Raw genomic sequence first — 71,717 nt, forward strand, 5'->3', positions numbered from 1 at the left:
CGCAGATGCGGAGCTTAATCCGCAGAAGCGGAAGGCCTGGACTTGGGTGACTTCCGCACCTACGATGGTTGTTTTGCGCATGTGCGGCATCGCAAAAGCGATTCCTTATCTGCAGATATGGTTTAACTGGGCAGTGTTTAAAACCGAAGGGTTTCGTGATTTCACTCATTTTGGACTTTGCAAACTCAGTCTAAGGCGATTTATGAGAGGATTGTTGAGGAATTTCTTGAGGTAAGCCACTTGTGAAAAAATTTATTCAATAATCTTGCTTCCCCATTGAATTACCCACCTAGTCTGTATGTATTTAAGGTGGAATTTGGGAGTTTGAGGCTATCGATTAGGAGACTTTAATTTGGGGATTTGAGTGGCGATTTGGTGGCAGATTTGAGTAATTTTGGTAAAGGTGAACTCGATATCGAATGGGTGTCCGTATTTTGTGACTTTTATCCGATTCCGAGATATGGGCACGCGGGTCAACTTTTTGGGGCGATTTTCTAATTCCTTGTTAAAGTCATAATTTCATTATTTAGATTAGTTTCTTATAGTTATATTTATAGTATGTAATTGTTTTTGGCTAGATTTGGGTCGTTCGGAGTCGGAGAGTCGAGGGAAAGGCATTCTTATCAATTGATTGAGCGAGATTGGAGGTAAGTGACTTGTCTAACCTTATGTGGGGGAAACTCCCCTTAGGTTTTTGTACTGTTATGGTATTTGCGATACGTGAAGGCCGTGTACGCAAGGTGACGAGTGTGTACTCGAGTTAAATGTTGAAAAATTCGATTCTTGCTAGGTAGTTTTCTTTTAATTCCTTAACTGAGTTTCTCTAGCATGTGTAGTCATCATGTTTAGTTTAATGTCGCATGTCTATATGTCTTAACTCTTACTTGCAATTTGTGTAACATGCTTAGTTGAATTACCTGCTTCCGTGATTTCGTATTCAGTCTTTAATTGTAGGATTCCTTATTATAAATTTGTTGTTCCATAGTTTATGAGTGTGCATTTACTTTTGGGACTACGAAGCGGTACCTAGGGAGCTCCCCTGTTGCATATTTACTTTTGGGACTACGAAGCGGTACCTCGAGAGCTCCCATGTTGCATATTTACTTTTGGGACTACGAGGCGGTCCCTCAGGATCTCCCCTATTGCATATTTACTTTTGGGACTACGAGGCGGTACCTCGGGAGCTCCCATGTTATGTATTTACGTTTGGGACTACAAGGTAGTACCTCGTGAGCGCCTCTGTTGTTTAACTTTATTTGTCGTATTGTTACCTTTTTGTAATTTCTCATTCTTAAATTCTTAGTCATTTCATTATATTATTATATCTTCTACCTCGTTTTCTTTTTATTCTGGTAGGGCCCTAACCTGATCTCGTCACCTACTCTACCGAGGTTAGGCTTGGCACTTACTAGGTACCGTTGTGGTGTACTCATACTATACTTTTGCACATTTTTTTGTGCAGATCCAGGTACTTCTTACCAGACCATGTACCAGTGAGCTAGCCCATACGTGGAGAATTCAAGGTACATCTGCTAGCGTTCGTAGACCTCGAAGTCCCCCTCTATCTTTATGATGTCATTTTCTTTATTTTTATTAGACTCTGATGTATAGAGACACTTAGCATATCTCTTTAGAGCTTGTGACTTATTTCTACCGAGTTTTGGGAGTTATAACTATTTTGAATCGCAATTCTTATTTATTGCAGATGTTGAGGTTGAGTTTTACCTTTATATTCAGTTATTCCGCATAATTGTTAGGCTTACCTAGTCTTAGAGACTAGATGCCGTCACGATATCCTACGGAGGGAAATTTGGGTCGTGACAAAATTTGTTATATCGTATCATGAAATTCGTCGTTAAGTAATGACGAAAAGTGCCACTTTATAGAACGGTGAATTTGGTGTAGTGGCATCGTTACCTTATTTTTGTCTCTCATATTGCCCTTCCTTATTATTAAATAATCATATTTTATATTTTACCTTGCTTTTTTATATAATAATTCTACTATATATCCTATTTTTTCTTAGTAATACTACAAGTTTATTCTTCATATTGTTGGTGTCTGACATCATAAAATGACGACAAATGATATAATTTATCCAATTGCTTCAAACAATACAGTACAACACAATATGATATATTATGAAACGATATGTAACAACAATCCAAACAAGCTGTAATTAGGAGTAGTTATGTATCATACATAACAAGCTATGTATTACTTACTGTGTAGTAATAATTTTTACTATCAATCCTGGGTAACTGGTCCTTCTTCTCATATGAAAGTTTTTACAATTTCTCATTTTACTTCAAAATTTGGTCAATTTGAATCATAAAAAAGGGACGAATTTTTTGAATGAAGGGACAAAATGCTAATTGGCCTTGCGTTTGAACTAGTTCCGAGGATGTCTTTGCTATATACAAAACTAATAGCATGTGTGGCCAAGCTTCTTCAAAGGCCAAAAGTACTTTATCTCTCAGCTTAAGTTGTTTGGCCAAGCTTTATCGTAGAAAAAAAGTAATTTTGGGAAGAAGCAGAAGTAGTTTTTAAGAAGAAGAAAAAAGTAACTTCTCCCTAGAAGCGGAAGCAATTTTGACCTTTCTTCTTACCAAAAATACTCTTAACAAAATATATCATATACCAAAATAACCCTTTTTATTAACTATATATATATATATTAACTTGCTACTTGGTTGTTTGTTACTACAGAATCTTTCGGAGAGGTCTCGGTCTCCACAAAAAAATTGTAGTCTATCGCTACATTATAAATATTACAACCCCTTCTTTTGTTTTTCAAAATAGTTCCTAGGATGTCTGCCCATATTGCTTCATTGTCAAACACATGAGGAACTACCAAAAAGTTTGTTGTTGCTTCGTTCATCTTGCTTTCTTCCTTTGCAAACTTATCTGCCACCCTATTGGATTCCCTGTAGCCGTGGTTTACTGGGGGATTCCCCAGTACTGTTAAGAGTGACCTGAATTCACATACAATAGTCTCATAAATTAGATTGCCTTTGTCAATAATGTGTATTACCTCAGTTGAGTCTATGTTAACCTTCAAAGGCATGAAGTTGTTCGAGACTGCCATTTTTAGCCCCTGCATTAGAGATGTTAGTTCAGAGTGTAGAGTATTGGTATAACTTAGTTTCCCCATGAATCCCATCACCCAGTCCCCATTGTTGTTTCGGATTACCCTGCCTACTCCACCTATAAGCCCATTTTGAAGGATTGCCCCATCTTTGTTGAGTTTATAGAGGCCTCTTCTTAGAGTATGCCACTTGATATAAAGGACATTAGTAGTCAGTGCTTCCTCCAGCCATATGAATGAACTCAACAGCCTTAGCTATGGCACTCTTATAGGAGACTGGCTCTCTCTTCCCATTGAGACAATTGTTGTACCTAGTGAGCCAAATCTCCCATAGGCATAAAGGGATCAACTCCCCCCATTTAAGGAGAGAGTTGAATTTTTTGTTGTGGATAATGTTGTTGGTGCATACCCAGTTGTTCTATTTATTTAGGATAATGGTGGTGTTGTGGTTATTTAAGCTCATGTGGGATATGTTGTCCCAGAATAGCTTGGCATTCTCACGACTGACTATGACATGCTAAATTTATTCATCCTCTTTGTTACAGAAGAAACACCTGGAGTTCAGAGTGATCCCTCTGTGTTGCAGGTGCTTGGTAGTAGGGAGTTTGTCATGGGTCATCAACCACAGAAAATATTTAATCTTGTTAGGTACCTTCTTTGACCAAATCCAATTGAAATTGATCTCTAGACTTTGGTGCAGATTCTCAGACTGTTCAATGACCATGGAGTAGGTAGATTTGATTGAGAAAAGTCCATTATTGGTCCTGTTCCATACCATTTTGTCTATACTAAGAGGGTTATAATTACAAATGGTGGAGTTTATACTTGAAAGCACACTGCCAGGTAGGTTGAAGGAAAGGTTGTTAGGGATGAGCAGGCCATTTAGGAGACAGGTGGCCAGAGTTTTGTTGTCCTCACCCCTGTTAAGGGGTCTACTGATTAAAGCTCTAAGAGGTTAAGTTTTGGATCCATCTGTCATTAGAGAGGTTGATTTTATCACCCTTATGCACTATCCGCCTATTAGCATCTCTACACTCTTTTCAGCCATTTCTGATGTTACTCCAGGTTCTAGAGGCAATGTTTTTGCTATGGTGATTGCTAGTGCAGTGTTTGTGGAACAATTCTCTGGCCCACAGGTCCTGAGGGTTGTTGTACATTCTCCAAGCCAAACTAACATGGCTGGTAGTATTCCTAAAGTCGGCTTTATGCACACCAAGACACCCTACTTCTCTAGGCTTAGTATTGATACCTCACTTAATCAGATGTATTTTCTTCTTAATAGCAGTAGTGCCCCATATGAAGTTCCTCTTAATCCTATCTATTTGGTTGCACACTTGGGCATGTAACCTAATGCACTACATGACATGGTTAGGGATGCATCCCAATGATGACTTGGCTAAGGTAGTTCTCCCAATCATGTTCATGAAGTTAGTTTTTCAGCCAGCTAGCTTAGTTTGCATTCCATCAATGATGAACTGGAAATCTCTATTAGTTGGCCTCTTATGGAAGATTGGAAAGCCTAAGTATTTACCAAAGTAAGTGTTAGGCTTGATATTCAATGTCCTTGTTAAGCTATCTATTGTATCCTGATGGCAGTTATTGGAGAAAACAGCTTTGGACTTTAGGGTTGACCCTTTGACCAGATAGACTACTGAAATTGTGCAGAGTATCCATGATGGTGACACAATTCTTGGTGTTTGCCGTAGAAAATAGGGTTAGGTAATCTGTAAAGAATAGGTGGGAGATTTTTGTCCTAGTGTGGCTAATTTTGATGGGAACCCAATCACCATGTTGCACTTGAGCCTCAATACTTCTAGATAACCTTTCCATACACATGATAAAAATACAAGGGGATATAGGGTCCCCTTGTCTGATGCCCCTATTAGGCTAGAAGAAATCAGTCATACCCCCATTTACCAGGACAGAAATAGAACTTGACGAAATGCAGGACTCGATTAATTTGGTCATATTGTGGGGAAAACCAAAAGACACCAAAGTGTCTCTAATAAATGACCATTATATTCTGTCAAATACCTTTTCTAAGTCAATTTTGAGGATCATGTTAGTATTTATCCCTTTCATTTTAGTGAAGTGGATGATGTATTCCTGAACTATGATGACATTATCATTGGCCCTTCTGTTGGACAAGAAATTGGCCTGACTTGGGTCAATTATGGAAGGGAGGACAAGCTTGATTGTTGACAATGATTTTGGTAATCAGCTTGTACATTGTGTTGCATAGCCCAATAAGTCTGAAATTCTTAAGGAGTGTGGCATTGGCACACTTAGGTATCAGATAGAGGTAGGTGGTATTAAATTCACGCTTCATTTCTAGGGTATTAAAAGTCTAATTACAGAACTGAGTTATTTTGCTCTCCAGTGTATTCCAGTATCTTTGGTAGAAGAAAGGGTGTAGACCATCAGGTCCAGAGGCCTTTGTAGGTTTGAAAGAGAACATCGCCACCTTTATTTCACTACTCTTTAGGGAGGCATTCAGAGTAGCTTTCTCCCTATTGGACAGAGTATGGGCATTATAGATAATGCTTTTCTAGGGTGTGGGAGAGCCTAGATGTTCAGTGGTGAACAACTTGGAGTAGTAGTGGTAAATGGTGTTCTGGATTTCCTGTTTCTCCTAAATACAGTTCCCTACTTCATCTTGCAGGGCCATGATTTTGTTTCTTCTCCTCATATTGAGGGTTGATGCATGGAAGAATCTAGTGTTAGCATCACCCTCTATCAGCCAGTTGATCCTAGACTTCGTTTCCAAAAGACATCTTCACTTTTGAGAATAGAGGAATATTCCTCCAGAAGTTGACTTTCTAGATTCTAAAGAAAGATGTTAAAGGGGTAGGCATTAGATTTTTGAATGCCCCCAAGTCTGGCATTAATGTGTTTCTTCTTATAGAACATATTTCCAAACACATTCCTGTTCTAGGTCAGCACTTGGGACTGGAACAAGGCATTGCCTTTTTCAAGGCTACCACACCCTTCATAGGCCTGTTGGAGAAGGATGGGTGGCTACACCACATGAGTTCAAACATAAAAGGTTTGGATGTGATAGGGAGCATTTTGCCGCAAGCTGATCAGCATAGGGCAGTGATCAGAGTGTGTTCTAGGGAAGTAACTCATATTACTAAAAGGGTAATCTTGGATCCATTCATCATTGGCAAAACTCCTATCTAGTCTCTTTATGATTAGCTGACTCATATTCCTATACTTCATGTTAATCCAAGTGTATTTACTACCCTTAAAATCTAAGTCAATGAGCTTATAGTGATTCAGGCAGTGCTAGAACAAGTTTGCTCGTGGAGTAGATATACAATTGCCCCCTGCTTATCTCTGGCCCTTAGGCTTCAATGAAGTCCCCCTACTAACCAGCTCCCCTTGTAGACATCAGAGATAGTTCTAAGTTGGTCCCATATAACCCTTATGTTAGCATGGGTATTGCTGCCATAAATTGTAGTCAAAAGCCAAGGGTTGGAAGAGGGAGTTACCTTGACCATGACATTGATGCCCTATGGAGTGGTGGAGACTTCATCAATCTTCAGCATGTCATCTTTCCACATGATGACAATGCCTCCTGACAGGCCTATAACATGGTTCTGAATTTTCCATGTGAATCCCAGCTCCTGAATGAGGTGTTTGTGCTCAGTCATCCTAGTTTCCAAGAGGACCAGCATGGCAGGCTTGTGTAGCTTAACCATCTCTACACAATGTCTCCTAAATTCCCACTATTATCCCTCATAGCATTCCAGATAATGAAATTCATCAGTAACCTTGGGTTGGTTTGTGGCTTCCTTTTCTTGCATTTGGATTTCCCCTTCAGTGTTTGGCTCTCTGGGTTCTCCATCCCAGGTGGAATCTAGGGAGTTAACCGGGCCATTACTGGTTTTAGGTTTGCAGCTGAGTCTCTTGAGTTTGGCTCTAAGGCTGATCTTAGGCTTACTCCACATATTACCATGATTTTTGGGCATAGTACGACAAGCATTTCTCCCCAGGCCCTCTGAACTTTATTGTTTCCTCCTGTTGTAAAAGTATATCTTTGGTATTTAGCACTCCCAACCTTGCTATCATTTTCTCTAGCTCTATGTTGGTGGCCTCTAAGTGCTCGTGGACATTTTCTGGCCCTATCATTGGAGATGGGTTCATTGTCCTTACTGGTGTCCATGTAGAGAAAGAAGGGTTGGAGATCCCCTCCCCTGGGGAGACTAGTGAGAAGAAGGGTAGGGTGTGGCTTATCTGCTGCATGAGGAGGCTCAACTGGTCTGTTGTCATTATTTGCTGACTCAATGCATACTTAGCTTGCATGAGAGTTGCCAACCACAGTTGGTGACCATAGTTCAGCAGTGCATGTTTTAGACTGGTTGTGACCAGTTTGGCCAAGTAGTGTGGTTTTTGAATGACCACTAAGATGGGCATTATCCCTATCAAGAAGTTCAGGGGAAAGCAATACCCTACATTGCCATCTCCAACCATGAGGTTGGAATGTGGTCCATGTGGAGTGGGGTAGATGATACCTTTATCTGATTTTGGTCCCCCCCTGGCTCTGCATGTTGCTATTATTTGTTGGGTTGTTTTGCTTCCCATCCATTGTTAGTGTCTAGATCGGTAGTGGAGTTTACCTCAACAGTTGTGCATTCGTTTCCTTTTAAGCAAGGGCCTTCACCGTTGGGTTTCTATGTATGAAGATTTCTCATCACTAGAAATCTTTGAGAGGCGACGACGTCAGTCAAATCAGTAGAGGATGAGTGATGATGAGGCATAGGGTTGGTTATAGTGTGAGAGGGAGAGTGAGTAAGCATAATTAAATCCTTCTCCCCTTGCACAGTATTAGTAATATTGTTAGAGAGATCAGGTTTAGCCCCTTAGGTGGACCCCAGAAGTTGACTTGTGTGAGTGCTTCGGGGTATCAGATTTGGGATTACATTTTGGATATTTTCCATACCCGACATGGGTGCGTGTTTCTTCCCTTAGGCCGCGTGAGAGGCAGTAGGTGCGTGTGTGAGGGGGCATGTGCCCAACATGTGTTCTAAACTAGGCACAGGTAGTAAATTATGCAGTTGGTTTGGGCTGTGCGATAGAGGATCAGACAATTGTATCTTGGTTAGTTAGACGAGGCCCGTGTGGCGTCTGTTGGGCCTACTTAGTTTGGCCCATATTTCTCACAACCCTAGTGCCGCCATGTTCCACAGTCCTGCTGCCGCCCTCACCATCATCAGTGCTACTAAGGACAGAGAACTTACCTGAATCTAGTGGCCGTTTTCCGCTCCCAGCTTTCTTCTATGTTACCTCCGGTCACACCTGGGCTTTGAAACTATCCGTTCTCCCTTGTCGTTTTGCTTTCTGTGGGAACTCCACCACTTTTCAGTCGTCCTCCTCTTTGGTACTGTGTCCTGCTGACGACATTTCTGATGTGTCATTTTCCCCTATATGTTGTTTATGTGGGCATTTCTTGAGTAGATGGCGCAGTCGCCCACACACCTTGCACAGGATGCCCTCCCTATACTTGATTGGTTGTTTATGTTCACCAATTAGTGCCATCGTTTGGAGTGGTACCTCGATGGGTACTTGGATGCAGATCTGTGCATACCTGCCTCTTAAGGTGGCAGAAGTGCACGTATCGATTTTCAGCAGCCTACCAACCCTTCTCCCCACCCTTTTCAGGATCTCTCTATCATAGAACTTTGTGGGTAATTGGGGAAGTCGGATCCAGATGACGGTGGCGTGTATTTTTTATTCCGCCGGAATGAAGCTCGGTTCCCAATTTCTGACGGAGAGAAAATGTCCCATGATTAACCATGGGCCTCCGTGCAGTGCAATCATCATGTTCTCTTCTTTCTCAAATTTCACCACAAAGAAATCCCAACCTAGATCTCTTAGTGTTAGTTGCTCACTGGGATTCCAAATATGTTGTAATTTTAATTTCAATAGGTGGTGCGAAATTATTTTCCCAAAGATCTTGACGATTAATGAGAAACACCATGGGTGGTATAGTTTGTTCTTTTGTTCTTGGCTGAGGATGATGGGCCCAACTGTGTCGTCTGTGGTGGATTTGAATGTTGTCTCTGGTTGGTGGTACTAGGTGTGGTATGTGCTTGATTTTTTCAAGTTCTTGTCTGCTAGTATCTCCTTAAAGGTGCTAACCTTTTCTTTTGGAGTTGATTCAACTTTCATTGGTGTTGAATTGATATCTGGTGGATTGGGAGATTTTAGTGTTGGTGGTGATAGTTGGTCTTGTACGAGGGGGGGGCGGGGCCATCTAGGGGGAAGGAATAATTGTAGAGAGAGAAAAACTCTTCGTGGGAAAATAAACAACAAGACAAAGATATGACCTCCAAAATAACCTTACTTATTTGGGACCTAATACTTAGGATATTAATGTATACGTGTTTCTTCTTATTTGTAGAATAACTTTCTAATATATAGTGACTTCAAGGGTAAATATTTTTATAATTGTTGAATGATTTTTTAATATATTTAAATCATCTTAAAAGAATTAAAGTACTTTTAAATTTTATTTTCCTATTCTACTTATATAAAATAAAAATATTTAATTATTGTCTTTAATAAAAAAAAATTGAGATTATTTATTTACTTATAACATTAATTATTTAGTAAATTAATTCATGTCATTATTCGTAATTTGATACTTAAAAATATTTTTTAAAAAGTTTGACCAAACACAAATTGATACTCCAAAATGCTTTTCAGATTATTTAGTCAAACATAAATTATTTTTCCCCAAAAATAATGTCATAGCATCACTTCTTCTCTTCTACTCCATAACTTCCTTTGGTTCTCTCTCCATCTTCAGCCATTATTTCTAGCATATTGCATTAAATACTCATTTACTATCTTACTCCTTGTTTCTTTGACTCCTTTTGAGTTTTCTTTGTATTGTTTTCCACAACTTTGAACTTTCAACTTCACAAATAATCACTGTTAAGTTTATTGTTCTTCTTTAGCATCAACTTCCCCTTTGCCTTCCCCTCCCCGGAGATTCCTAAAAATGGACACAAATGAAGAAATAGGATTGACCCAAATGAGGAAATCAGTTGAAAACCTTGGTTCTTCCACTGATGTAAGCACAATTGACTCCCTAATTCTTTCCTCTTAAGTGTAAAGTTCAACTCTTAATTTTTACTGATAATCATTTTTTTTTCCTTTTTTTGTGCAGGGTTATGGAGAACAGACACTAATGAGGTTCTTGATTGCAAGATCAATGGACCCACAAAAAGCTGCAAAGATGTTTAGTCAGTGGCAAAAATGGAGGGCGGAAATGGTTCCAATTGGGTACATCTCCGATTCTGAAGTTGCTGATGAATTAGAAGCTAAAAAAATTTATTTGCAGGGATTATCCAAAAATGGGCACCCTGTTATGATTGTCAAAGTTAACAAGCATTTTTCTTCCAAGGATCAAGTTCAATTCAAGAGTAATTTATTTTCTCCCTCAGAATAAAGTTTCTTTTTTCACTACATTGCATCAGTGGCAGATGTAGCTTTTGAGCTAATTGATACTGAACATAGATATATATGTTAAAAATCACAAAATTTCAACAAAACATCTTTGCAGCTTTTTGTGGGGTTAATATAGTCTTGGGCTCTCCCACCTAAATAGCTAGCTTTTGGGGTGTGGTTCTTCGTAGGTTGTATCAATGGCATCAGAACCACTCTCAATGTTTGAATTTGATTCTTGATGTTTGAGTTTAGGTTGCATTTTGACCCGCATGATTACACTATTTTAACCAAATAGTTTAATGGGTCATTTCAGATTCAATCCATTGGGTCAAGTCAACAAATGCATAACCCAACCAACCTAATATTAGACGGGTTGGCGGATTTACCAAAAATGGGCTGATTTTGCCACCTTAACTGCAAAGGTGAGCAATGATTTGTTGGTTTGGCGGGCCTAATCATATGTTTGTCCATCATAAAACGGCTCAAGGTCCAAACTCCTCACATGTGCTGCTTGTCCCCTTCTCTGTTTCTTACATTGATCTTTTGAGTTACTTGTTCACTTAGCTTTTTCCTTAATTGTTGTCCTAATTTTTCTGTTAATAGATTAGTTAAACACTACCTTGTCGGACTGATAATGAAATTTGAAAGGTCTCAGTGCTCAATATGGTTGTCTAGGTGTGTAGTTTTGTTGGCTTATTCTGGCATGCAATAAATTGATGTTCTTCCTATATATAGAATTTTGCTCTGGCCCTTTTCTTATAGCTGCTTCTTTTTTTATAGCAGTCCTTTAAACGCCCTACTATAGGTGAACTTCCTACTTGGTGAAATGACTGTAAAAGGGATATGGGAACTCTTAAATTCCGAAAATACTGTTTTTAGTTATTAAGGAACATTAATTAAGGACAAACATCCGATACAGTAAGGATCTATTTTGAGCTATTAAGGAACATTGGTTAAGGCTTTTTCACTAAAATAGCAACAATCCATAGTGTTTACCAAGTTGCAGTGTCGTAAATGAATCATTTTACGCTATCTTTTTCTCTTGTATCCGCCCTAATCTCTGGTAATATAAATGAGAAATTAATTATGGTGACTGGTAAGGGGATTTCTTGAATAAATCCTTCAGAATGCTTCCTTCTTCTTTCTGTAGGATGCTAATGATGGCTCTTAACAATAAAGTTAGTACTGACACATTTGCCTCTTTTGCAGAATTCGTGGTTCATCTACTAGACAAAACAATTGCAAGGTATCATTTTCATTCAACCATGTTGCTCTTTGAACATTTGGAAAATTGCACATGAGGAACTACTTCTAAAACTTTGTAAAATTGACCTTGCTTTATGTAAATCGAAGTGTCTGTTTGAGGAAGTGCTTGAGAGAGAGAAGGAACAGAGAGATTTGTGCTGATATTTCTATCCAGCCAGAGAGAGACATAGTGTGTGTGTGTGTGAGAGAGAGAGAGAGAGTGTGTGTGTGTGTGTGTGAGAGAGAGAGAGAGAGAGGACATTCTGAGAAATGGATGCATATGTTTGACTACAAATAGAATGAGCAGACTGGTTATGATGGTTCTTTGTTGGGCATTATTCTGTTTCTGCATGGGATTATAGATCCTTTTACATGCTACTTTTGCATTTTATTGTTTTAGTCACTCTAATATCTGTCTATTCAATGAGGGGTGAAGTAATGATAGAAACTTTCTTCTCTTATATGTCCAAGAACTGATAATAATGATATCTGCTTAGTGAAGTAATGCTATCTAAAGAAGAGGATTTATTTTTTGGTAACTAACAGTTTCTTATTTATCATCAAGCGAGACATTACAAAACCATAGCTAAGCTTTTTGCACAGCGAACTATCTCATCTGACATACTCCTACTCTATGACTCGCCTAAACACATGAACTAGCCTCTAGAAAATAAGCTTCCGCAGAACAATTTTCATTCCAGAGGAAGCTCTAACATTACATATATAGGCAACTTCTCTAGCTATGCATTGCCCACTTCTACTTTTCTTCTCAAAAATCCTCTGGTTTCTTTCCATCCATATGGCATGGAGCCATGGATACACTCCACATAAACCATTCTGAAAATTTGAGCCGTTAGTGATCTCCCTTTAGCATTCCTGATAGCCCGGTCAAGATGTTGTTCCCAGGTAGCACCAACATGGATTTGTTTCTGCAGCCACTGTATCATCTTAGCCCACAGGAATCTAGTGAACTCAAATTCCACAAATAAATGATCTCTTGATTCATCATGAGATTGGCACAGGGCACATCGTAAGTCCACATTCAGTCCCCATTTGGCTAGTCTATCTGTGGTTAGTAACCTTCCTTGTAATTGGAGCCACATTGTAAATTTCGCTTTTGGCCTAGCATCATTTTTGAATATCAAGCATTTCCAAGCTACTCTAGGGCAGTTGCCAAGTAGTTGTATATAGATTTGCCTTATCAGGTTCCACTTCCCTGCATCTTTGATTTGCATCTGCTCCAAACATGCTCTAGCACACAAGATTTTCCTGACCATCCAGCAAGCTTGCTGGGATACAACAACATTATTAAAATCCTGCCCTTTGATGTAGTATGGAGCCATTTGATCCATAACTTGTCCTGTTTGTGAGCTAAATCCCAGTTATTTTTCACCATGGCAGCCTTATTCCAAACCTGTAGATTAATGAGGTTCAATCCACCAGTAGATTTAGGTGCACATACGCAACCAAAGCCTTCTTTGAAATGACATTTGACCCAGACCAAACATAGCTTCTGCAATATGAATCTACGGCTTTTAGAACTTTAGAAGGAATGATAAAAGACATTTTCTTTGTAGCTAGAGGAATGCCAAGATATTTAAAAGGTAGTTCCCCATATACAAATCCTAGTTGCTGCAAGATTCTCTCCTTTTCTTCCAATGAAACTCCTCTGAGGTACACTGATCTCTTGCTCAGATTAGCTTGTAGTCCAGAGGCACTAGAGAACTCGAGGAAACAGTGATGTACCGCAGCTATAGACGCTTGATCACTCCTAGCAAACAACAGTAAGTCATCCGCAAAGCATAAATGAGTGACTCCTGATTTTGCACATCTAGGATGATAGTTGAAATTCTTGTTTTCTTTTAATTCATTCAGCTTCCTACTTAAATACTCCGTTGCAATAGCAAACAGGAAGGGTGATATTGGGTCACCTTGCCTGAGGCCTCTAGCTGCATCAAAGGGTGTGTTGGCTCTCCATTGATCATAACAGTGTGATTCACAGTCCACACACATTCCATTACCCATGCAGTAAATTACTAAATGTACTAGGAAAACCAGTTCCATCATATCCTGTTCCAAGTATATCCATTTAACTGAATCATAAGCCTTTTGTAGATCAATCTTGATCATACACCTAGGCGAGACATGTTTTCTAGAATAGGTTTTTACAAGTTCATGTGCCAGAATAATGTTATCTGCTATCTCTCCCTGGTACGAACCCAGCCCGGGCTTCACAAATAATAGAGGATATAACTTCCTGCAATTTTGAGGCCAGGATCTTTGCTATGAGTTTATATAAAATAGTGCAGCACGCAATTGGTCTGTACTCCCTGATTCTAGCTGGATTACTATTCTTTGGGACTAAAGTGATTGCAGTACAGTTGACTGCTCTGTACAGCTTACCTGTTGTAAAGAAGTTCTTTACAGCTGCAATCACTTCCTCCTTAATAATGGGCCATGATTTCTTAAAAAAGCAGGCATTATAATAGCCATCAATTCCTGGAGATTTATCATCATCAATAGAGTACAGTGCCTAAAGAAGAGGATTGCTTTTAGGTAGACCTTCTCTTTTGTATGGGCAGTGATAGTGATGTTTAAAGGGGCACAAAAAGAAAGTGCAGAGGAATTATTTCTCTCCTGTTATCTGATGCAATAGAGTTGATGGATTATGAAGACAACCACAACAACATACTCAGTGTCCCACATGTGGGGTCTGGGGAGGGTAATGTGTACACAGACCTTACCCCTATCTTGTGATGAATTAGGAAGGTGGGAAAATAATTGAGGCTTCTTACCATTAAACGTTAAGCCCCTTGTATGTGGTTGCGCAAGTTCTACCTTTACAATTTATGAAGAAAATGAGCATCTAGAAGAACCTAAAAGTGGCTTAGCATCTATCAGGATGAAATTATCAATGCGAGTAGCATGCTTGCGTGCTCCTATGTTAGGTGAATGCAGAAAATTGGAAGGGTGAAATGGGCACAAGTATAGAAGAGAATAGACGCTAGTTAAGTCGTAATCATATAGCCTGGAAATTTATCTTTTGGAGCAGAATTTCATTTGGTAAAAAACTCTGGTTGATTATTACCTTGGATCTAAGGATAGACAATTTAAATTGTAGATTTCATCTGGTGAATCAATTGAGGTCTTGTCTGTGCATGGTCAGTCACTTATTTTTGGAGCTCTGTAGTGGGTAAAATTCTAGCTTCTCCAACTTCTAGCAAGTAATGACCGTCAAAATGACCCAAATCTCAATTGCGTTCATCCAGATAAAGAGTAGAAAAAATTTCCGAGTTATCATTTTCCTAAATCTCTATCCATGTATCAGATTTTGTAAATTGTACAAATATTTGCTATTACTTGTATTCTAGAAACAGAAAGTTTTCCCTCTCCTTAAAGTACTTGATGTTCACAGTAATTTGGTAAATAGCAAGTTATATCCAGGAAGAGTCCTACCATTAGAGGTTTTATGACTTTGAGACTTATTGAGTTCCTCCGTTTTTTTTCTCTCTAAATATGTTTGTTGTGCTGAGAATCGTGGTTCTTTTTCTAACTTGTACCTCTTTGTGCTTGTTTCAGCGCTTTCAGAGGTAGAGAAATAGGAAATGAGAAACTTATTGGAATTCTTGATCTCCAGAATATTACCTATAGCAATGTTGATGCTCGTGGATTAATCACCGGTTTTCAGTTTTTACAGGTAACCCCTTTGTCTTTCTATATTGTGAAAACTATCACTATAGAGACACACATAAACAGTGTTATGAAGTGAGACATAATGATTGTACCATGCAACGGACAATGTTAAATAGAAACTGAGAACCTTATATGTCTCTTGTCCTCTATAAGACAGTTCAAAGAGTCAAGATTAACAGCTTAGTAGAACATAACTTACTAGACTGTATTTGTTATATGTAGCTGGTATTGAACTCTCACATTTGAGGTATAGTTAAGGCTTTTGCATGCGCTATGAGGTGCCATTGGTGTAATGAATTGTTTTGATAAACTCCGCTGACTTAAAATCTCTGAAAATTGACCTTGCGCCTCTTAAAATTACGCGTGTTATATTGATGCTGCTAGCTGTATTTCACACAGTTTCTTTCTACAGGCTTACTACCCTGAGCGTTTAGCTACTTGTTACCTTTTACACATGCCACAGTTCTTTGTCACTGTATGGCGATTTGTTTGTCGCTTCCTTGAAAAAGCAACTCAAGAGAAGGTATGTCAGTGTGCATAATGGTCCATCGATTGATATTACATTTTAACAAAATGCAATAGTAAACGAATAGTCTTCAAAACTAGATCATTTCTGCAGCTATATATCTCAGATTTTTCTGCATAATTTTCTTCTTGGTGGAAACAATATTACTGTTATTTTGGATCAAACATTCTTATAATTAAGTTCCCATATTTCGCCTGAAGCAGAACTCATGCTTTTTTATGTTATGCAGATCAGGATTGTTAGAAGTGAAGAAGAAAGGGAAGAGTTCATCAGAGAGGTTGGTGAAGACGTCTTACCGGAGGAGTATGGAGGGCGTGCTAAAATTGTACTTTTGCAGGATGTTGCTGTGAACTACTAACACAAAGAAGAGGATTAATAGAAAGGGAAAATAAGAGCAAATCATAGGCATACTATTTATGTCTATTTTATGTTACTAAATTTGTACACCTGGTTTCCTTGTCTTATAGAAAATCCAGAAACGTTCTGTAGTACTCGACTGCCACAGTTCAACCTAACTCTTTCGAGGTGATTGAGTAAATTTGCAAATCATAACTTGAGAATGCCATAAATGTGAAAAGTGTTTACAGTTTACACTATCTGTAAAATTGAAATGTTCTATTTTATGGCTCGCAAAACCAACAACCTAAATTATCCATACGGTTGTTCCAACTCTCAATACCATAACTTTATATCTTCCACTTTCTTTTTAGCTTTGTACTGTACCTGTCCCAATCTAGTACTGTATTCGGCCGGGTATAGTTGATAAGCAAAAAGTGTTATGCTATTGTGGCGGATCTAGGATTTTGGGTTTCTGGGCGCTTAATTTTTTTTGATAAACTTACTACACATTATATAAGTACACAACTATTTTGATACGAGTGTGAAAAAAGTTACCGAGAAAACTCATATTTAATATTATGGACATCAATCTATGCTGATAATGCAATTGGCTAAAAGAAAAAATTGGTGGAACCTTTTTGGAGGAACTATTAGTCTTTAAAAGGGGTCGAACTTTGGGATTTTTTTTTAAGAAGATTTTTTTTCTTTGCTATAGAGAGTTAGGTAAAGCAAAATTAAAAATAAAAAGCTAAAATCAAAGGTCAGCAAAAAAGAAATAAAAAAAAAAAGTAGTATTGGGTTAAGAAAGTGTGCTTGAAAAATAAAAAAGAAGACCTAATTAATTGAGGGAAATATTTATTAAAAAAAATAGCCTTGAATATAAGAGAAAGAAAAAGTTTTCCTGGTGCTATTGAGCGAGGAATACCCCCTCGTCTCATCTAAGACGGCTAAATGCTCTTAGAGTTTAAATTTTTATGATCTCTTGACCATTATTACATAATTGGGATTTCGAGTTTAAATTTTAATTATCTCTTGACCACTATTACTTAATTGGGTCATCCTTGTTCACTACGTTAACAGTAAACTTGATTTTTTATAAGATTTAGACATAATGTTAAAAACACACATTTTATATATCTAGCAAAAATATTTTTTTCCAGTACTCCTTACTATTGTTTATTAAGCAAACAACACGTACTGATACATTTGGTAGCTATTATTGCCACATTCTTTTCTTGAAAGAGGATTTTCTCAAAAACATTCGAAATTCTTTAAATATGAATAATATTATGGTTTACAATACTTCTTAGTAATTTCTATAAACGAAGTGTTCAATCTCACACAAGAAATTGGATATTTTGATCCTTGCACTCTAACTCCTATCATTCTTTTCGAAATATAGTACTCGTTCTTTTTTTTTATATAAATATAGTAATCATATTGTACAAAACTACCCGGTAAGATGCATTAGAGAAAATAATACATGCATTACCTTTTAGTATTACTAATCTCTTGTTTGGTTTACTTTTTCAACTATGTATTAGTTATACAACTTATTTGATATTATCCTATGTATAACTAATACACATCAAACCATGGTATTAGTAATACCAAAGTTATTAATGCATGCATTAGCATGGTTAAAGATAGAATTGCCCTTAAAGTCCCTTAAAGCTAAAGAATATGGAGGGCATTTTTGTAAATAATTTTCTTTAAAATTATGCAATGCATTTTAATTTTCAATACACTACATCAAACAGTGGATAAAAATAATCTCTGCATAACTAATGCTTACATTACTAATTCATGCATTACTAATTCCTACAGAAGTAATATAACTTATTCAGCATTATTCTTATACGCCAACGACCCAAAATGTATAAGCTCACCAATACCAATATACCACACATCTAAGTCCTAGCCCAAAACCTATCAAAACACTAAATTAGGTTGGTCCAATCTTGGCCTAAGTCCGGTAAGCCTCTAAAAAATCAATACATCAATTTTTTCAGCATTCTATTTTTTCAACTGAATTAATATTTAATATTTAGTTTAATTTACATGTTGTAGTGAAATAAATATTAAATCAGTTGTTAAAATGTCAGTTTCATAAATCTGAAGACATTATGTATAAGTTTAGAAGGTGAATATTTAAATAAGTTCGTACATTTAAAAGTTACAAACATCAAAATACTATTATTAATGAAATAATATCAAACATTTTGACATGTACAAAACGTTGTATGAATAACAAAACAACAACAACAATCCAATATAATCTTACCAGTGGGGTCTGAGGAGGATAGTGTGTACGCAGATCTTACCTCTACCCTGGGGTAGAGAGGCTGTTTCCGATAGACCCTCGGCTCCCTCCCTTCAAGAACTCTCCACCTTGCTCTTTGGGTGACTCGAACTCACAATCTCTTGGTTGGAAGTGGAGGGTGTTTACCACTACAGCAACCCACTCTTGTCTGTCTAAATGTTTTTTTTGTTTTTACTTTCTTTTTTTCTATATGAATAGCAAAAAAAAAAAAGCAAAAACGAAAAAACATATTGTGGGCTAGGCTTAGAGGACAACCTAATAACCCACAAATCACAATGATTTAAATCGAAAGTGCTTATGTGGCTTCTTGGATATGGCCAACATTCAAATATACAACGGTCAAATTTTTCGGTGACTTAAAGGAATCCCATTTTTTGGCTCGTAATAAAACCCTACCTAATTAATTACACTGCTTCTTTTCAACTGACATTTTCCTCCATTTCTCCAATCCATTCCGCCCCCATACTGAGGCTCCATAAAATTAGTGGTCCAAAACCAAATTTTAGTAATACACCTTATAATTTTTTATTAGTACGTATGCACATATATATGCAAAAAAAAATAATTTTGCCATTTTTTTCATACTTGTTATTTATAATATATATTCTTAAATGACATAAAGTCTTTAACTTCACATAGTAATATTATTATTTATATTAGAAAAGGATAATTTAAATAAATGAGATGTTAGACATATATTTGCAATATGTTACCTTTGATATTGTTGTAAAAAATGCATCTACTAACATGAAGATTTAAGTAGTTTAATTCAAAGTTTTAAAAATATTTTTATTGTTAAAGAGTAGACCCCTCTCTTTCCTTTTTACATTTTTTTGTACTTTTTTATTTTTTCTACAAACATTAATATTGTCTAATTTGAAATAAAATTATAAAATTTATTATTAAAAATTTTGGGAACCTAAATCAAGGCTTTACTAGTATCCTACTAGAGCCACTTGTCCACCCCTGATATTCTCAATCAAATTTATATAGTTTCAATTAAGATAAGACAACAATGATAAGAACATTAATGGCAGTGAATGTATCATTCAGTTACTAAATATGAATGAAACTAGTTGAACAGTTCGTTCATGGTGGGGCAGTAGTCTGTAAATAATTATTGATCGTCAATGAGGGGCAACTCAACAGAACTGGTGGTCTAAAACCAAAATATATTAAAAAACCCTAAAACTTCTTTTATAATAAAATCCATATAATATTGAGACACAAAAAAAAACTACATGACTTTGATATAGTGGTGAGAGCGCAATTCATGATGCATGAGTTGGGCGCACGTCATATGGTATTGAATTCTTCCCTTAAGTGAAAATGGTAAAGGGCGAGCCCATTATCTATTGTGTTTTGAACTTTGCGACATTTGTCTGGGGGATTTCTTAGTTAATGAGATACAAGAACTTGCTTTTTGGTGTGTGGATCAATCAATTGTGACAAAAAAGAATAATTAATTTAGAGAATTTGAGTTGAAATTAGAAAATAAAATCGTAAGAACCATGAAAAAAGATTATACATAAAGAAGAAAAATAAAATTGACGAGAAAGTAAATGTATTATTTAATTTAGTGAGAAAAATTTATCCCAATTAACTCGCTCAATCTTACGTCTACCAAATGTTAAAAATTATTAAAATTTGAAATCTTTTATTAATAATTATATAAATATAAATTATGCTTTTTATTTTTTGGGCTTTAAATATTTGGGGCTAAGGCAAGGGCTTCACTTGCCTTCCTTGAGCCGCCCTTGCAGTCCGCCGCCGCTTCCCGCAAAAATGAACTCTCCAGCACTTTCTGTCCGCCACAACCATTTCCTCCACCGCGGCGCCACCGCCATTCCACAACCACGCTCCATCACCATCTCCACCTCCCCGTTCCGCGTCCGCTTGTCTCTCCAAGAGAACGGCCCATCCGTCGCCGTCGTCGGCGTCACCGGCGCGGTCGGTCAAGAGTTTCTCTCCGTTCTCTCCGACCGTAACTTCCCTTACCGTTCACTCAAACTCCTCGCAAGCAAAAGATCAGCTGGTAAATCAATGAAATTCGAAGACAGAGATTATACAGTTGAAGAGCTCACGGAGGATAGTTTTGAAGGGATAGATATAGCATTGTTTAGTGCTGGCGGTTCTATTAGTAAGAAATTTGGACCGTTAGCGGCTCAAAAGGGGACTATAGTGGTGGATAATAGCTCGGCGTTTCGAATGGATGAGAACGTGCCTCTCGTGATACCCGAAGTGAATCCTGAAGCAATGGCGCATCTGAAGCTAGGTTCTGGAAAAGGAGCGCTTATTGCTAATCCCAATTGCTCTACTATTATTTGCTTAATGGCTGTTACTCCTCTTCATCGTCGTGCTAAGGTGACAGTTTGATCTATCATGTTCTTTTTCCTGCTATGTTTAAAGATGGTAAGTTGCTTGTTTGACCGGGCACACTAAGTTTTAGATAGACAAAAAGGTCTAAAGCTTGTGAATTAAAATAAGCTTTAAACATTTATATGGTTATGAATCATCTCATTCAAGGTAAAATAGTAAGTCTAAAACTAAATTATTTCTAAATATTGAAAGGTGCGTTCTCTTTGGTTTGAACTAAAAAGGGAAGTGTACCATATAAAATGGGGCAGAGGGAATGGTGGAAATGTTGAGAACATCTTGTTTAGATAACTGTTAATATGAGAATTAGATGTTTCATGTACTTTTGTTTTTTAGAGATTTTTATGTTAGTAGAAGATTTGGAGAACGTCTGGTTTAAACTATTAATTGGAGGCAGAGGCGGACCCAGAATTTGAGCACGACGGGGCACCACTGTGTGCTAATCACTAGCGATAAAATTCGGCGCACAACTCTTTGAAAACTTAATTATTATAGTGACTTATCATCCACGTGTAAACAAAAAAAGTTCTAAAGAAAAGAAAGCACCGAACAAAGAGAGATTTCTTCGCAAAATGGAAAATGTTTTGAGATTTCTTCGCAAAATGGAAGGGAAAATGTTTGATTAAGCATGTTTCACACTTTAAAATTTCTAGCTTTTTAAAAATAAAATAAAGGGGCAGTGACCAAATGGGTGTTCAAACTTTAAAGAAATCAAGATTAAGGGCATGTTAATAGTAAAAAACTAAAGAAGAGTCTTAAACTCTTAGTTTCCGCTGCCGAATCAGAGTCAAAGTGATTGATGAAGAAGGTTGTGACGGAAGGATTTGTATTTTTCTATTTGTGGAGTGTAAGTTGCAATTTGAAGCTTTTAATTTTAAGGGATGAATTTGATTATTTTTAAAATTAAGTTGACTACTATGTATTAGAAGTTATAACTAAACTATAATTGAATTCAAAAGAAAAAGAATAAAGAAAAAAATAAAACAATTTGTTATTAAGTATGAAAGTATGTTGTATTCAATTAACTAAAAAAGCTAAAGATGAGATTCGAACCCGGATCGTCCAGCAAACAAGGGAATTGAAGCGCCCAACATAACCACTTCTTCCGTTCGCCTTTTAGTGTCTGAGGGCACAACTAAAATATTTAAGGAGTCCTATATATATGTACAAATATATATAACATATATACAAGGTTTTTTCCGAGGCTAACGGGGTCCCGTGACCCCTCTACATGCAACGTAGGTCCGCCTCTGATTGGAGGGTAGATAGGTCAGAGAACTTGTGGAGAATGTCTAGTTTAGAATACTATTAATTTAGAATTACATCATTGGTGTATTTTTAGTTTGTTTAGATATTTAATTGGCATGTTTGGAAAATATGTATAGAATTTCTAGTTTAGAGTGCATTAATTTAAGTATGAGATCTTTCATGTCCTTTTATAATTTGATACAACATGCAATTTTTCTTTTACGATTTATATGTGAACAATGTACATCTTGTGATAATTGCTACTCTCTCTGTGTCAATTTATGTGATGTTGTTTGAGTTGACATGGATTTTAAAGAAAAAAAATGTAAACTTTCGAAACTTGTGATCTGAAACATGCCATAATATTTGTGTGGCTAAGACATTTGAAACTTGTAGTCTAAAAATTTCATAACATTTGTGTAGCTTATAGAAATTCTCAGAGTAAAATGGGTAAAACGAAAAGTTTAAAGTTATATTATTTTCAAATACAGAAATGTGTCATTCTTTTGGAACAAACTAATAAGAAAGTGTGTTACATAAATTGAAATTGAGGGAGTACTTCCTTTTACTACATCTCAACCCCAAAATTTGAGGTCTTCATATACATCCTGCTCTATTTGAAAGTGTATTTAGAGAATTCATCATTATTATATTATTTTTATCTGGCATATGCACCGGCTGTTATTTGCAAACTGACATATACATAGTGCTCTTCTATTTCTTATTAAAAAAATTCAAATAGCAGCACCAGTGCGCATATTGATGATCAAAAAGTTTAGATAGAACCATTTTTTCTCTCGATGAATTGGATATTGGAGGTGGATGATTGTTAGGATTGCTATAATAGCTTGTTTTGATTGTCTGGTTTAAGAACAATTAATTTGAGGATAGATATATTGGTAGAAAATGTAGCGAATGTCTAGTTTAGATTACGGTTAGTTTGAGAATAGATCATTGGTGTCCCTTAGTTTGTTTAGAGATTTGTTTGGCATGTAGAGAATTAGATCTTTCATGTCCTTTTAGTTTGCTTAGATATTTGTATGTCAGTATAAAATCTGACAAACGTTAATTTGAAAATCTTTCTCTAACACATGCATCTTCATGGTAGTTGTGAAAACATTTAGATCAACAGTTAATAGTCTAAGAACCGACTCAGTTCAGTTTTATTCATCCTATGTCGATATGCATATTTTCAGGTCAAACGCATGGTTGTTAGTACATATCAGGCAGCTAGTGGTGCTGGTGCTGCTGCAATGGAAGAGCTAGTTCAGCAGACTCGTGAGGTTTCTATTATGCTTCCTCTATTTTTCATGGCTTAATATATCTGGTGATATTAGGTTTACTAATTAAACAATGATGATTTGATTTTTTGATGTTGCCTTGTACACAATAGGTCCTGGAGGGCAAAGAACCAACTTGCAATATCTTTAATCAGCAGGTCTCGTCTTGTGATTTCCCTTCTCAATGCTCAATTGTGTCTTAAATAACAAATGAATGCAGTGCCATATAATTGCTTCTCTTACAAAATTGTGCAGTATGCTTTTAATCTTTTCTCACATAATGCACCTGTTCAACCCAATGGATATAACGAAGAGGAAATGAAGCTGGTCAAAGAAACAAGAAAAATATGGGTAAGTATACTTATTATAAGACCTTGGTATTCAGTGATCATGCTAGGCCCTAGAGACTAAAATAATATAATTGGCCATCTACTGTATTAACGCATTCATTCTGCTTGTTACCAGAATGACATGGATGTCAAGGTTACTGCAACATGTATACGTGTTCCTGTTATGCGTGCACATGCTGAGAGCGTTAATCTTCAATTTGAGAAGCCCCTTGATGAGGTAGCCTTTGTTAAACTGCAGCAAAATCTGTTATTTATCTTCCTGTCTTGACTAATGGTTCTTTTGCTTTTCAAATGAACCTTTTTTTGTACTTCGTTATCTTTTAGGCATTGAACTTGTGTTCATTTGATACTAAAATGCATAAAAGCTATTACAACCTAGGTCCAATTGGCCGAAAAGTGCAAGTTCGTGTGGAGCACTGCGAAGGAGAATGTACCATCAATTAGTAATGACATAAAGAATAAAAAAAAGTGGCTATCATATCTTAACAGTTCCATTCAGTACACCATTTTTAGTTGTGCGCTGAAGTGGCATGGAACTGCAGTGATATATGAAGTCCTTGCGTAGTAGTTACCACAAATTGCGAAATTTGTCTTGCAGGCTGCTTGAAATTTATTAAATTTTGAGCTTATCTATATTATTATAAAAGCATGAATACAATGTCGATTTACAAAAATAACCTTAAAATATTAAGCATAATGACTCATGATAAAAGGACATAACCGGAATTCTAGATATTAGCCTTATAATACTATTAGTTTTAGGATATAATACTACACATTAGGAATCATACATGATTACCTTTAGGAATCCTATTAGTATAATTACTCTCGGGCTGTCTAATTCATATAAATTGAACAAGTAAATATCATTAGTCATGTAATCTTATTACTTTTAGGATATACTTCTTAAAAATTCCTATTACTAATTTAATTTGAAAATGTATTATAATGTCCTATTACTAATTTAATTTGAGAATGTATTATATTGTCCAAATCCATTTAGAAAAAATGAGAGCCTATATTATTATAAAATCATAAATACAATATTAATACATCAAAATAGCCCTAAAATATGAAACAGAATAACTCATAGGGAAAGGACATTACTGCAATAACCTATTTTTTGGACTATAATACCTTTTATGCTAATTTTTAATATTTAATATTTTAAATTAATAAAACTTTGTCTATTAAATTCTCATTAAAAATATGTAGGAAGTTTTAATAAAATCAATTTCATAAGAATCTTTCGTATTGGCAATACATTACCACTACATAATGTCGAATACAAAGAAAAAATAAAAGTAATATTAAATAGACTGCATAAAGAGTTGAAATTGAGAAAACAATATCCCCACGATAATATATTTTATATTATATTTGAATTATGTTCCTACTCAAATAATATATTTTTAATCAATTTTTCGTGTAATATTAAAAAATACTCAATTATTAAACAACAACTAAGAAAATATTTAAGAATATAAATGTGCGAGAAAGAGAAAAAAAAAAGGTTGGTAAGAGTCAATACCACTAATGATTCTACAATCATAAAGATCTAAAAGTGAAATATCGTATTAATCTTTCTCTTTGAAAATAAAATTTATGGTGGATAAAATTATAATTAAGATTAAATATTCAAAACAAGATATGAACTATTATTAAGATCTGAATCAACATAGAATAAATTATTTTTTATGTTAAAACCAAATAATTAAATCTTTTTATTAATTATTTAGCAAAAGAATCCAATTCAATTATTTCTTAAATTCATCATATGAGTAAATTCTTATTCAAGTTAAAAACAATCTCAGGGTATATAAATTTATTCCATAAAACGAGTGTTAGAACACAAAGTAAAAATGTAGTATATTATTAAGAATCAAAATGCTATACAAGTGTTTGAGAAAGCACAATCAAAGCTATATCCTAAACAAGAACAAGCTTTCAAAACTATATTATAAAGAGTCGACTCTGGTATAACGGAATTATTCTTTGTAGATGCCTCCGGCGGAATCGAAATGATATTTCAATGTCATGAATTGCTTGCAAGTATCATATCAAGAGGCATGACATTGTTAGCAATAATAACAAGTGGTGTACCAACAACGATTTTATTGTGAGACCACCCACTTTAGATTTGATATACATCTTCAAACAACTTAAATAACCATCACAAATATATCAAAGCAGAGCAATTGTGCTAAATTTATAAGGAAAGCAAAATCGATAATATGGGATGAAGCACTTATGGCTAAGTGTCAAACGATCGAAATAATTGCTCGGAGTTCTAGAGATATATTGGATATTAATGAACCATTTGTGAAAAATTAATGGTTTGGGAGGTGATTTCTGTCAAGTAGTACCAGTAGTTCCAAAATCGACAAATGCCGAGACTTTAAAAGCTAGCTTGCCAAAGTTATACTCTGGCCTCAAACGAAAAAGATTCAACTGACAAGAAATATAAAGTAAGAATAGATCTAGTATCCAGTGTCTTCTTGCTTCGTGTCGGAAATGAAGATCATCCAATAAAATATGATTTGGTTCTTCCTGAACACTTGATTATCAATCCCAATGGTAATAGTAGTGCATTTAATAAGAGAAATATTTCTATCATTAGATTTTGTGCAAATCGCATGATAGAATTAAAAAAGAATCTTAGCTAGCAGAAATGAATATGTTGATCAACTAAATAAAAGGTTGATTGCAAAGTTTTATAATGAAAACAAAATATTTTTTAGTTTTTGACTCAACAGAAAATAATACCAATAATTACTACAAAGAAGACTACTTAAATACTTTAATACCAAATGGTATTCTCCCATACATGTTTGTTGTCAAATTTTTTATTTCTTACGTATGTTAGAGTCACGGTATATATAATAGACTAAGTTAAAATTGATCTTCCATTGTATATAGGTTAATTTTGAAGAAAACATATGTCCGCCAAGCTACTGAAAAACTTAGATACGCTGAATAGCTTATGTAATAGCACACATATGGTATATAGAAGTTTTGACAATAATGTCATAGATGCAAAAATTATGATATTGGCTAATGTGCTACTAAGTATATTCGTATCCCTCAATTCAAATTTCGTCTTACGAAACTAAGGAATATCATTTTAAATTTGTGAATAATTTTTAGTATGTTTATGTTTTGCACTAATAAATAAAGCATAAGGACAAACATCATAAATATTGGACTATATTTACCGCAATATGTTTTCTTGCACGAACAACTGTATGTTACACTTTCAAGAGGGATATCAAGATCGACAACAAGAGTTCTGGTTAAGACAGAGCAACCAACGCATTAGGAGGAAACATATACAAAAAAATTTTGTCCACAAAAAAGTGTTCGTTAAGATACCATCATATTAAATACTTTTAAACTATAATACTCCCTCCGTTTCAATTTATGTGAACCCATTTGACTGGGCACGGAGTTTAAGAAAAGAGAGAAAACTTTTAAACTTGTGGTGTAAAATGAAGTACATATATTTTGTGTGGCTATAAATCATTGCATAAAGGTAAATTGTTTCCAAATAAGGAAAGAGGTCATTCTTTTTGGTACGGAGTAAAAAGGAAATAAGTTCACATAAATTGAAACGGAGGGAGTATATAATTATCTAACTAACTTGACAAAATTGATCGTTTGTGTAAGTTTTGATGATGTCTTTTTTATTTTAAATTCATGTATTATGCTAATGTAATAATGTTTTTCGGCATTTAGATGATTGTTGTTTTATTATACATAAAATTTCTCTCATTAATTAAATTGTATTGTTCCTTCATATAAATAAATGTTTAAATCATCACATGACATTATTAACGTGCAACGCACGTTCATAGATACTAGTTGGCTAAAATATCTATTTGATGCGTTCAACTCGCCTGATTGAATGATGCAATGAGATAGCTAAAACTACTTTACATAACAATAAACTTTAGCTTTTCCATAATCATGTGTTAAAATGACAATCATGTGAACTAGGTTTGGTCAGCAATTCTGCAATTTTCTGTTAATATTCATCATGGGGGGGGGGGGAAGGTTAGCTAGTTGTACTAAGCTCCCGCTATGTGCGAGGTCCGGGGAAGGGCCGGACCACAAGGGTACCCAGCCTTACCCTGCATTTCTACAAGAGGTTGTTTCCACGGCTCGAACCTGTCACCTAGTCACATGGCAACAACTCTACCAGTTACGTCAAGGCTCCCCTTACGAGAAAGAAAGATACAAATAAGGAAGAGACTATTCCTCCTTTTTGATTAGTATTGTTGGATCAACTGGAGATGTTTGTGTGCTATAGTACTTTAAATATGTTCTTTGTGATCCATGGAGTCAAGAGATCCTTTTTGTAATTATTCTCTTACTTTCTCTTTACTTCAGGATAAATTACTTGAAGCTTTTCTTTAACTGTGCAGGATACTGCAAGGGATATCCTTAAAAATGCACCAGGTATAGTTATCATTGATGATCGTGCAAGTAATCGATTTCCAACCCCACTTGAAGTTTCCAATAAGGATGATGTTGCAGTTGGGAGAGTACGCCGTGATGTTTCCCAAGATGGAGATTATGGGTAAGAATTGGTTTATAGGTAAATGTTATCTCTACTTACTTTGCAGGACCTCAAGGCTAATGTCTTCTTTTATATAGATTGGACATCTTTGTTTGTGGTGATCAAATACGTAAGGGAGCCGCCCTTAATGCCGTCCAGATTGCAGAGATGCTGTTGTAGTTTTGCGATACAGCTTCATTAAAAGAAGTTTTTGCGATACAACACCCGAAGGTTCTATTTTTGCTTGAATGTGAGAGACGTAAAACCTGAAGAAGATAGAGATGGTCGTGTTTTCCTCTAACAGTTACATTTTGCTCATTGGGGTTTGTCAGTTTTCATCTATGTTGATTCATTCTAGTTTGAAGAGAAATTTTGCTTCAGACTCGCTTCCGGGAAACTTTTGTTATTTATAATAATTGTGTTGGCTGAGGCTGAGCTAATGAGTTGCCAGTAGATGGCTAAGCGATTCTTCCATATTTTACTTTTGTCCTTTATCTTGTTGGTAATAATTATTCTCCCTTTGCGCAATCGGCCCTGGTTGATAATAACCATGTCTTTTTTCACGAGAGTTCAGTGAAGTTGTATCTAAAACCAAGTTCATTGCTTGAGCTGTAAGTTGCTTTAAGAATTCTGTGATTAGTGCAATCATGCAACCAGTTATTCCATTTCATGTTCTCTGATCAAGCAAATCAGAGTTGATTATGTGTTAAAACACCTATCACTTGGGAATCACATTCAACTTATATTATGCAAAAGCAAAACAATCTTGGTTTGATGTCAAAAAGTCACAAGTGACGTTCATCTTGAATTGACATTTTCTTAAAATCACTGCGGCATCTGTAATTTTACTTTTACCAAACCTCAGAAGTCGGGGGGTTTCAATTGGTTTTTGTGGAAACAGCAATTCTAGAAGGGTAGAGGCAGACATAGGACTTGAGATGTTTTTAGTTTTGTCCCTTGCTTGGTTTACGCTTCAGAGCAAGGAGTAGCAGAACTTTACTGTAACTTGCATCAAGTTTTGAATAAAGCCCTTCATTCTGGTCAATTCTTTCAAACAGTTGATCAACTACACTGCTGCCAAAATGATCTGCTATAAGGCACTCAAAAGCTGCTCTAAGATGATCACTATTCTCTTTGGCATTAATTGGCTGATTCTTCGAAACAAATGGATCTGGTGTCTTCATTATCTCAATGCTGAAGCAGTCATTTCTTTCAACTAACTTTACCATCTCATTTGGAGTTGTGATGTAATAAGGCAAGTTGAAGGAGTCCACTTGAGCTTCACTGATTATTCCCTATAACCGCAAAATTGTTTTTTTTTTTCTTCAAACTGTATAAATTTTGATCATCCAGCTAACAAAATAACCACAGTCTAACTATCAATCCATTAAAATGCACACATTTTGTTTTTACTATAATTGTATGTTATGGTACTGTAATTGTATGGCAATATATATTTCTCTAAGCAAGGAAACTGAACAAAAACAACCTCATTTAGCATAAATATGGTAGTCACAGTTAACAATATATACTTAAGATTTTGGGGAGACCATTAGTAGAGGAATCAAAAGGTCATATTTTACTTAAGTGAATGTTAAATGACTCAGTCAAGTAGTAGTATCAAATATTGATGCAGGATTAAAATCACAATTTTCCATGTTCCTTTGCTAGAAAAAGAGGGAATTAAGGAACTCACATCATTAGCCATATCCATGAGAGCAGAGCCAATGGCATCAAAAGCAAAACCAATCGCGGACTTGGAACGATGAAATCCTTGAGGAATAGCTGGTGTGACAAGTATCAATAACCCTCCAACAACAATCTCTTTAGCTCTGGCATTGAGGAAGTTATTGACATCCTTAGCAAACTGAGCTGCATAAGCTTCAGCTACTTCATCTGATGAAGTTGAATAGAAAATCTTTCCCCTGTTCCATTCCTTGTTTTCTACTTCTATTGGCACTTGTGATAGCCAGCAAAGTGCATAAGAGGCATGCACAATATCAATGGAGGATTCGGGGAATAACCGGCTGTAGAAAGAACCAGGAACACCAGCTGCAAAGTAGTGGTTTTCAGGAGGTAGGGAAGCAAAGAGTGTATTGAAATCGTTTGTGGCAACATCATTGAAGAATACTTGGAATTCAGTAGTAGAGAAGCCTTTTAGTGCATACTTTTTCTGCACTGCTTCTATTAAATTTTGTACTGCAATGTAGGTGTTAGGACCAATTGAACAGCCTAAATCTGCTATTCTAATTGTGCTTGAAGTGTTGGAGATGTCGAGTAACTTGCTTATTGCCTCGTTCACTGCTTCTTTTGTAACCATCAGACCTTCTCTCTGCAAAAAATCATAGGTACGTAAGACTTTCAATAAATGCAAACATTTTCTGTCATCCGGGGATCTCTTTAGTTATTTCAAAGAAAAAGGAATAATCTATAGGCAGTTGAACAAATTCGTAGTAAGTATTACATAATCAAGAATACTACTCCTAGTTACCTGATAAGTGGAGTTTTTGGAGTAGCTGTATGTGCCATCTCCACCTTTCATTGGCAATGGTTTCAGTAAAGAAGATGCTTTGCTATCAGCCATCTTTTACAATCTCTGTTGAAGTTGGGAATTGCAGTGGTAACGAGAATAGGACGTGGGGTGCTTTTTAAGGTTGCTGCAGCCCGGATGACAAATGAATATTCAGTAAATGTAACTTTTTATACATTTGAATGAATGGTCCGAACGACTGTGCCAATATAAAAATTTAAACCTCGCATATAACCTACTTTAAGAAATTATTACTCATATTGTTTTTAATAATATTGGATAAGACGGGCTTAATTAGAGTCATATAGACAATGAAGATTCATATAGCCTACCCAACTTACTTGGGTATGAGAAATTATTATTATTGTTGTTGGTTGATTTGTTGTAGTACACCCATTGTGAGGCTAGTGACCATTTTTACTCCTATTCCTTTCCTTTTGTACTTCAATTGTATCACTCTCAAAGTTAAGAAGGGCGGAATTAAATATTTTAAAAAAGCATCATGTTCAAATATTTCTTTTCTTACCGGGGACAAAAATTTTACGTACTCTCAACGTATTCGAACAAGCAACAAAATAATTACTAATTGAGACCGGCAAGGGGCAGAGGCGGATATAGTGAACAACTAACGGATTCAACTGAACCCATAACTTTCAACGCGGTGTAAAAATTCATTAAAATTGTCAAAATAGTAGATATAAACCCATAACTTTAAAAATATAATGGGTTCAATACTAAAAATCTTAAAGTTGAACCCATAAGATTTAAATCTTGGATCTGACAACGGATATTGTGAGATAGTCGAATCCCTCGTCCTTAATCAAATATTTCGGATTCAAGACTTAGAAACGAAAATCTTTTCAGTAGGATATGCCTTGCCAGTGGGTCTACCTCACGCTATTCAGAATTAGTTGGGCAAGTAAACTTAGATGATTTTATGGCAAGGGCGCGAAGCCCAAGGTTAAAGAGTGAAGTTAACCACCAATGATGTCAAAGCAAGCAAAGATTTGCAGATACTAGTAAGTTTGACAAATCAAATGCTGGCATTGGCTCATTTTCTTATTTGGTATTCGACTGCTAGGCTGTTTATTGCATGTTACCAGGAAACAAAGCCTGCAACAATACAGCCTTGTTTTGCTTATTATTACAGTATATTATATTTGCGTTGAGTACAGAAACCTTCTTGAGATTCACACTTGCTACATTTTTCTAACTCTTAATCCCTCAATTATTGTTCCTCGGTCAGAATTTTACAGCACTTTATCATTTAAGTACCATGATATATACTCTATTTGCAAAAGATAGTGACTAATTATGGTGGGAAGTTTTGCTCTTTTAATTGGGAACATTTGGACCAGAAATCCATGTGAAAATTAATGTTTGGCTCCATTATTAATTGGGAGTTTGGGACGGAAAGGGCAAAAGGAAAAAGGATATTGACACACTATATAATTGACAAGATAAATACTTACCATCAGACCAAACAATTTACCTTTAAAATTAAAAAATTAAAATGAAAATACAATCTGAGCTCTACTAGTTAATATTATTAATTAAATAGTCATGCATAACTAATACAATTATTTTGTATATAAACTTTATATGACGATAAATATTTTGATACTTAGGTGACAGGATATAGATCTCTTTGTACTATAATTATTACAGAGAAAATCTTTATATATTTTGATATTTGGTTGATACTAGCTCCATAGACATTAAAAAACCTTATTTGCAAACTAAAGTTTTCATCTTCTAGGGGCATTTAATTATTTGTTAATTCAAGTAATTAATATGTCACAAGGACAAGAACTTGTATAAATTTGTTGCTGTGTGGAAAAAACATTACAGTTTTTGCTGCCATATTAAGAATTTTATTTTAATACTTCTAATAACTAATTGTTTTTTATCTCAAATTGTTCAGGAAAAAGGCGGTATACGTTTCTGTATCATATAAATTATTATAATTTTAAATTACTTAAATCTTTTTAAATTAATGAAGCTATTTTCAAACTAAGGAACGAAGTCCTGAAGTGGTCACACGATTGATAGTGCAAGAAGTGGCATATAGAGGAAGTTTGAGGCCAAAAATAGTTAAGAGATTGAATGATTTGAATTTTTATTCTTAGAACCTTAGGTTACTGAGAAAGTGAGGCATAGGTAGACTTTTGGCTTCTGTTACTTGGGACCTATGTCCAAGTTTCAATTTTCGTTTTAGTTGTACATATCATTGAGTTGTAAATATAATTTGTTTTAGTTACCAAAAAAAATGAAGTTATCTTTTATATCGATAATATAATATGGGGAATAAGTCTCTTTATTTGTGAGATATGTACTGAAAGATACCGTTTCGTTTGACGATTAAAAAGATAATCTCAAACAGAAAATTGCGCATAATAATATGATACTTGATTCCGCATAGAACACCAGCGTAGGCTTAACAAGATGAGTTGCAAATTTTGATCTTCTTGCATGGTAATCTAATTTCCTCCAATAAAGATTTAAAGGTAACTTAGGTAGAATGTGACTAGTTGCTACAAAAGATAAAGAGGAAACTCCACACACCAAAAAATTACCCTACTATAAAATTATTAGGAATTAAGAACAAACATATTTAAGGCGAAAAGGGGGGAACTCAAGTGGACAATGTGGATAAGGGAGTAACATGTCCATTTTCCCAGACTAGTTCAGAAAGATCACTTTCAAAGAATGTTTTGTGTAGAGCCCTTACACATTGTTCTGCTTCACTATCATTTACTATCAATGAGATATTGACCTGAGCATCAGACACAAGTTGAGTGTTAATGTGAAGCACTAATATGCATAGGTATGATTTATGATTTATGTATAGCTTTGGTAGATTACCTTCGATGCACCTTGAGAGATCATTTGAACATTGACCCCATTGGTACGCAGAACGTGGAAAGCCTGTCATTTAATGCAACATGAATTACACTCAATAAAGTGGACACATTAAAAAGATGGATAATGATGTAAACTCGCATATAGGTGTCATATAACAGCATACCCGATAGTGATGACTTAAACAACATACAAGTGGATAGAATGAGACGCTAAGCATGTGGCCTAAGGTGGCTAGAGACTCCGGTAATAAATCATATGCAAAGAGACACTACTCAAGAGTCATAATAATGAACTACAGTTTAACTAGGTTAAGAAAGCATGAGATAGCATATTAGATAATGCACCACAATGGGCGCTAAAGTACCCAAGCAATAGTAATTCTATACTACAGAAAAAGGTTCTGGAATAATAAACAAATGGAGTTCTGCTGGTCACCAAATGAAGGATTATAATGGTCAGTAATAAGAGCTCTTAAAGCACCTTTTCGAGAATCAGAGAGGACCTCTGGACGTTCCCAATCAGAGAGATGATTGATCTGTGTTGAAGTAGATTCACAACTGCAATTTTCTCAAGTTCTTCCACGACATGATCAAGCTCCTGCTCAGTTCAGTAATTTAGAATGTTAAAACACACCACTGAAAGAACCATAAAATGCACGAATGAATTTATGCACATGCAGGAAAGATATCCGCATAAGAGGAGAGTTGAGACAAAATTTAGCAAACTACTAGTGAACACTTGAGAAACAATAGTACGTTGGCTGAAAAGTTGCAATTTATTGATGCGGCCAAGAAATTAAGAAGAAAGTCGTACGCTTGCCTGCTGAATCAATTCTCTGCTCCAAAGTTTTGATGGGTCCAATGTCAAGGAAATACTAACTTCACTTGTCGCAACGACGTCAACCGATATACCTAAATCTTCAAAGATGGAGAAAACCTGAAGAAGCTACAAACCACATTAGATTCTGGACTTGAGGGCAAAGTACTAAAAAGTGATGTGGAAAGTACCTTTGCAAGGAAACCAAATTGACCGAGCATGCGGGTACTCACGATATCCAACATGGTTACATTTCGTTTCAGAACAATACTTGTAAGTACTGCCTGCAAGCACGTACGGGATGAAACCCAGTTATGTTTTTGTTATTTCTGCAGATAAAAGAATTAGTGGAAAAAGCTGTTCTAACCTTACTCATATCTCTTGCTCTACAGATAAGGGTACCAGGAGCTTTAGGATTATATGAGTTTTTAACCCTAACAGGAATATCACCCTCTCTTGCCGGCCTCATGGACTGTGGATGAAGGACCTGTAGAAGGATTTCAAGGAGATTCAAAGCTATTCTAAATATAATAATTAGACTGCAAAATTATGGATAGACCTTCCATCTTAATTCTTGCCGTGATAAATATTCTATGATTTTTTCAACTTTGAATTGTAATCTTTTCCATTAAACTATAACTTTCCTGAACCTTATAACAATTGTTAATAATAAAACATTTGCAACTTAGATACAGTAATCCAAATCAAACTCCTTAACCAAATACCACATCGAATGGTCAAACAAACTGGTCACGAAAGAAGTTCTATAGACATTGTGGCTTCCAGTATGATGGACTATGAATCTCAGTTGACAAGTGAAAGGGACAAAGTGGTATAAAGTTGCTCCTAGCGCTCGAGATTCTACGCAACAGCTACAGATACATCCATGTCATTGAATAGTTATAAATTTTTCACCTCAGAGAGAGGATCTCTGAAAAACTTCTTGACTAGCTAGCTTGTCTGGAAGAGTAATAGTACTACTCTATTAATTAGGAAAAATCACTAAGACAAGCTACAATTGGCATTTCCAGGATGAAAATAATTTCTGAAAAAGCTAACAAGACCTGTGCGCCAAAGTATGCAAGTTCAGCTGCCTCATCAAAAGTTAGATAAGGCACAGGCTGTGCACGTGGATATATGTTGGGATCACATGTCAAAACACCATCAACATCCTTCCAGACCTGTCAGTCATATAACAAAGGATCTTCAATCAAACTGGCTTCTTGATTGCAACTTCTTGTGCTTATACAAGCAAGGGTGCAAATTAAATATGTGATAAAAATAGTAAACCAGAATGCCAGATTCATCTGGTAACCTGAATTTCTCGTAATCCCAATGCTTTACCAATGGTTGTAGCAGTCAAGTCACTACCGCCCCTACCTAGTGTAGTCACAGCACAAGTCCTCCAACCCTTCAATTGGATACACATATCAGTGTCAACTCTAAGGAAAGGCAAACCAAAAAGAAATGCATGAAGAAATTAAAAAAAGAAGCACCTTTCCCAGAAACCCAGTGACAATAGGGATTGCAGGATTATTCATCCAATCACCACTTAATCTCTTTGCAACAGCAGGATAAGTTGCCTCCAATATATCCGCATTAGTAAATTCATCAGTTGTTATAATACCCATCTCAAATGCATCATACTGCAGAGGAAACCCAAAAGTAAATAATCAGTATTTCCACACAATAAGTGCCAACCGACAAGAAAACACAAGATCTATACAACTACTTCTACCAAAAAAAAAAGATCTAAACAACTACAAGAAATAATGCAGTCCGCATTCCTATAAAGGCAGATCAGCATGAAAATATTTTCATAACCTTGACCACTTATCTCGCTCTCACATAAGTAAGCAACTTACGTTTTGCTGCCCAATTAAAAGTTCAAGAAATTGTTTCTAAGTCATGCCACAAGCAGTTTGATGACATCCAATGTTAAATCATTTCCTTGCCTTATTAGTATACCATTAATACCTAACTTCAACAAATGAATAACTCTTAGTATGTCCTCTGCATCTACGAATACGAGGCACTAAGGGAATTATCTGCCACTGAAATACTTTTTCTAACATCTTATTATTCATCAGCAATTGCCTGAAAAAATAATTTTTTATCCAAATAATAGCAGAAGAAAAGATATGTACATACCTGGCGGGCTTTGACACCGAGTTTATTCAGATAGGCTGTAAATATTCTTGTGGACATGCACTCTCCAAAGGAGACCAAGTAATCCCTTGTTCGTGGAGTCAACTCCTTCATCATAGCAATTCCGTTCAAAAGTTGTTCCAATTCAAGTAGATGCTCTGCAAATTTTCCCGAAAAATGATAGAGCATAATCAGAAAGACTCAGATTTTACTTCTGAGATAATCTGGTGTCATAACAGCAACAGATAGTATATATTTCTCATTAAAAGTTTCATAAGAGTAAAACAACGGATCAAGACAAGAAAGCTTGTAAAACAATTCCGAGGGAAGGGGAGGGGGATATAAGAGTTCAATTTAATTTATTCCAAAAAAATATCACTATACAAGCTTTAACAAATTTCTGTGATACACGGCAATCGTACATTAGACATACTTTTACTAAATCTAGAATTGCAGCATTTTTTGAGAAGGGTACAGTTTTTTTTGATAATGCAGGTGATGAGGGTTCAATAATAAACTTCAGAAAAAATTTGCACCCTGACATGTATAACAACAACATACCCAGTATTATCCCATACCGTGGGGTATGGGGAGGGTAGAGTGTACAAAGACCTTACCCCTACCTTGTGAGGATAGAGAGGATGTTTCCAATAGACCCTCGGCTCAGGAAAGCATAAGCACCACAATAAGGAAAATATAGACAACACCCTGACATGTATAGGGACAAAAAAACGATTTGCTAGAACCTCGGAAAATCAAGCGTTCCCCTACTCTAATTTTCCAAAGAGGAACAGAACAAACATGATAACAGAGCTCCAAGTAATCACTCACTTGAAATGGTAGACTTTTCTACTCCAAGTTGGTCGATTGTCCTATGTGAGGCACATAAAAAATGATTAGAAAAGATCAAAATGATGAAGAATGATCCTGGAAACTAACATTCGTAATGAAAGAGCTCATCTTTACCTAAAATGGAGATCCTTTATAAAATCTAATTCTTGCAGATCACAAACATTGGAAACACCACAAGTGACAGCCTTTTCACCAGCCAGCAAAAGGTTGTTTGTTGTCTTTCCCATTGCAGAGAGAACAATAACAGGTCTCTCTTCAGGAAAGCTAAGAATAAGATCAGCTACTTCTCTCATTCTCTCCGCTGAGGCTACTGATGAACCACCAAACTTCATCACACATGTAAATTCACCAAAAGCTTCATTCTTGGTTTCTTTAAGCTCGACTACATCAGCTGCTTGTGCTTTACATGTCACTCTCTCACAACAAGAAGCCTTCACATACTTACTTGGTGCAGAAGCAAAAGGGACAGAAGCCACAAAATCAAGCTGCCGGAAGTGCACGCTTCTTTTGAATAGAGAAGAGCAGGGAGTTTTAACCCCACAAAAATGTGACAAAGATGCCATATCAAATCAGCTAAGGAACGTCCAAAAAATGAGGATGTAAATGACAACAAGGTTCTTTCGACGAATGAAGTGATTCAGGTTTTGCAAAAAACGCAGAGAGAGCCAATTAACTTAGCTAATTAGCTCCCCCTGCTGAAAAGATATTATAATGGATCACGCAATCCTGCACAAGCCAACAAGGAAATGAGCCTACTTAAAAAAAGCAAGCATAAGAAAAACAATAGCCTAGACCTCCCATTTATAGAAACAATACTACGGGCATTTCTTTTTAACTTTATATAACAGTATTTGACAGAACACGAAGAGCAAGATGCTAATTTGACTTATACATTATACGAGTTTAACTTGCTGTAGTAGGTTACTTATTACATATTTTTGAGATACACCCTTCATAAGAAATTAAATCCATACTGTATTAGTAAAAATAAAAGAAAATATTACAGCAACAGGTAAACATTTTGTGCGATAGTGAAATATCGTATCAAAGTTTAAGAAACAAACTGAAGAAAATTCAATAATTTAATAAATATGAAATCTTGAAATTTTTGAAATATGATATAGCAATGAAAGAAGTGAGACAAAATAAGACATATTAGGACCCCAGAAAAACATTTCTCCCAAAACCAACCAAGAATGACAACAGCGTTGTTCCCAAAAGCTCATAAATACTTCATACACGAATGTTTAAAAGAACCCCAAATTCCATTAGCTGAAAAATAAGCATGCAAAAGAAAATCATATATAAAAATGCAAGAGAGCAAATAAGTTCTACATTTCTTATAGATATCATTTCAATGAGCAACTGTACGATTAGAAACCCACATCAAAAGCGCTGACCTAATTCAAATCAGGTATATTTCACGTTCGCAGCTGTTGTTTGAAACAACCAATCCTATTTTGTGGGTATTTTCTTGAAATTCTCTTTAATGGTGTCAAAGGCCCACTTAATTGGGAGCCTCCAGAAAAGAGAAAGCTCGGCCGCAGAGAGGGTAGTGGACGTGGTTACAACTTCGGCGGCGCTATTTTGCAAATTTCCTCTAATTATTTCGGTTGTGTTATACTAAGGTCTTTGTTGTCTTATGATAGTTTTCTTTTGTTTTTGCTTAGTTTCTATTTTTCATTTTTTGTGAAGTTTTGAAAGTAGTTTTGATATAATATTATTTTTTTAAAAAAATTGTGATTGTGTTTACCCTCAAAAACGGATAACAATTAAATTTGTAAGTGATATTAAGGATACGCAGATTAATTCGATACAAACGATAAATTGCGTTAGATTAAATAAATAAAGATATAGTACATTCAAACCACATGAGGAGGATAATTCCAGCCTCGATCCGGACTCACAATGGATAAACGAGAATAAGAGCTTTTAATAACAATGAAAATAATAATATATTGCTTTGTAACACGTGTTACAATATGTTCAATGAATAATCAAACTCCTCTTTATATAATAGGGGAGTTTTACCCTAAGTAAAATTCTATAAAGGGTAAAAAAATCTTATGTTTAACTTATCATCGGCTCTCCATCGATACGTGTCGAGATCCACGCCGTGATATTCGGCCGATTGTAAATATTACGGTTTTTTATTTGTCGTGCTTGGTTGCCTCACAACGTTCTCCGAAGTCCTTTGGGATTTGGACTAATCCCGGATCATGGCCCCGATATTCTTGAGGGTGGGCATCATGCCTCTGGACTCTGACTCGATGAGACCCTTGCCTCGATTACGGTCATTTCTCATTATGTCTCTAGCTCGGTTTAGCGTATCGGAAGCTGGGTGTAGCATGAGCTCGATTTTACCCCGTATACAGATAGTCCCCTCGTTTCTCAGAGAGTAAGTTGACGAGAAACGACATGAGCTCCCTGATTACTTCTTAAACACGCCGTGAAAGAAACGACGAAAAACCCGAAACGTCTCGTTAGTCATGTCATTATGACCTCAAATGCGTGCCAGCCGTCGGTTGGTTGTCCCTGGATGCGAAACGTCACGGAGCCTCTATAAATATCCCCTCCTTCGTTCATTTTTTACTTTACGTCCAAACTTCTACCCTTGTACCTTCAGGATTTCATTACCCTTTTTTATACTCTAGCATTTTTATCTCCGTTACTCGAGATTCCTCAGTACGTTGCAAAATTTTTACTCATTCTCTACTCAAGCCAACACATCTAAGCTTTCAACTTTCAACCTTCCTCTATCTTTTTCAAGCTTTTCCAAATAACTATGGCCAAAACCTCCAAATCCGTTCCCCAAAAGGTCACTTCTACCTCCCAACCGTCTGCCGAAATTAACGAAATCACTCCCAATGTGGTCGACCTCGAGAGGTCCGCCGCTAACGTGGCTACCGATGAAGCGACTGTTGAACCTCCCTTGAAGATGTTCATTCCCGGGGGTTGTCCGGTCGCTGACGACTTCAAGGTTGAGAAGCCTTCTTCGGTACAGGGTCGGCATGAGAAGGCATCAAGATATATTTGCTCAATCACCTAAGATTACCTCCCCGCGGTCCGAAAGGACTGCAACTGGGCCGACAAGGACATAATGGTCCCCGACTCCGAGGAGGCCATTACTACCCATGTTTAGGGATACCTAAGTGTTTATACTTATTCCTTCACACTAGGCCCGGTGGACCCAATCATTATAGACTTCTATAGGAGGTACGAGGTATGCATCGGTCCGATCCACCCATCGTTGTGGAGGATCGTAATCCTCCTTCGATTTTTTGTGAACAAGATCGACTTTTGTCAGCTCACCGTGGATCATCACTCCGTCTGTACAGTCCCCGAATCTTTCAAGGGGGGCTGATAAAGCTCATGCACTGGGCTAGTAAAGCCCTATTCTCAAGCATCGATGAAGACCGGGATCGAGGCTGGCAGGGACATTTTGTCCGGGTGAGGACCTCAGACTTGATTCCAGCCGAATCTATGTCATTCCCCGAGAAGTGGAATGCATCATGTAAGTACAACTTCCCTTTTAATGTTGATTTCATGTTCATCTCCCTTTTCCTCATTGGTATTCGTGGCGGTGCAGTTGTTGCTCAAGTCCCAAATGTTATCCCTCGATTAAAGGAGTGGATCAAAGGCATTGTCTCACAGATGCCCTACTCCGAGCGCTCGTGGCGCAAACTCTCGAAGGGCTGTTGGGAGGCCCGTTCCCATGGTAAGATTTCTTTCCCGAATAAGTTATGTTAGGCTTCTTCTTCTAGCATCACGTTCTTATTTCTTTTATTTCCTTTTTGCAGGTTTAACTAAGACCGTCGAGCTTAGGCCTCCGGTCGGGGATGAGGACTTGCCCGCTGATTCTTCTTCTTCGGGGCAGCCTGGAGCCATAGTAAGAGAGAAGAAAAGGAGGAGGGCCCCGAGCTCGGAGAAAAAGAAAACAAGGAGAAGGTTGCTTCGTAAGCCAAAGGAAAGCTCCTAGAGGATGCCCGGGTTCTTTCCACCTATGTCGGGGTAGCTAGCTACCTCCGGTGCCTGGTAATTGAAGCAGACCAGGCAAAAATGATCGAGGTGGATGCGATATGCTTCTTCAACGAAGCATAATAGGTGCTGAACCGGGTAAGGTGTTTTCACACTCTTTTATCTTCGAATTCGGGTTTTTGATGACTCTAATGCCTTCTATTTTTTCACATTTGCAGGTCTCGGTGCTCCATCATGTAACCTTTCTCCGGTATCGTAATGAGCTTAGTCAAATCGAGGTCGAGGTCAAAGAGCTTGTTGAGAAGAGGGATATGTATAAGCTTCTCAGCGAGCAACGTGAATGAGAAGTCAAGAACCTCTAGACTGAGTTGGACGCGGCTCAGAAAGAACATGCAGACCTAGTGGAATAGGTAAAGATCTTTGAAGTTAGTGACGATGAGTTATGCATGGCGACTAACGGTCAAAACCCGCAGGTCTAGCAGAAGGTCGATCGGGTCGACCAACTTCGAGCCGAGATGGACGAGGTCAAGGCCATGGTCGAGGAGTGGAAGGGAAAAATGGACCGATTACCTTCGGAAAAGGAGACTGCATGGGAGCAGCTGGCCTCAGCGGAAGTCCAACTTCGAGCGGCAAGGAAGAAAACTAAGGTCTGGTCCCAAAACATCGAAGACCTCTAGTCTCAACTGAGCTCGGCCGTTACTGAATGGGATACCCTTGCCGAGAAGCTTAAAGCAGCCAAGTTAGTGGCGGAAATAACCAAGGTCGATGCTGCAGAGATGGTGGCCTAGTACAAAGCTGACGCTGAGGCAGCCCAGGACTGTCTAAAGGTTATTGCCGATTATGTGAAGTGGCAATCCCGAAGGGAGGCTATCGAGGAAGTTCGTGCTTGGGGTTTCGACTTATTGGCCGAGATCGAAAACGTTAAGAGGCTCGAGGTTGAGGCCGAGGCCAAGAAGTTGTCATATCCCGAGGACGAGGAATGCTCTAAGGGTTCCGATGGATCCGAGGGCGGAGAAGACCCCTATGGTCCCGGTGACGAGGCGGGCTCCGGCGACGATCAGGCTTAGGTGCCTTGTAGATTTTTCTTTGTTTTTGTATTTTTGTATATTTTGTTGAGGCCGTGTGGCCTTTCTAAAGATCTTTATATATATACAAGGCTTTTCTTTTTGCCTTTTGGCAATTTTCGAGTTTGTTTGTTTTGGTTGATTGCAAAGATTTCAAATGCCTTAGCACGTAGTAATAAGGTCTTGTTCGGAAGTTCGGATAAGGCTTCTTCTCGATGTGATTTTTTTTAGAACTCGTGGGGACTTGGTATGACCGGAAGCTTTCCCCAAAGTGCTTACTTAGAAGTTTTTAGATTATAATTTTGCCGATGGTAGCCTTAGAACCGATTTGAAAATTTTGAAGGCCTTATGTTTTGGTTACGAGTTTCAGACGTCTCCGAGATGTTTCTAGAATGGTCGTAGCCTTTTAAGTTCGGGTATTGCCCAATAGGCTTATTACCCCGGGCTTCGATACCCGAGCCATCTAGGCTTGCCCGGGACGACAGTCCTCGAATGGGGGTGGCAGTAGCCTTTAAAGTTCAAGTACTGCCTAATAGGTTTTTGTGCCCCTGAGCTTCGACAGCCCGAGCCATCCGAGTTTTCCTTGGATGACAGTCTCCGAGTGGGGTGATCTCTTGGATCCTGATAGAGGTGTCCCTTGGGCCCGATGTCCTAAAGGAACAAAATGTAGTCGTTTTTAAGAGATGAAATATGTATCTAAAAGGTAGAAACTTTATTTCATTTATGTGCGTAACATACAAGATTACAAATGTGTATAAGCTTCGTGTTATGTCTTAAGTGGTCTATGTGGGCACGGTTCATTTGACCGTTTGGCCCTTACAATAAATCCTATCCACCAAGTCCAGACAATTCGAGCACAAAATTTCCTTCTTTGCTAAAATTATTATCAAGGGTGATAGCCCCCAATATTTGAGGCCGATCGTAGAGAAGGCCCGGATACTGTCGATGTGACCATCGACTCCGGTTCATAGCCGGTCTTCAATTCTAAGTTAGCACGATCTATTGTTGCTTCATTAAAACCCTTGTCAGAAAACCCATTTGGGACAAAACCGGTTCAAGAAAAAAAGAGTGCAACTCATGCTTTCATGCCTAATAATTGCATCATTCTTCGGTTGTTGCCTGTAAGTGTTAGTTCAATTCGTAATATATGTAAAGAAAAGAATGAATGGGGTCGTACCTTAGCAGTAGTACCATTTTAAGTGGGTCATGTTCCAGTTGTTCGGTAGTCGCTCATCGTTCCCTGCTTCGCGTTTGTATGATCCTTTGCTGGTGATCTCGATAATTCGATATGGACCTTCCGAATTTGGGCCCAACTTACCTTCGTTCGGGTTTCGGGTGTTTAGTGTCACTTTTCTTAACACCAAGTCCTTGATATTAAAGTGTCGGAGGTTGGCTCTCTGGTTGTAATACCGTTCGATCAGTTGCTTTTGGGCGGCCTCGTGCCTCTCGTCCAATAGTTCCAGGCTCGTGTTCATGTCCACATCGTTTGACTCTTCAGTCACGTATCAAAATCTGAGACTCGGTTCTCTTACTTCAACCGGTAGTAGCGCTTCAGCACCATAGACCAACTAGAATGAGGTGGCCCCGGTACTAGATTTTGAGGCCATTCGATGTGCCCATAGGACTTCGGACAAAATTTCCTTCCATTTTTCTTTGGCGTCGATCAACCTCTTCTTAAGATTTTGGAGTACGATTTTGTTCGTAGATTTTGCCTGCCCGTTCCCACTAGGGTGGTAGGGTGTTGATAGTATCCTTTTGACCTTATGGTCATCGAAAAATTAATTCACTTTACTACCGATGGACTGCTTCCCATGGTCAAACACGATCTCGGGCGGCATTCCGAACCAGCATATTATGTGGTCTCAAATGAAGTCAATAGCTTCTTTCTCCCTGACTTTCTCAAATGCCTGGGCTTCTACCCATTTAGAAAAATAGTCAGTCATAAATAATATAAATCGAGCCTTTCCGGGTGCCCATGGAAGGGGGCCAACGATGTCCATTCCCCATTTCATAAATGGCCAGGGTGACAAGACTAAATGTAGCAACTCCTCGGGCTGATAAATCATCGGTTCATGTCTCTGACATCCATCACATTTTCGTACAAACTCCTTTGCGTCTTTCTCCATGTCGATATAGTAGTAGCCGACTCTGATTATTTTACGGACCAATGATTCGACACTCGAATGGTTGCCGCATGTGCCTTCGTGAACTTCCCTCAAAACATATTCAGTATATCCCAGTCCCAGACATATGGAGAGTGGGCCATCGAACGTTCTCCTAAATATGGTGTTGTCTTTGGACAAGTTGAACCCGGCTGCCTTTGTGCGCAAAGCCCTTGATTCTTTGGGATCCGAGGGCAGTTTTCCGGTCTTCTGGTAATCTATATACTTGTTTATCCAATCCAAGGTTAAGCTTGTCGAGCTTATCTCGGTGTGGCCTTCTTCCACTACTGATCCTAAGTTAGCAAGAGCATCGGCTTCGCTGTTTTGATCTCGAGGCACATGCTGCAAAGTCCATTCCTTGAACCGATGTAACGTCACCTGCAGCTTATCTAGGTACCTTCGCATTCGTTCTTCTTTGACTTTGAACGTTCCATTGACTTGGTTCACCACAATGAGGAAATCGCACTTAGCTTCGATGACCTCGCCCCCCAGGCTTTTAGCCAGTTTGAGACCCACTATCATGGCCTCATACTCGGCCTCTTTGTTAGTCAATTTTACAATTCTAATAGATTGCCTAACTATATTACCCGTTGGTGGCTTCAACACAATGCCAAGTTTGGACCCCTTTGCGTTCAGGTCACCGTCCGTACAGAGGATCCTGATTCCGGAGGAGGTCCTCGAGTTCAGCAATAACTCCTTCTCAACCTCGGGGATCAGGGACGGCGTGAAGTCGGCCACAAAGTCCGCTAATTTTTTAGATTTGATGGCGGTTTGGGGTTGATATTCGATATTATACCCGCTGATTTCCACGATCCATCTAGCCAATCGTCCCGAGAGCTCGGGATTATGCATTATGTTCCTCAATGGGTAAGTAGTCACGACACATATGGGATGACATTGAAAATACGGTTTTAACTTCCTAGAGGCACTTAGCAAAGCGAGCGCCAATTTTTCCAGGTGAGGATACCTAGTTTCGGCCTCGCCTAGAGTTCTGCTAACATAGTAGATATGAAATTGTGTAGCTTCCTCTTCCTGGACTAGGATTCCACTTACCGCTATCTCGGATACCACTAAGTATAGGTACAACTGTTCATCTACCTTCAGAGTATGAAGTAAAGGCGAGCTCGAAAGGTACTGCTTGAGTTCTTCCAAGGCTTGTTGACACTCCGGTGTCCATGAGAAAATATTCTTCTTCTGCAATAATGAGAAGAACTGATGGCTCTTGTCGGAGGACCTTGAAATGAATCGGCCCAATGCGGCTATGCGCCCGGTTAGCCTTTGAACGGCATTGACATTGTCCACCATGGTAATGTCCTCTATGGCCTTGATTTTATCGGGATTGATCTCGATTCCCCGGTTAGACACCATGAATTCGAGAAATTTCCCGGACCCGACTCCGAATGCGCATTTCTCCGGGTTCAATTTCATATTGTATTTCTTCAATATGTTTGAAGGTTTTCTGCAAATGTTTCAAATGGTCCTATGCTCGTAGGGACTTAACTAGCATATCATCAATGTAAACCTCTATTGATTTTCCTATTTGTTCTTCAAACATTCGATTTACTAGGCGTTGGTAAGTGGCACCGGCATTTTTTAGTCCGAATGGCATTACGTTATAGCAGTAGGTGCCGTAATTAGTGATGAAGGATGTTTTTCCCTGGTCGCCCGGGTCTATTCAAATTTGGTTGTACCCGGATTAGGCATCGAGAAAGATGAGAATCTCGTGGCCGGTCGTCGCATGGATCATGCGATCGATGTTGGGTAGAGAGAAAGAGTCTTTGTGGCATGCCTTATTCAAGTCTTTGTTGTCTACACATATTCTTAATTTATTCTCTTTTTTAGGGACTACCACTACGTTTGCTAACCAATCCGGGTATTTAACCTCCCGGATTGACCCTATTTTAAGGAGTTTAGATACCTCATCTTTGATGAATGCATGCTTGACTTCATACTGAAACCTCATTTTCTATTTGACCGGGTGGAACTTCGGATCCAGGCTCAGCTTATGGGTAGTAATCCCCGACGAGATCCCTTTCATGTCGATGTGGGACCAAGCGAAATAATCTATGTTAGCCATAAGGAATTAAATGAATTTTTTTTCTGAGCTCGAGATTTAACCCCGTGCCTAGGTATACCTTACGATCGGGCAAGTGCTTGATCAATATGACTTGCTCCAGTTCTTCGACCGTTGATTTGGTGGCGTTTGAATCGTCAGGGACTATGAAAGATCTGGGAACTCTGTAGTCGTCGTCCTCATCTGTCCCCCGCTTCTCCGGTTCGGTCGGGCCGGTGTCGGTAATTGCTATTTGGTTCCTTCCTTGGCGACCGAACTTGGATCCTTTGGTGTAGAAAATTTGGATATCGGGACTACCTCGTCGATCGTGAACATCTCCTTTGTGGCCAGTTGTTCTCTGTAAATTTTTTTAATCCCTCCTGGCGTTGGAAATTTTAACACCTTGTGCAGTGTCGAGGGCACTACCCTCATGTTATGAATCCACGGCCTCCCGAATAGAGCGTTGTATCTCATATCTCCTTCGATCATATAGAACTTTGCTTCCTGAATGGTTCCAGCGGTGTTCACCGATAGTGTTATCTCCCATTTAGTGATCTCACATGCCATGTTGAATCTGTTTAGAACTCGGACTGCAAGCACAATTTGGTCTTGTAGACCCAGCTAGTCTATGACTCTCGATCTGATGATATTGGCCGAGCTACCTGGATCAATTAACACACACTTAACTCGAGATTTATTTATAAGTACATATATTACCAATGCATCGTCTGTGGCTGAACGATGCCTTTAGCATCCTCGTCATTGAAAGATAAGTTCCTTCTGGCACGTAATCTCGAGTCCGTTTTTCTCTAGTAATGGACACTTTGGTGCACTTTAACATCAGCCCATAGGGGATGTCGACCCCACCGATGATTATATTAGAGTCCCTATTCCTGAAATGGTTTTTGGCTCGATCGCTCAGGAACTCTCGGAGATGTCCGTTGTTGAATAACCGGGCTACTTCCTCTCTCAATTATCGGTAATCTTTCGTTCTGTGGCCGTGAGTGCCGTGATACTTACAGATTAGGTTGGGGTCCCTTTGGGCTGGATCGGACTATAGAGATCGAGGCCACTTGGTGTCTTTGATGCGTCCAATGGTAGATACGATGGCAGCCGTATCGACGTTGAAGTTGTACTCCGATAACTTTAGCGCTTTATTAGGCCCGATGGGTTAGTTAGTATGTCTTATTTGAATTGGGTGGGCGATTTAAATTAAATAGGTGACCATATTTAAATTGGAAGAAAAAGAAATCAACATAGGCGTCATGTATGAAAATAAAGGTGGGACATGGCGATCTAACGGGTGAGGGGCAAATATGATCCTAAAGTATAATTGTAAGGATAAATATGTCAAGAAAGTATAACGAAGGGAAAATGTAACCCTTTTTGAAGAGTAGAGGGGTAAATATGATCATAAAGTATAACGAAGGGCAAACGTAACCATTTTTAACGTGTAAGGGGTAAATATGCACCTAATGTATAACGGTAAGTATATTTTTGATAAAAAACTTAAATGGAGGATAAATAAAGCCTATTTATGATAGTAGAGGGGTAAATCAGACCCTTATCCGTTGTTTTTGTGATGATCATTAGGAATTACAATAAAACATGGTACGCGCCAGAAATTTTCATATGGTGATCACCAAAATTTACAAAAATATTGCAATTGCTAGAAATTTTCAAATGGTGATCACCATATAATATGGCAATTGTCATAGCGCGTCTCAAAATTCTAATATCAGGGCTAATTTACCAAAAAAATTTAACGAGATCAAAATATAAATGGTGATTCTAAGAAGGTCCATATGACGTAATTTTTCTAAACAATGGTGCCCTAAATTAAATTAAAATTCACTTTAGACATAACAAAAAAAATTAGTTACATTTTTATTTTTTTATTTTATTACTATATATAAATGGTTAAGCTGTACGAACACAACAATATCAAAGTGTACAAAATGCTATATAAACTGTACTGTAAACTCAGCCTTCGATATTCCCCCTTCTCCTATGATATGAAAATACGTGTACCCCACTACTTTAATAGTACTACTCCAAATATCCTTATTGCCCTTAGAGATGTTGATTAGCTATATTCAGAAGGATAAATGTGTCATTTGTCAAACACATCAGCTCATCTTCTCCAAACAACCATCTACTAACAAAATCTTCATCTTTTCCATTCTCAAAACACCCATCGCTGCTCCTCTTCGCCTTTCATTCTTCAACCGTGGTTGCTTCTTCTCAAGCTCTGTTATTTTATTAGTCAGTTGCTTCTTTATTTATTCGTATGAACTCTTATTTTGGGATATTCCTTTTTTTTTTTTACTGTGTCTTTCCTTTCTGCTTTATCTATTTATCTAAGGTTTCTCAAAAACTCTATTTGTTTTTTGATTGGATACGCCAAGTCTTTCTTATTCTAGGTTTTCCTTAATTTTCTTGGATTCTTCGAGATCTTTGGTTTATGGGTATTTAAGTGATTTTTATTTTATTCTGCACAAGCATGCTCTCCTTTGAATCTTTGATCTTGGTATGATTATTCAAGATTGGAACATAATGGACCAAAGGTCATCTTCATAATATCGAGATGAGATCTAAAGCCAGGAGACCGAGCTCAAGTTTCAGGGACCGATCAAATACCGAGCTCAAAGTCATTATCGAGCTCGGGTCCAAATCAAACTATGATATGAAGTGGTGTTATCGAGCTCAAGAGCCAGAGACCGATCAATACCGGACCTCGAGTAAATATCGAGCTCGAGTCAATATCGAGCTCTAAATTTGGAGATCGACAAATACCATGTCCGATCAAGATCGACCTAAGAGACAAGAGCCGTTATAGCCAGACTAAGGGAGAGAATCTCGGCGGGAATTAAGGAAAAACCAATTAACTAATCTATTATGAGATCCCCACTATGTATTTTTTATGTCTAAAGTAGGGTTTTTTCCACTATAAGAAGAAGGACTAGTATTTCTGTAAGGGCATGAATACATCAACACACTCCCATATTGAAAAGATTATTGATATTCATATAGAGATTATCCTTTTTCTGGATTTGTGCATTGATTCGTTTTGCTTGTTCATAAATCGTTTTCCACTCAATTCGGTTTGTATTTCATTCTTTTTACAGTCAATATTCGATATATTTCTACTTACTTTTCCGATTTGTGCCAAGTTATACCACGTATCGTTAAAACTATATATAAATTCAACTCTATACGTTTTTCGGGTAAACAGTTTGGTGCCCACCATGGGGATAAGGATAATAGTGGTTATTTGATACAAACCTCTGTGAAACACACTATTTTACACTTTCTCTTGGAAGTGTCTTTGAATTTCAGGTTGAAAACGACAAATTCTCAATTAATGGCCCTACCTATTGACAACGAAGTTGGCCTTCAAGTTGAGAACAACAACTTAACCCCCGGGGGTGGAAGGCCACTTATCGATCCCGTTGGAGCTCGAGTCGAAGAGCCAATAGACGTTAATTCATATGCGGCCATCGAGGCAAACCAACATTCTGACCCTGAAAATAGTATTCATGGTGGAACTCGATCTGCAACTCGAAATACCCAAAACACTAAGGAAAACAGAATCAGCTTGCGCATGATTTTTGAAATGTTGCAAGCTCAACAAGTAGCAATAGCCCAATTACAGAGCCAAACCCAGGCACCGACCAGACTCGAGCCTAGTCCACCCTAAGAAGTCACCCACAAAATGGGGCCAACTGTAGTAAGGTCAAATGAGCAAGAATCGGGGACTAATCCCGAAATTGTTAAGATGTTCGAGAAACTGACAAAATGAATAGAGTTGGGAGAAAGGAGTATTGAAGTAAATGAAAAAAAGGTGGAAACATATAACTCCAGGGTTGATCAGATCCCGGGGGCACCACCGATATTGAAAGGTTTGGATTCCAAAAAATTCGTACAAAAGCCCTCCCCCCCGAGCGCAGCTCTGAAACCGATCCCCAAGAAGTTCCTCATGCCCGAAATTCCTAAATATAATGGAACAACCGACCCCAACGAATACGTAACCTCTTACATGTGTGTCATTAAAGGGAACGATCTAGAAAACGATGAGATCGAATCTGTATTATTGAAAATATTCGGTGAAACCCTGTCAAAAGGAGCGATGATATGGTATCATAATTTACCGTCTAACTCTATCGATTCTTTTGCTATGCTTTGCAGATTCTTTCGTAAAAGCACACGCTGGTGTCATAAAGGTCGAACCCAGGAAGTCCGACCTTTCCATGGTAAGACAAAAAGATAACGAGATGCTGAGAGAATTCGTATCTCGTTTCCAAGTAGAACGAATGGATCTACTACCGATCACAGACGATTGGGTTGTTCAAGCTTTCACTTAGGGTTTAAATGAACGAAGCTCTATGGCTTCATGATGGTTGAAGCAGAACCTGATCGAGTACCCAGCTGTTACTTGGGCCGATGTACATAATCGGTATCAATCGAAGATCAAAGTTGAAGACGACCAGTTGGGTTCCAGGTCCGTTATTAAAAGGGACATCAACCGAGAACCAAGGTCGATCAGGGACCGATACCGGCCGTATAATGGAGATCATAGGGGTAACGAACCAAGACATAACCCCGTACAAGGCGATAAAAGAGGTGATCGAGGTCAAGGGTCTCGGGGGCTGCTGAACAGGAATGGGTTCGACAGGCATATTGGACGTAAGGAAGCACCACGATTATCAAAATATAACTTCAACATCGATGCGTCCGCCATCGTGTCGGCTATCGGACACATCAAAGATACTAAATGGCCTCAAGCCTCGACCTCTACAGACTGATCCTACCTAGAGGAATCCCAATCAAATGTGCGAATATCATGGCACTCATGGCCATAGAACGGAAGATTGCAGGCAACTGAGAGAGGAGGTAGCCCGTTTATTCAATAAAGGGCACCTTCGAGAATTTTTAAGTGAACGTGCCAAAAACCATTTCAAAAATAGGGATTTCAGAAGACAAAACGAACAAGAAGAGCCACAACACATCATCTACATGATCATCGGAGGGGTCAATACCCCCCAAGGGGCCGATGCTTAAGCGCACTAAGATGTCGATTGAAAGAGAGAAGCGATCTCGATCTCAGGATTACGCACCTAAAGGAACGTTGTCCTTTAGTGATGAAGACGCAGAAGGAATCGTGAAACCCCACAACGATGCACCGATAATATATGTACTTATGAATAAAACTCAAGTTAAGCATGTGAAAATTGAACCAGGTAGTTCGACCAACATCATTAGATCGAAGGTCATAGAGCAGCTCGGTCTACAGGACCAGATCGTGCCCGCAACCCTGGTTCTAAACGGATTCAATATGGCATGTGAAACTACTAAGGGCGAGATAAGCTTGCCAATAAACGTGGTCGGGACCATCCAAGAAACAAAGTTTCACGTGATAGAAGGAGACATGAGGTATATCGCTCTTTTTGGAAGGCCGTGGATCCATAATATGAGAGCCGTAACCTCGACCCTCCACCAGGTTATGAAATTCCTAACATCGGAGGGAGTCAAAACAATCTACGGAGAGCAACCGGCCTCAAAATAAATGTTTGCCATCGATAAGGTGATTCCAATATCTATACTATCATCGACAAAGGGATCAGATTCGAAGGAGGAACATGATACCAAATAGCAATCACAGATGCCACCCTCGACCCAACTAAAGAATCAGAAGACTAACGAAGGCGATGATTATGGGATCCCTCGATTTTTTGTGGTCCCCGATGATACCGACGCTACTCAGTCAACGGTCGAAGAACTGGAGGAAATCATGCTAGTCGAACACCTGTCCGAGCGAAAGGTATACCTGGGCATGGGGTTAGATCCCGAGCTCAGGAAAAAGCTTATTCAATTTCTTATAGCTAACATAAACTGTTTCACTTGGTCCCATCTCGACATAACATGGATCCCACCATAGATAGCCACTCATAGACTGAGCTTGGATCCAAAATTCCGTCCGATAAAGCAAAAAAGAAGGCCCCAATCTGAAGTCAAACATGCCTTCATCAAGGACGAGGTAACTAAACTTCTTAAAATAGGGTCCATTCGAGAAGTTAAATACCCCGAATGTCTAGAAAATGTGGTGGTGGTCCCTAAGAAAGGAAACAAACTTAGAATGTATAGATTATAAAGACTTGAACACAGCATGCCCTGAGGATTCCTTTCCTTTGCCTAGCATCGATCGTATGATCGACGCAACGGCCGGCCACGAGACTCTTAGTTTTCTCGATGCCTACTCTGGGTACAACCAGATACAAATGAACCCATAGGATCAAGAAAATACCTCGTTTGTCACCAAGTACGTCACCTATTGTTATAACGTAATGCCACTCGGTCGAAAAAACAATGGTGCTACTTATCAATGCCTAGTAAATCGAATGTTCGAAAGTCTTATAGGAAAATTAATGGAAGTTTATATTGACGACATGTTAGTTAAGTCCTTACGAGCAGAGGACCATTTAAAATATTTATAGGAAACTTTCGACCTACTAAAGAAGTACAATATGAAGCTCAACCCCGAAAAATGTGCATTCGGGGTCGGCTCAGGCAAGTTTTTCGGTTTCATGGTGTCCAATCGAGGAATTGATATTAACCCCGACAAAATCAAAGCTATCGAGGACATCACAGCGGTAGATAATATGAAGGTCGTGCAAAGGTTAACGGGGAGAATAACCGCCTTGGGACGATTTATTTTGGATCTTCAAATAGGATCCACCGATATTTCTCACTGCTTAAGAAGAAAAACAGCTTTGCATGGACTCCGGAATGTTAACACACTTTGGAAGAACTAAAGCGGTATTTATCGAGCCCGCCTCTGCTTCATACCCCAAAAGTGGACGAACAACTTTACTTGTACTTAGCTGTCTCGGAGATAGCGGTAAGTGGAGTCCTGGTTCGGGAAGAACGAGATACGCAATTCCTTATTTATTATGTCAGTCGAACCTTAGGCGAGGCCGAAACTAGATATCCACACTTAGAAAAATTAGCGCTTGCTTTAATAAGAGCCTATAGGAAATTAAAATCATATTTCCAATCTCACTCGATACATGTTGTAATAACTTATCCTCTTCGGAACATTTTGTGCAAACCCGAGCTTTCGGGTCGATTGGCCAAATGGGCTATAGAAATCGGTGGGTACGATATCGAGTACCAGCCCCGAACCGCTATCAAGTCTCAAATCTTGGCTGACTTCGTGGCTGACTTTTTGCCAACCCTCGTGCCCGAGATTGAAAGAGAGCTACTTATAAAATTGGGCACCTCTTCGGGAGTTTGGACCCTTTTCACGGACGGTGCCTCGAACGCGAATGGGTCTGGGTTAGGCATTGTACTAAAATCACACACATGTAATGTAATTAGACAGTCTATTAGAACTACAAAATTGACTAACAATGAGGCCGAGTATGAGGCCGTGATTGCAGGTCTCGAACTAGCTAGAAGCTTGGGAGTCGAGGTCATAGAGGCTAAATGTGACTCCCTCGTGGTAAATCAATCCAACGAGACTTTTGAAGTCCGAGAAGATCGAATGTAGAGGTACTTGGATAAATTACAAGTGACTCTGCATCAATTTCAGGAATGGACTTTGCAACATGTATCTCGAGAACAGAACAACGAGGCCGACGCTCTTGCAAACTTAGGTTCATCGGTCGAAGATGACGAACTCAACTCGGAGACAGTCGTACAACTCATGAGATCGGTAATCGAAGAAGGTCACACCTAGATAAACTCCACGAGTTTAACTTGGGATTGGAGAAACAAATACATATAGTACTTCAAGAACGGGAAGCTTCCGTCAGATCTAAAAGATTCGAGGGCTCTGCGCACAAAGGCATCACGGTTCACCTTGTCTGAAGACGGAACGCTATTTAGGAGGACCTTCGATGGTCCACTGGCAATATATTTGGGACCAGGAGACACCGATTACATCTTACGTGAAATTCACGAAGGCACTTGTGGAAATTATTCCGGTGCCGATTCGTTGGTCCATAAAATAATCAGATCAGTATATTATTGGATCGATATGAACAAATATGCAAGGGAGTTTGTTCGAAAATGTGGCAAATGTCAAAGACATGAGCCCATGATTCATCAACCCGAAGAGATACTCCATTCGGTCCTATCTCTATGGCCTTTCATGAAACGGGGGATAAACATCGTCGGCCCCCTCCCGTCGACCCAGGTAAAGCTCAGTTTATTTTGTTTATAATTTATTATTTTTCTAAATGGGTTGAAGCACGAGCTTTCGAGAAAGTGAGAGAAAAATAAGTGATAGACTTCATTTGGGACCACATATGTCGATTCGGGGTGCCAGCCGAGATTGTATGTGATAATGGAAAATAATTTATCGGTAGCAAAGTAACTAAATTTCTCAAGGATCACAAAATCAAAAGGATCCTATCAACACCTTATCATCCCAGCGGAAACGGACAGGCCGAATCGACCAACAGAACCATCATCCAAAATCTTAAGAAAAGATTAACCGACGCTAAAGGAAAATGTAAAGAAATACTGCCTGAAGTCCTATGGGCATACCGCACAACATCTAAATCCAGTACCGGGGCAACACCATTCTCGTTGGTTTACGGCGCCGAAGCTCTAATCTCGGTTGAGGTCGAAGAACCTAGCATCAGGTTTCGATATGCAACAACGGAGTCGAATAACGAGACCATGAACATGAGCCTAAAATTATTGGACGAAAGACGAGAGGCCACTCTCGTCCGATTGGCTGCCCAAAAATAATAGATCGAAAGATACTACAATCGAAGAACCAATCTTCGCTATTTTAAAATCGGGGACTTGGTACTAAGGAAAGTCACTCTCAACACCCGAAATCCGAATGAAGGAAAACTGGGTTCGAACTGGGAAAGACCATATTAGGTCCTCGAAATCGTCAGAAAGGGGTCCTACAAGCTCGGCGTGATAAACGACAAACAACTACCGAGTATTTGGAACGTTTCGCACCTAAAACGATATTACTACTAAGGTACGACCCTCCCATTTTTGTTTATATTTTGAAATTAACCCTTGCAGGTGTTCGACCAGAAACATGGATGGATTATTCAACTCGAAGACTTTAGGTCTGAAAGCAAGCGTTGCACTCTTTTTCCCTTAGACCGATTTTATCCCGAACGAGTTTTTTTGGCAAGGTTTTTAATGAGGCAACCATTGATCGTGCTAACATAGAACAACTCAACAGTATCCGAGGCCTCTTTACAATCAACCTCGAATACTGGGGGGCATTACCCTCGAATATATTAAGTTATATGCAAGAAAGTTACATCATGGCAACAAGGTTTCGATAGGAAAAATTATAAGGGCCAAATGGTCAAAACGAACCATGCCCGTGTAGTTTTCTTGAGCCCTGGCACAAAACATGAACGCATGTATAATGACTAGTAAAAGAGAAATTTCTTCTTTACCGATTCCTCATATCTCGGAAAGATTTTTCTATTTCATGATCTATTATGCAAACATGCTCAAGGGCCCCATAAATCAGGGACTGCCAACCGAAAAATCAACGAGATCAAGCTCCACATAAAGCCTATGGGCTACATTACTTTGAGTTCGAGCAAACGCGCACTCGACTATAAATCCTAAAGGCTATTCTTATTTCGAGTTTGAGCAAATCCTCACTCGACCACAAAGCCTAAGGGCTACCCTAACTCTAGTTCGAGCAACCATTCTCACTCAGGGACTATCTATGAAGCCCAAGGGCTACATTATTTCGAGTTCGAGCAACACTCACTCAACCGTTAAGCCTAAGGGCTACATTATTTCGAGTTCGAGCAAACACTCACTTGACTATAAAGCTTAAGGGCTATTCTTATTTCGAGTTCGAGTCAATACTCACTCGACCATAAAGCCTAAGGGCTACCCTAACTCGAGTTCGAGCAACCAATCTCACTCGGGGACTATCTATCAAGCCCAAGGGCTACATTATTTTGAGTTCGAGCAACACGCACTCTACCGTTAAGCCTAAGGGCTACATTATTTCTTGTTCGAGCAACAATCACTCAACCGTTAAGCCTAAGGGCTACATTATTTCGAGTTCGAGCAAACACTCACTCGACTATAAAGCCTAAGGGCTATTCTTATTTCGAGTTCGTGAAAATCCTCACTCGACCATAAAGCCTAAAGGCTACCCTAACTCGAGTTCGAGCAACCATTCTCACTCGGGGACTATCTATCAAGCCCAAGGGATACATTATTTTGAGTTCGAGCAACACTCACTCGACCGCTAAGCCTAAGGGCTACATTATTTTGAGTTCAAGCAACACTCACTCGATCGTTAAGCCTAAGGTCTAAGCCTAAGGGCTACATTATTTCAAGTTCGGGCAAACGCTCACTCGACTATAAAGCCTAAGGTCTATTCTTATTTCAAGTTCGAGCAAATCCTCACTCGAAGCCTAAGAGCTACCCTAACTCAAGTTCGAGCAAACACTCACTCGACCATCGAGCCTAAGGGCTATTCTTACTTCGAGTTCGAGCAACCATTATCACTAGGGGACTATCTATCGAGCCCAAGGGCTACACTACTTCGAGTTCGAGCAAACACTCACTCGATCGTTAAGCCTAAGGGCTACATTACTTCGGGTTCGAGCAACCATTCTCACTCGAGGACTATTTATTGAGCCCAAGGGCTACATTACTTTGAGTTCGAGCAAACACTCACTCGACCGTTAATCCTAAGGGATACATTACTTTGAGTTCTAGCAAACACTTACTCGACCATAAAGCCTACGGGTAATATTGCTTCAAGTTCGAGCAAATACTCACTCGACCGTTAATCCTAAGGGCTATATTACTTCGAGTTCGAGCAAACACTTACTCGACCATAAAGCCTACAGGCAACATTACTTCGAGTTTGAGCAAACACTCACTCGACTATTAAGCCTAAATGATACTCTTACTTTGAGCTCTAGCAAACACTCGCTCGACAATAAAGCCTATGTGCTACATTACTTCGAGTTCGAGCAAACGCTCACTCGGTTATAAAGACTACAAGGTCTGACTTCGATCAAATTGCCTAAAGCCTCGAACTTATGAAAACTTTCATAAGGCATGAATGAAATAAAATTTTCACAAGGCAAAAAATGAAACAAAGACAAGTCGGGAAAGGAAACAATCTTTATATATATAAGAGTATTTACAAGGTCCAATCAGGACCCTACATAAAAAGATCAAAAAGAGAAAAAACCCTAAGGTTCCTGATTTTCTCCGGGGGCAGTCTCTTTTCCATCGAGCTCCTCCCCGCTCTCAGACCCACTCTTGCTCTCATCATCATCGTCATCGTCATCATCGGAAGCTAAGGCTCCTGCATCGGCTTCAAGTTTTTAGCCTTTATTATCTCTTCGGTAAGGTCGAAACCTCGAGCATGGATCTCCTCGAGGGTTTCACTCCGAGATTGGCATTTGGCGAGTTCAGCAACCCAATGTGCTCGAATTTGAGCGGTCTCTACTGCCTCTCTCGCTTGTACTTGAGTGGCTTCATCATCATCTCGGTAGACGGCCATGATCGCGTCTGCCTCGGCTTTAGCCTTTTCAGCTTCAGATTTGGCCTTTTGATGTTCGAAAGCCAACCGAGCTTTGAGCTCCGCTATTTTCTTTGCTTGAGTCGAGCTCTTTTCTTTCATGCCTCGAAGCTGACTTTTGGCCGATGACAATTGGGATATGGAAGTTTCTTTTTCTGCAGCAAAGCGGTCCATACTTTCTTTCCAACCCATGGTCTCCGCCTTCATCATATCGACCTCCTCACGGAGCAGCCCGATCACCTCGATCTTCTGCTGCAGCTGTGAGATTGAAATATTAGCCTCCGTTCCCTAATCAAGCCCGTAAGCTTTTAAAATTTTCATTACCTACTCGATTAGGTCGGACCGATCTTGGTGAGCCTTGGCCAACTCGGCTTGGAGGTCCTTGATTTCCTCTTCTCTTTCCCCTCAGAGGAGTTTAAGGGAATTTCTATCCTCCGTGAGCCCTTGAAGGTCGGCCTCGTACCGACTCACCTCAGCTTGGGACCGAGAACATGCTTCCAGATGAAGCATTGAGGCCTACGCAGAAAGAAGAAAAGAAGTTAGAAAAGAAAAACGACCACAAGGGTAATACCAAAAAGGGGAGTTAAGGCTTACCCGATTCATAGCTTGCTGCACTTCGTTGAAAAGGCCCGATGCCTCACCCGAGTCCTTTCTCGAGACCTCCAAATCACTCAGGCCGGTACCATCTTTGACTCTAGTAAAATAATCACAAAAGGTGTCTTCCCTTCTGTGGCCTCCTTTGACGGAAAGGGTCTTCAAGGCCCGAGCCTCTAGAATCATTCCCTCGGAAAATGAGGGGAGAAGCGGGGGCCTCCAATTTCTATTGCCTCAAGTGAACCACTTGGGAGTTCTCTCTATCTCAAGGGGCCTCGAGATCAGCCCCTACAGTCGTACCCACCATTGGCTCATTATGGTGAGAGGTAGCCTCGATCCTCGACGACTCGGGGACTTCGATCAATTCTCTTCCCAAGACTCCCTCATCACGAGATGGAATCTCTACTGCCTTCACCGATTCAGTAGCCTTTGTGGCCTCGATTCTCATTTTCACTCGGGCCACCAGCCCGGAGTCATCATCTTTCTCTTCTTCATCTTCATCCCTAAGATGCCGAACAGAGTCTTCTGTCAGGAGAATGATATTCTTCCTCGGCTTAAGAGCTGCCTTCTTAGGTTCCGGATCCTCTGAGGTCGAGTTCTTTTTCCTCTTTTTGTCCTTCGCCGGTTTCGGTACCGGGATTGAAGTCTCCTCCTTACCGGATAGGGGCCTCATAACAGCATCTTTTCCAAGGCTTGTATAAAAAGAAAATAAGTAAGAAACGCTTTACAAAGACAACAAAGACATGGGAAAGAAGCTTACCATGTGTTTTGGCCTCCTATCGGCCCTTTGATAAATAGCGCCACGAGCACTCAGCATATGTAGAGGTCGAAGCCAGGTCTCTTACCCAACTCTTAAGGTTAGGAATTGCACCGGGCATCCAAGCAACCGCTACATCATGGAAATGGATATTGGTGAGAAAGAAATGAAGGAGCAAAATAATAGGAGCTAACAGTAGGATTATACTTACGCCTCATATTCCATTCCTCAGGAAATGGCATCTTCTCGGCCGGGATTAGGTCGGAAGTCTTCACTCGAACGAACTGTCCCATTCAGCCTCGGTCCTTATCCTCGTCTATGCTTGAGAACAACACTTTGGTGGCCCGGCACTGGAGTTTTATTAACCCACCTCGGTAGAGGAGGGGGTTGTACAACCTGATGAGGTGGTCGAGGGTGAAGGGCATCCAATCGATTTTGTTTACAAAGATGCGGATCAGAATAAAGATTCGCCAAAAAGAAAGATGGATTTGGCCTAGGGTTATGTGGTATTGACGACAAAAATCGTTGACAACAGGGTCGAGAGGGCTCAACGTGAAAGGGTAAGTATAAACACTTAGAAACTCTTTCACATAAGTAGTAATATCTTCTTCGAGAGTCGAGATTATCACTTCTTTGTTCTCCCAGTTGCAATATTTCCTTACATGTTTAAGGTATCCCTCAGTTATCGAGCACATATACCTCGATACTGGTTCACATCGACCGGGAATCGATGAGGTTTTATCGGTCTTAAAATCAAAAGTGAGAACACATTCCTCGGGTCATGGCTCCACCGATGTTTTGTCGCCGGCGAACCGTAAAGAAGAAACATTTCTTTTTGAGGAACAGTTTTTGACGTTTTTGCCATTTGGATTTAAAAATTGAAAATAGAGGGAGATGACAAGATTTGGTGTTCAGAAAAGAAATTTTGTAGTGAAAATCACAGATTTGCAGATGAAGAACTCAGAAGATGTGAAAAGGAACTTAGAAGATTTGGAGATTGGAGATCTAAAAGTAAAAAATGGTAAAGAGAGGACCTATTTATAGAGTTGGCAATGACGGTTCAATATCAGTAGTGACCGACCATCGTCTGACACGCATTTAATGCCTTGGTAACTGAACCGACGAGACATCTATCACGTACGTCATGGTCGGGCTCGATGCAAACGTCAGTGTATATCTAGTCATGCCATTAGAAAATCATGTCGTTTCTCGCCACATCCTTCCCGAGAAATGAAGGGACTATTTGTATACGGTCAAAATCGGTTTCGACCTTCATATGATTAGTCAAGATTGAAACATAATGGACCGAAAATCGTCTTCATAATATCGAGATGAGATCTGAAGCCAGGAGACCGAGCTCAAGTTTCAGGGACCGATCAAATACCGAGCTCGAAGTCATTATCGAGCTTGGGTCCAAATCGAACTATGATGTGAAGTGGTGTTATCGAGCTTAAGAGCCAGAGACCGATCAATACCGGACCTCGAGTCAATATCGAGTTCTAAATCTGGAGATCGGCCAAAACCAAGTCTGATCAAGATCGAGCTAAGAGACAAGAGCCGTTATAGCTGCACTAAGGAAGAGAATTTCGGCGGGAATTAAGGAAAAGCCAATTAACTAATATATCATGGGATCCCCACTATGTATTTTTTATGTCTAAAGTAGGGTTTTCTCCACTATAAGAAGAAAGACTATCATTTCTGTAAGGGCATGAAGACATCTACACACTTCCATATTGAAAAGATTATTGATATTCATATATAGATTATCCTTTTTCTGGCTTTGTGCATTGATTCATTTTGCTTGTTCATAAATCATTTTCTACTCAATTCGGTTTGTATTTCATTCTTTTTACAGTCAATATTCGATATATTTCTACTTACTTTTTCGATTTGTACCAAGTTATACCACGTATCCTTAGAACTACGTATAAATTCAACTCTATCCGTTTTTCGGGTAAACAAAATCTCAAATTCCTTAACAGCCAGCATTGTGATTTTACTTCTACTTTGTTCATGGACAATTGCTATCAGATTATAACTTTTTTGGTACTTCTACTTCTTCTATTAGCTGCTTTTGTACATGCATGTGCTCATTTGTGATTCTGTTATGTGATTTTCTTTTGGTGCTTTTATGGTGCAAACATACAGTCTTAATTTCTTTAAATACCAAAAAGAAATTTGGATTTTAATATTGATATTGTGAAAAAAAGCAGATAGCTTTGGTATGTTCTGTATTTGACTGATGGTCTCATGTGTTCCTATCCGTGTAAATTTATATATGATAACTTTATGTTAACAACAAAAATTAGATACTTAGCTTATGGAGTAGATGTTTATAAAATCTAACAAACTATAAATATTAATTCAACAAAGTATAAACTGTTTGGAATAGAAATATATGTAGATGAGGATAAAAGAAGATAAGGAAGCCTCGAATGTCTGACACTGATGCTCTTTAGTCTTTCCTTACTAACAGATCTCAACAACTTGCAATATTTTACATTAAATATGTCTGGAATAATGGAAGAAACTCAGCGGATGTAATTAGAAACATTCTTTGACATCTTGTGTTGTGGTACTTGAACTATTTTTGAGATACATATGCATTTTTAAATTATCCAGCCTCTATTAACCTCTACGTCTGGCAAACCCCAAACATGCTACATATATGCCTCAGGTCTTTCCAGCCTTATGTCTGTTTCTTCCCTCCTATTAGTTAATTTGGTGACAGTTCTCCAAACAAAGATTAAGTGATAATGTCTAAACTTGAAATGTTTCGGTGGCACTTCTAGGCACAATGGAGATTACAAGAATTGTTACATCATTAGAATTTGAACGAGAGATTGTAAAAGCAGAATGTTCCTAAGAGCTTCTTTCAACATATTCTTTTTTTCTTTTTTCGTTGCAAGTTGTTTCTGAGTTGTGCTAGATTTGATGTCGTTTCCTTTCTTGATGGTTTGGTATTGTATTTCATTTAGATATGCTTTTGGCATGGTTGATATATACTTCTTTTGTAAATTACCTACTCATCCATTTCACAAAAATAAACTCATATTTTTGAATAAGTTGATTCCCTGCAATTTTGTGGCTAATTTCTTATAAAACTCACTTTACAACAACCTTACTATGTCGCGCCCGTTTCTAGTATAATGATAAACAAGAATTCTTTTATGCAATGGAGGTTAATGGGATAAATTAAATTTTACTGCAGAAAGAAGGATGAAGAAATTGGTAAAAATAAATTGTTTCTCCTTACAAGATTACAAATGAGCAAGAAAAGTGTTTCCTTACGCAATTGAGACGTATAATACTTTTCTAAAAATATTCAAATTTACAATGATTTACGAAATCTCACCTTTATTTTTATAATTAATAACGTGACATGTACATACTAATATTTACCCGTAAATCGGTACAGCTAAATTTGTTCGTGGTTTCTAGACAAATGGGCCAATTTGATCCAAAAGATAATAAATTAATCGATTGATATGTAAGATACTTAGCTCGAAATGTAGATGAAATGGTAGATTCAAAGAGCACGAGAACCAGGTTTCCGGATACAATGATGATATATTTAACAAGCGAGGGAGCAAAAAGATATTAGATTGCTACTTAGAGTGTATCCAATGTATTCGAGAGAAAGCCGTCCTTACATTGATGGTTGAGCCAATTATTTATAGTTCAATGGGCGTCATGGTCGGGCCCACCACTAATGACAATTATTGGAATGTGATAACGGAAACCTAACAGTAAACATAAATGCTCAGATCTCATTAATGAGCCGTTACTCTTTAATACTGTGAAATATTCTTCATTAAATGCTACCGGGCGCATCATGCTTAATCCCTATATGGACTTGCCCTCTTCGGTGACACACAAGGTGATTGTGCTCGGTTTTACACCCCTCTCAATTTTGACTCCATGTGTCCCCTTCTCAGACGACCACGTAATACACCATATTTTACCCAATACAGATAGTCCCCTGTTTTCCGTTAACATAACTTTGTGTTACCGGGAAGATGGTGAGAATCCTCTTTTGGCGAAAAATACTATAATTCCTTTTGTAGGTCACTGACGGTTGATTAGACGTCTGCCCCTCTGCATTTAATGCCTAGAACATGCGTCCTCTTATGATTTAGCACGCATTTTGCCGTTTATCGAGGTAATTAGAGCCAAGTATTTTGGCCGCCCAAATATTTACCTATACGTATCTCTTTTGAGTTTTACCAGTTGCTTGATCTTCAAACCTGTATTCTTACTCTTCATCTCTTCTTTACTTCTTCCCAAAACTCAGAATTTCTTCTTCCCTTCTTATAATGGCCTCTTCATCTAAACATTCTGGCTCTTCGAAAAGTAAAAGCAAAAACGAAGATTCTACTCCCCCAACAGTAAGTTCCATAATCCCCAAGAGACTTAATGTTTCGAAGTATTTTGAGGAGAAATTCCCTATTGATAACCCCCGTTCATGGGTAGTTAGCAGGTACCCATCTTCCATTCGTCCTTCTAGTATCCCTACTGTGAAGGAAGACTGTCGCTGCCCCAATTTGGACATCATTGCTCCCGATCTATCGGAGTGAGTGACCCTTCTCAGAGAGGGTTTCACATATTTTTATATGTATCCCTTTACCTTGGGTACGTTTTCTTTGACTGGGGAACTTGATTCTGTGATAGTAGAATTTTGTCTCCGCTATCAGGTATGTTTGGCACAGGTAAGCCCCTCTGTGTGGAGGACGGTTGCCTGCATCCGACGCTTGTGTTCTGAAACCGGAGAAGAGTTATCCTTGGCTCACATGATGAATTTGTATTCACCCAAGATCTTCCGCGGGGGGGATGATAAATCTTTACAAGCGCGGTCACCATGATTTGATATCAAGCATGGATGATGATAATGACCGAGGATGGATGGAACGATTTGTTGCAATTGCCTCCGGTGATATCATTCCAACAACGGCCTCATCCTTTCCGGTTGCCTGGAACCGTTCCCGTAAGTTCCTTTTAGTACATTCTCCTCCTCAAAATGCTTTTTATACCTGTATTGATCTCTCAGCTTCTGTATGCTACCCGATGGGTCCCACCGGTGGTAGAAGACTTAGACCGGTGGGTTCAAAAGATCTTGGACATCACCACACCCGAAATCCGCTTGTGGAAAGAACTGTCCATTAAATTCCGGTGGAAGGCCAAAAATCATGGTAACTATAATTTGCTCTGTTTTAGTTTTTGCGTATGTGGATTTTGGTTAAATCTTCTAACTTGTATGTCAAATTAGGTCTACCCCCGGGCTCAATCGAGATCCCCGAAGAGGATGTCTTGGCCGACCCTGCTGATGCGGCGAGACTGCTCCAGGAGGCGCTTGCTCGAACGGGTGCCTCCGGATCTACTTCGGGCACGAATATTTCTTCACAGAGTCCCCGGCCAGAGAACAAGCAACCAAAAAGAAGGCGTTCTTCTATGTTCGGGGAGAAGAATAAGAGGGCAAAGGTTGACGCCCCCTAACCATCTTAGGTGGCGACGTTGGCCGGTCCTCCCTCTGGGTCGGTCATAGACACCGTGGTGATTGATGATAAAGAAGCCAGTGATGATGGAGCTTCTCTACATAGAAGACAACGATCCTTATCCTCTCAACATGATGCTCAACCTGTTGAAGCACTCACACCCGCCGAGGATGATATCTCGGCACTTTAGGGAGAGTTTGATTTGGTGAAAAATGCCAACTCCCATTCTCGGGCCCCAATCGTTGTATCCAGTACTGCGAGGCAGAGTACCAGGTCCTTGTTGTCCTCGGTCGGCGAGCACCCAACTATCAGTGCTGCCTTTGGTGTAGTTGCTTCCCGTTCTTCTTTTCACTAGCTTTATCGCCACCTTCTTCACCACCAACAGTTGCTACATCATTTCCATCTTCATCATCTCCAACGGCCGCACCTGACCGTGCTGAAGGCGTTCCTCTTCCTCAGTCCCCTATTCATAGGAATTTGGGGCAAAATTATGCTGCCCCTTCTGAAGATCCTTAGATGAGGAGGAGTCTTATCCTTTCAGTCTCTACCAAGTGCAACCTTCTTTCTCGGCCGGTGGAGCTTGCAAATTATCTGAAGCCCTTGGCTTCAGAGAAGAATTGGGAAAAGATTCAGACACTTTCGGGAGAGTGTTTGTTGTATAATGCCATGCATAATGCTGCAGCGGTATGCTCCTTTCTTTCTCTACTATTTTGTTCAGCTTTTGAATGAGTGCATTTTAATATTTACCTTGTTTTATCTTACAAGCCAATTTCATTGCTTTCGACGGCCTTCAATGGTTAATCCGCGAGAAGGAGGAACTCTCTTCTGAACGGAATCAACTTTTGGTGGAACGGGACCGGTCTGTTCTTTGCCTCTCAAAGCTGGAAACCAGGGCCACTGAGGCCGATCTTTTGGAAACCCATTTGCATCAAAGTAAGCAAGAAGTGATGACCCTCAGCCAGGAAGTTCGGCCACTGAGGGCTGGCTTTGATGAAGTTAAGGCTAAATGTGCTGAGGTCCAAAATGCCATATTTGCTGCTAATGATCGTGAGGCTGCTGTTGCTGAAAGGATAACTAATTTAGAAGCAGCCTTAAATTCTAAGGCTGAAGAACTTGCTGTCACGGGGAAAAGACATGCCCGGTTGGAGGAGATGTATAAGAAGACTATCGAGCACAACATGCTCTATAGCTCAACGTCCACGATCTAGATGTCACTCTTTGAGCTGCTAGGTCCGCCCGGGACAATCTTTCTACCAAGATCACCGAGATTAAAGTAGAACTCAAGCGTTGAGAGGCTTCCCTCGTTGTTGAGAAAACTTACACCATATACATCATGAGGAGAAAAACCTTGGAAGACGCAAAACTGGCGTTATTGATATTGATGTCGAGATTGCCAAGGCACGTGAGCTTGAGTTGACTGTAAAAAATGGGTTCCTAGCACGGTCTGATGCTCCAGGTTCTTCTGATTCTGGTTTCAAAATTTTGGATACTAAAGAGGAATCAGAAGGCGATGATGCCGATAACCAAGGTGGGGAAGGTGTTGAACCATCGGTTGAACCGTCCACCACTCCTAGGGACATATATACTTCTCTTCCTCCTGATTCGGGTGATGCTGTAGCTTAGCTTTTTCTTTCCTTGTTTTGTATTTCTTTTGGCACATTCTTGTAAATGAAGACATATGTTTTCTCAAATATTTGATTGAGTCTTACTTTTGCTTGCATATCTGTGTATATTTTGCTATATATGATCTCTGATGCATTTTCTTTGATGCACTTTTTGTCTCCGAGAATTATCCCTTTTTCATGAGGGTTTCAATAAGTATTTGCGCAAGTTCAGTTTTTGCGTCTTTTTCATATATGGCTTCGAGTGTATTTTTCCCCGATAGCATTTTCGATTCTGGGCATATATTCTTCTAGAACAAACCCTTTAACATGAGGGTTTTAATAAGAGAGGGACCTCTTATATTTACGGTACTCTTGAAGAGGACGTCTCCTGTTCATTACGGCACTAACATTTGAAGTACTTGTTTAACTTTCAAATGACAAAATTAGCTCATCGTGTAGACAAGAAACAAGACAAAAAGGAAAAGGATTTTATTTCATTCCTTCCGTTTTCATAGTTTACATAGGCATTTTGCTACGTAGGAAAGAAGCTGCCATGGCTTGTGGCTATCTTGTTTCTTCGGGGCTAGCTGTGCAGTCACCGATCCTGATGATGCATGACATTCAGTGTTGCCTTGCCGGATTTTTTATTTCCCGGTTGACGTGGCATTCAGAGTTGCCTTGCCAGATTTTCGTTCCCGGTTGACGTGGCATTCAGAGTTGCCTTGCCAGATTTTCATTCCTGGTTGATGTGGCATTCAGAATCCCCTTGTAATCATATACATATCTCCCGGTTGACTGCTGTTTTTGAGCTATACCTGTGGTCGCCACCTTGTTAAAAACCTTGATAAGGATTTGAAGGTCGAGTTGTGATCATATTTGAGTAATTTTGGTATGGTTGGACTCGTGGTTGAATGGGTATTCGTAGTCTCGTGTTGATTGTATCGAACTGTTTATGGCTAGATTCGAGGCGTTCAGAGGCCGATTCATGAGGCAGAGGCTTATTGGAGTAGAGATTTGCACGATTTGAGGTAAGTAACACTTCTAAACTTGGTTCTGAGGGTATGAATCCCTGAATTTCATGTTATGTGATCAGTGTTGAGGTGACGCACATGCTGGGTGACAGGCGTGTGGGCGTGCACCGTAGTAATTATGACTTAGTCGATTTCGTGGGACTGTGTAGTCACCTAATCTAAATATTATTAATGCACTCTATGTGTTAGAGCACATGAGATGTGAATTTTGTTAGAAATCATGTTTTGGCTTTGAGCTGGTACTATTGGGACCCACAATGGTCGTTCTTTTGCTGTTGAGATTATTTGCTTAATTTGCAGTTACGTACTCAGTCGCATTCATCATTACATATCATATCTCAGTCTCTGTATCATTTATTGTCATATCATGTATCATTGATTTGGGATGCTTAGCATGAGCATGGTGAGCCCGAGAGACTAGAGAGATTGATGACTGAGTTGGAGCCTGAGAGACGTGCTGTGAGTGAGTTATGTGGATCAGATTGCGTGCCGCAACAAGCCTTATACAACAAGCCTTATGGCTATATGTGGATCGGGTTGCACGATGCAACAAGCCTTATGGATATATATGGATCGGTTTGCGTGCCATAATATACCTTATGGCTATATGTGGATCGAGCTGCACGTCGCAACAGACACCGTACAGTGCCGAGTGACTGAGTGTGACGAGCGAGAATTGAGACAATCAGATTGAGTGCGCTGAGAGTGTGAGTACGTGAGATTTTCATTGTGTTGCATCACATACGCTAGTCATATTCTCATATAGATATAGAGATGTCATATTCCTCATATCAGTTACACTTGGCATATTTTATCTGTGTTGAACTTAACTGTTTAACCTGGAAACATGTCTACATTTTCTGTACTGTTAAACTCTGTATTCGTGTTATATTGGTTGGGTTCGTCACTTCTTTCAGCCCAAATATTAGACTTGTTACTTATTGAGTTGGTTTTACTCACGCTACACCCTGCACTTCGTGTGCAGATCCATGTATTTTCGGGCACGGTGGTTGCTGATCTTGGAGTTTTTGCTCGTTCGGAGATCATCTAGGTAGCTGTTTTGGCGTCCACAGACCTTGACGCTCCTCCTTTATCTCTTGGTTTTACTTATGCTATTCTACCCTTCTAGACGGTGTTTCAGACTATATTATTGTATAGATGCTTATGTACTCAGTGACACTCGGATTTTGGAAAAATTATATTCGAGTCGCAGTTGTTTATATCAGCTATTTATGAGGGTTATTACTGTTAAACTTGCTTAATCTTATTTTTAATAGAAAATGTCAAGTTTTATTGTGAATGTCGGCTTGCCTAGTTCTGTGATAGGCGCCATCACGATATGTTGAGTTTTGGGTTGTGACAATTGTATAGTTATGTAAAGGAGGGATTCTCAAATTACAGAGGAACACAATATTTTGGTCCAAAAAGAATTTATCAAATATGAAAGAGAATAAATGTTCCTTTCAGGAAAATTAAAAACGATTATGATAAATATTTTACCTTCTTTCAAGTAATAGGTAAATCCAACATAAAAAGAAAATCAGGGCAAACCCTAACAATTTTGCCTAATTTGGCCTAAATTTTCTTGACAAAGCTTGATCTACCTTCTTCACATAATTTTCATCACTGCTACAACTTGGTTTGAACCCGCCTTAAAGCTATCTTCAACCGTACTGAACCATCGGCTATGATATCACTTGTTGGGATCAAAATAACAAGGCATCATGCGGAAAATAACAAAATATACCTTTAACGAGATAGATCAGACAACAAAGAGAATTATATCAAAAGATAATATTATAATGTGGTTTGGTCAATTGACCTATATTCATATGGGAGGAGAAGAACTTTCTATTATATAAAAGAGACTACAAAAATATTGAGAGAATAATTCTCCCTCTAAACATGACTCTTCAACTCTAAAGGATTACATTGTGATGCTATTGTATTGTATTGTTGTGTGAAGAAGGGATCCTTAATTTATAAAGGTCCACAATCTTTTTGTTCAAGAAAGAGATCTATCAAATATGAAAGAGATCTACATTTCTCTTTTATAAAAAGTAAAGCAATTATGATAAATATCTTATCCTTCCTTCAAGTATAGGTAAATCCAAATATGAAAAGAAAATCAAGGCAAACTTTAACACGTATATGCTTTGAAATTTTACATCTATACTAGAAAGGCAAACCACCTAGTGATTCAAAGTAATTTCTAAACTTGGTAATCATCATTGATGTCACACGGACAAAATAAAGATGATTCCTTTACAAGTTTATTTTACGTTTCAAAATCACAAACAACTGCCTCGCAGTCTTGTAATATTCAGCTTTCAACCATGCAGAAATCTCTTCGCATTTTCCTAAAGTCCTCACGAACATTTCATATCTTATTTTATTTCCAAAATGTTTGGTGAATATTCCTTCTAAACCAGCCCTCAAGTGAGTTACGAAACTCGTTGCATCAATCTTGGACTGGGGATATGTTAGCTCTATTCTCTCTACGCTAAAAAAATTATTTTTTTCACCACTTTAATCATGTCTTCAGCAGATGGAAAATATAGTGGCAAATTAAATGAGTCAACTAGAGATTCATCTACAATTCCCTGTATGGAAAAGAAAGAAAGCACAGTTCAATATAGAAAGGTATCAATGTATACTTTTTGAAACATACTAAAAAAAAAGTTTCACAGTATAAAATGATCACGGAAGGAGTAGTACTAGATTGGCCAAGAACCAAGAAATTTAGCATATACTCCTTCCTTCGCATTTTATGTGATAGTGTTTGACTTGAGCATGCAGTTTAAGAAAGAGAAAAATATTATTGAAACTTGTTATCTAAAATATGCCATAAACATGCGTGTAGCTATAAATTATGTCATAAAGAATAAAATAAGAAGTACAAAAGTGAAATTATTTTTAAATATAAAAATATATCATTCTTTTTTGAAGGGAATAACGAATACAAAGAAAAGTGCGTTGTCAGAGTGAGTATATGTTATGATCGACTCACCTGATTGACCATATCAATAAGACTAGACTCAAGAAATGTGAGCATTCTATCACCGAGTTGTGAGTGATGTATTTCACTAGGAATAACTGGCAAAATAAGAACAATTAAATTTCAGAAGGATCAGATAGCGGAGGATCTGATGACGAAGAAACTGGTGCACGACATGTGTCATTGATCTCTTTTCTCCTTGAGTAATCTTGAACAATTGGCGGTCTTTATAGCGTCGATGGAGAAGGTTCAGAGGGCACAATAGTCGATTGTTGCTTAATAAAATAACTGGGAGATGGAGGAACAACATCATTTGATTGTTCTGTCAAGGCACGGGTAACCTGATAGACTAACCACTCATCAATCTCCCCCTGACTCATAGAAATAAGAGGTGCATTAAAGAATGGTGTAGCCTATGAAAATACCACATCAGTTGACACTAGATATTTGCCAAGTTTAGTAAAATAACACCGATACCCCTTCTGAAGACAAGAATAGCCCAAAAAAATACACTTTAATGCCTTGGGATCCAACTTAGTAACAGATGGCCGAACATCGTGAACATAACATGTGTTTCCAAATACTTTAGGTTCCAACGGAAATAGTGACTTGTTTGGAAAAAGAACACTATAAGGCACATCACCAATGAGCACAGTAGATGGCATGCGATTAATCAGAAAATAAACTATTGAAATCGTATCACCCCAAAACTATTTAGGAACCTTTATTTGGAACAAAAGT

At 38.6% G+C, this 71,717-nt stretch overlaps 4 protein-coding genes and 1 pseudogene across 11 annotated transcripts; 3 read left to right on the forward strand and 2 right to left on the reverse strand.

Moving 5' to 3' along the window:
• The first annotated feature begins 9,957 nt into the window (after positions 1-9,957).
• On the forward strand, positions 9,958-16,601 carry LOC107813254 (SEC14 cytosolic factor). Of its 2 annotated transcripts, XM_016638497.2 has the most exons (6): positions 9,958-10,169; positions 10,266-10,521; positions 11,756-11,792; positions 15,371-15,488; positions 15,897-16,007; positions 16,240-16,601. In XM_016638497.2, the coding sequence occupies exons 1-6, from the start codon at positions 10,098-10,100 to the stop codon at positions 16,366-16,368; spliced, it is 723 nt and encodes a 240-aa protein (XP_016493983.1). In that variant the 5' UTR covers positions 9,958-10,097; the 3' UTR covers positions 16,369-16,601. The 2 variants fall into 2 exon arrangements, with proteins under 2 accessions (XP_016493983.1, XP_016493988.1); XM_016638502.2 differs by lacking the exon at positions 15,897-16,007.
• Positions 16,602-20,377: 3,776 nt separating this feature from the next.
• On the forward strand, positions 20,378-28,960 carry LOC107813234 (uncharacterized). The gene is made up of 7 exons (XM_016638478.2): positions 20,378-21,036; positions 23,493-23,579; positions 23,690-23,734; positions 23,832-23,927; positions 24,042-24,143; positions 28,351-28,505; positions 28,583-28,960. The coding sequence occupies exons 1-7, from the start codon at positions 20,458-20,460 to the stop codon at positions 28,662-28,664; spliced, it is 1,146 nt and encodes a 381-aa protein (XP_016493964.1). The 5' UTR covers positions 20,378-20,457; the 3' UTR covers positions 28,665-28,960.
• Positions 28,961-29,292: 332 nt separating this feature from the next.
• LOC107813245 (loganic acid O-methyltransferase-like) lies at positions 29,293-31,158 on the reverse strand. Its single transcript, XM_016638488.2, has 3 exons — positions 30,976-31,158; positions 30,181-30,816; positions 29,293-29,779 (listed from the first exon to the last, which is right to left on the reverse strand). Exons 1-3 carry the CDS (start codon positions 31,066-31,068, stop codon positions 29,429-29,431), a joined length of 1,080 nt encoding a protein of 359 aa, XP_016493974.1. The 5' UTR covers positions 31,069-31,158; the 3' UTR covers positions 29,293-29,428.
• A 2,245-nt stretch (positions 31,159-33,403) lies between these two features.
• LOC107813003 (aspartokinase 2, chloroplastic) lies at positions 33,404-39,320 on the reverse strand. 7 transcript variants are annotated; one of them, XM_016638467.2, is made up of 13 exons: positions 39,096-39,320; positions 37,810-38,421; positions 37,675-37,715; positions 36,847-37,001; positions 36,192-36,341; positions 36,011-36,106; positions 35,760-35,876; positions 35,063-35,182; positions 34,887-34,979; positions 34,699-34,815; positions 34,360-34,476; positions 33,880-33,942; positions 33,404-33,790 (listed from the first exon to the last, which is right to left on the reverse strand). In XM_016638467.2, the coding sequence occupies exons 2-13, from the start codon at positions 38,256-38,258 to the stop codon at positions 33,650-33,652; spliced, it is 1,659 nt and encodes a 552-aa protein (XP_016493953.2). In that variant the 5' UTR covers positions 38,259-38,421; positions 39,096-39,320; the 3' UTR covers positions 33,404-33,649. The 7 variants fall into 7 exon arrangements, with proteins under 7 accessions (XP_016493953.2, XP_016493907.2, XP_016493840.2 ...); XM_016638421.2 differs by having other exon boundaries at positions 34,693-34,815; XM_016638354.2 differs by having other exon boundaries at positions 34,699-34,824.
• Positions 39,321-70,513: 31,193 nt separating this feature from the next.
• Positions 70,514-71,717, forward strand: part of LOC142163974 (loganic acid O-methyltransferase-like) — a 4,244-nt pseudogene continuing 3,040 nt past the window's right edge.

The sequence above is a fragment of the Nicotiana tabacum genome, chromosome 9 (genome assembly GCF_000715075.1).
Source record: "Nicotiana tabacum cultivar K326 chromosome 9, ASM71507v2, whole genome shotgun sequence".
NCBI lineage: Eukaryota > Viridiplantae > Streptophyta > Magnoliopsida > Solanales > Solanaceae > Nicotiana > Nicotiana tabacum.

Excerpts from the sequence above, each read along its gene's own strand:
- LOC107813003 (XM_016638232.2), bottom strand. The coding sequence starts at position 38,258 with ATGGCATCTTTGTCACATTTTTGTGGGGTTAAAACTCCCTGCTCTTCT. Across the intron at positions 33,943-34,359 it reads CCTCTCTGATTCTCGAAAAG|GCTTTCCACGTTCTGCGTAC; the intron begins GTGCTTTAAGAG and ends ATTAAATGACAG. Across the intron at positions 33,791-33,879 it reads TCTCTCAAGGTGCATCGAAG|GTCAATATCTCATTGATAGT; the intron begins GTAATCTACCAA and ends TCTGATGCTCAG.
- LOC107813254 (XM_016638497.2), top strand. The coding sequence starts at position 10,098 with ATGGACACAAATGAAGAAATAGGATTGACCCAAATGAGGAAATCAGTT. Across the intron at positions 10,170-10,265 it reads ACCTTGGTTCTTCCACTGAT|GGTTATGGAGAACAGACACT; the intron begins GTAAGCACAATT and ends TTTTTTGTGCAG. Across the intron at positions 10,522-11,755 it reads GGATCAAGTTCAATTCAAGA|AATTCGTGGTTCATCTACTA; the intron begins GTAATTTATTTT and ends CCTCTTTTGCAG.
- LOC107813245 (XM_016638488.2), bottom strand. The coding sequence starts at position 31,068 with ATGGCTGATAGCAAAGCATCTTCTTTACTGAAACCATTGCCAATGAAA. Across the intron at positions 30,817-30,975 it reads CCAAAAACTCCACTTATCAG|AGAGAAGGTCTGATGGTTAC; the intron begins GTAACTAGGAGT and ends GATTTTTTGCAG. Across the intron at positions 29,780-30,180 it reads TCATGGATATGGCTAATGAT|GGAATAATCAGTGAAGCTCA; the intron begins GTGAGTTCCTTA and ends TTGCGGTTATAG.
- LOC107813234 (XM_016638478.2), top strand. The coding sequence starts at position 20,458 with ATGAACTCTCCAGCACTTTCTGTCCGCCACAACCATTTCCTCCACCGC. Across the intron at positions 21,037-23,492 it reads CTCTTCATCGTCGTGCTAAG|GTCAAACGCATGGTTGTTAG; the intron begins GTGACAGTTTGA and ends GCATATTTTCAG. Across the intron at positions 24,144-28,350 it reads TTGAGAAGCCCCTTGATGAG|GATACTGCAAGGGATATCCT; the intron begins GTAGCCTTTGTT and ends TTAACTGTGCAG.